This window comes from Pteropus medius, unplaced genomic scaffold (genome assembly GCF_902729225.1).
Source record: "Pteropus medius unplaced genomic scaffold, Ma_sr-lr_union100, whole genome shotgun sequence".
NCBI lineage: Eukaryota > Metazoa > Chordata > Mammalia > Chiroptera > Pteropodidae > Pteropus > Pteropus medius.
This window is the reverse complement of record NW_024340698.1, coordinates 3487582-3559670: the sequence shown is the minus strand read 5'-3', so window position 1 is coordinate 3559670 and position 72089 is coordinate 3487582. Positions and strand designations below refer to the sequence as shown.

General features: G+C 36.1%; 1 protein-coding gene and 1 pseudogene across 1 annotated transcript; one reads left to right on the top strand and one right to left on the bottom strand.

Moving 5' to 3' along the window:
- Positions 1 to 6042: 6042 nt before the first annotated feature.
- LOC120613181 (uncharacterized) lies at positions 6043 to 6159 on the top strand (annotated as a pseudogene).
- Positions 6160 to 57100: 50941 nt separating this feature from the next.
- On the bottom strand, positions 57101 to 59368 carry FGF13 (fibroblast growth factor 13). Its single transcript, XM_039874822.1, has 2 exons — positions 59170 to 59368; positions 57101 to 57871 (listed from the first exon to the last, which is right to left on the bottom strand). Exons 1-2 carry the CDS (start codon positions 59297 to 59299, stop codon positions 57735 to 57737), a joined length of 267 nt encoding a protein of 88 aa, XP_039730756.1. The 5' UTR covers positions 59300 to 59368; the 3' UTR covers positions 57101 to 57734.
- Positions 59369 to 72089: the final 12721 nt, after the last annotated feature.

The following is a 72089-nucleotide window of genomic DNA, read 5'->3' as shown; positions in this document are numbered from 1 at the left end:
TGAAGAGATGCTGTATTTTGAGAGACAAGGAGTTGAATGTTTAGATAGAATTATGTTTTGTAGACTAAATCAATCCTTTTCTATGTTTTCATGCCATAAGAAATAACTGTCAGTTTACATAATTATTGATTTCACAAAGTATTCCATTGCTTTTCCTTAATTTTCTTTTTGTAAAGAAAAAGGCTGAGTTAGTAGAGCTATCACCAAAAGCCTTTTAACTGAATGAATAGTCTATGAAGTAATCAGTGGTCATGCTGAGGGCAATCCCATTTATGGTCTGTCTGCTTACTTACAGCTAAAAAACAAAAACAAAACAAAACAAAACCCCAGCACTTTCTGGGAGATTCTTTCTTCAAGTCTGCGAGATATTCTCTTTGTTCTAGGACATCAACCATTTTCATATCCCTATACTTCTAAAGTCACGTGTCTATAGAAGAGTCAATTCTCTATTTTTAGCCGTGCTAATGGCCAATTTTTTACACAATGGAGCAACCTGACCAGACAGTGACCTGAAACAGCATGTTAAGACAGAGGACATGTAGACTTGCCGTAACAATCCAAAAGACTGGCTGTTAAAGCTATACCTGGTAACGGTTAAATTTAGAGCTGTTTAAAGATGGCACCCACAGCACAACTTTGGGAGAGTTATTTTTAGCTCAGTTTCAGATAGATGTTGAATTCATGCTCTAGGACAATAGAGCAAGGCCTTTTATGGGCTGAGGTTGACATTGAAACTGATTGATACATATTTTTGAGCCCTTGTCATGTGTCCAACGCTGGCAAAGTGACTGAATTGTTTGATGAGTTAGAAGGCAAATGCTGAGTTTTAAAGCACAGATCAAATTAATGAAGTAAAAAACTAAAATGAAACGGTTGGGCAAATAAGCCTGAGATGCCTTAAAATTCCCCCGAGCAGTGTGTCTGAAGAGCAGGCTGGGAGACAGGACACAACAAGGGGCAACGAGAGCCATGGTACATATGGCCTCAGAATGGGATGGGACAGTGAGCTGGTCATCCTGTCTGTTTCATCTCATAGTCACTAGCTCCCTTAGGAGGGAACTCTGAGTGCCTCAATTCTCTTTTGCAGATAGGCAAATTAGTCAGTTAGTAAATATAAACTGCCTACTGTGTACACTCTTCTCTAGGTACTGTAAGAAGGAGATACAAAGAAATAAGTAATGTGGGCTCCAGATTCTCGTTTGCTTATAGTCTATTTAGGGAGTGCAGATATCTATGCATAACAATCCTACACTAAAAGTTTGTGCCATGTGCCAAATGAGAGCTATAGCTTATAAAAGTTATAGAAGTTTATAATTCCTCATATGTTTGGACCAATTTTCACCTTCCTTCCTTGACTTCACAAGCTAGGGTAAGTTCTTTTAGTATAGGCTATTCTAGTATCCCCACTTTCCTTCTTAGTTCTCTTTTGGAGTCTGTAAGGCTCTGTAATTATTTTATTTCTAGCCACCTCCTTTATATAAACCTATATATAGTCAACGTGAAAGACCAAGGAAACTTTTCTGCTTACCACTGTATTTCCAGCACCTAGCACAGTGCTTATTTTCCTTCTCAAGTACTTAATTTAGTATATTTTCTAATATTTATTTATAGTTAACTTTAATTCAATATAATTTACATACGACAAACTGAATTCCTTTAAAATGTACAAATTTCGATAGGTGCCTACAGCCATGGAACCACCACCACAGCCAAGATACAGATCATGTCCACCACCCGCAAAAGTTCTCTTGAACCCCTTTGCAATTTGTCATTACTTCTGATCTTAGACCCAGGCAACCACTAATGTTTCTGTCTGAATTTTCTAAAATTTCATACACATGGAATCATATAGTACATACCCTTGTATCTAGCTTCTTTCATTCAGTGTAATGTTTCTGAGAATCTTTCATTTCACTGTGTTTCCACAATAATATTTATGCATTCTAGGGAAGCCCCTGGGTCCCCACCAACTCCTGCGCCCATTCCCGGTCCTCAGACCTCAAGCACTTTTGCACCTTTTCCTTCGCTCCAGAAAGTCTCAGGAAAGAGTAAGACTTCCCTTCAACAGATGATTGCCTGGCAGCCCAGAACTGACCCCTGCCTATTCCTATCATCTATGGTCTCCCACACTTCTTTGCAGTTATCAACCACAGCCAGGAGTCATACCCAGAATTCACAGTCTGTTACCAAACAGATTGGATAAAACATGGTGGAGTGAGAAACGTCACCAGATCTCTCCTCTTGAAACGACAATAAGCTGAACATCTAAAACTCAACAAAAAAGCACCCAAACTGCACACCAGCACATCTGAGCGTGGGATGTGCACATAAGAGCTACCACAGGTCAGAACCCCGGGTGTCAGGTAGTGGACTGATAAAAATAAAGAAGCTGCCTCTTCCAGCCAGAGTTCCCTGCAGGAGGAGGGGGAGGAGAGAAGGAGCAGTGACTTCCTTGAAGAGCCCACCCTGTGAGTGCTGTGAGCTCCACACGGCCGGCGGCAGTGCCCAGTCATCAGGGAAGAAGACAGAAAAACAAGGATGGCAGAGAAGTGGGGATGTGCTAATGGCCAATTTTTACACAATGGAGCAACCTGACCAGCTAGTGACCTGAAACAGCATGTTAAGACAGAGGACATGTAGACTTGCTGTAAATTTGAGAAACAACAGTTGAGTTTTACCATCCACAGTTGCAAAACTGAGGCTGAGCTGCAGCCCCCAACCCCCAACCCAAAGGACCCCTCCCCCATACCCTCTGAGACTGATCATGGTGGAGTTAGGAAATCTGAGAACAACACCACTGAAACTATCGCTAACACTGACAGGAACTGAGATTGAGAGTAGCGAGCATGATTAAACATCTATAAGGGGAAAATAAAGACATTATTAAGACTTTATATAAAGCAAAGATCCAAGAGGCTTAGACGACCCCTGCTGAAAACCAAAAGAAAAACACCTTCTTTGTAACGGGCTAGAGACCATTATATAATAAATCTTTCTGGGGGAAAAAAATGCAGAACACTCTTCCATTAATGCCCAGGTGAAGAAATAGTCCATTAAACACCACGAACAACCAAGGTGACAAGGCATCTCAGAAATAAAGAGAAAAATCTCCAGAAAATAAGCTTCCAGACATAGAAATATGCGACTTAAATGACAGAGAATTCAGGATGGTACTTCTGAAAAAACTCTGCCTGAATTTCAGGTGAAAAACTAGATGAACAGGATGAGTTCTTCAGCAAGGAGATTGAAACTCTCAAAAGGAACCGAATAGATGTTCTGGAGATAAAGAACACACTGCAAGAGCTGAAAAATGAAATAACAAGCTTGGGAAATAGAGTCGACCAAATGGAGGAAAGGATCAGTGATATTGAAGACAGAAATCTAGAAATAAATCAGAAGGAAGAAGAGAGAAGCTGAAGAAAGAAAAATAATGACAGAGAAATTCAAGAACTAGCTGATATTGTCAGGAGAGGAAACACAAGAATAATGGGAATTCTCGAAGGGGAGGAAAAGGAGCAGGGATTAGAAAGCATTTTAAGACAAATAGTTAATGAGAGTTATCCAAATCTAAGGAATGAGCTGGAGCTATAAGAAGACTTCATATTTCAATAATCACCCTAAATGTAAATGAACTGAACTCACCAATAAAAAGGCACAGAGTTGCAGATTGGATCAAAAAACAAAACCCAACCGCATGCTGCCTCCAGGAGACACATCTCAGTTCCAAAGACAAATATAGACTCAAAGTGAAAGGGTGGAAAATGATATTTCAAGCAAATGGCATTCAGAGAAAAGTGGCAGTAGTGGTGCTAATATCAGACAAAGTAGATTTCAAAATTAAAAAAAAAGGTAAAGAAAGATACTGAGGGACACTTCATAACGATAAAGGGAATCATGCACCAAGAAGACATAACACTTATTAATATCTATGCTTCCAATAAGGGAGCCCGGAAACATGTAAAGCAATTACTAACAGAACTAAAGGGAGAAACCGACCAAAGCACTATCATAGTAGAGAACCTAAATACCCCAATGTCGGTAATGGACAGATCATTCAAACAGAAAATCAATAAGGAAATAACATCCTGAAATGATATATGAGACCAACTGGACATATTTGACATTTACAGAGCCTTTCATCCCAAAACAGCTGCTTATACATTCTTCTCTAGTGCACATGGAACATTCTCAAGGATTGACCACATACTGGGACACAGAGATAGCCTCAACAAAGACAAGAGGGTTGAAATCATATCAACCATATTCTCTGATCATAATCTTTGAAACTAGAGATCAACTGTAAAAAAAAAAAGCAGAAAGAGCCATAAATACATGGAGATTAAACAACATACTACTGAAGAATAACTGGGTCAGAGAAGAAATAAAAAGGGAGATCAAGAAATACATAGAAATGAATGAAAAATAATAGTACAACATATCAAAACTTTGGGGACACAGCAAAAGCAGTCATAAGAGGAAATTACAGGCCTATCTCCAAAAACAGGAATGATCCCAAATAAACAACCGAACACTCATCTTAAAAAACTAGAAAAGAAAGAGCAAATGAAGCCTAAAGTCAGAAGAAGGAAAGAAATAATCAAACTTAGAGCAGAAACAAATGAAATTGAAAACAAAACAAAAATAAAACACAATAGAAAAAAATAAATGCAACAAAGAGCTGGTTCTTTGAGAAGGTTAATAAAATTGACAAACCCCTGACTAGACTTACTAAAAGAAAAAAAGAGAAAGGACACAAAAAAACAAAATCAGGGATGAGAGAGGGGAAATTACGAGAGACACTGCAGAAATACAAAGGATCATACAAGAATACTATGAAAAAATATATAACACCAAATTTAATAACCTAGAAGAAATGGACCAGTACTTAGAAAAATACAACCTTCCTAGACAGAATCAAGAAGATCTGGAAAATCTAAATAGACTGATCAGCAGTATGGAAATTGAAACAATCATCAAAAACCTACCAAAAACTAAAAGTCCAGGACCAGATGGCTTCACCAGTGAATTCTATCAAACATTCAAAGAAGCTTTAATACCAATTCTCCTCAAACTCTTCCAAAAAATTGAGGAGGCGGCAATACTTCCAAACTCATTTTATGAGGCCAATATTACCCTGACACCAAAACCTGGTAAAAGTAAAACAAAAAAAGAAAACTACAGACCAATCTCTCTCATGAACACACACGCAAAAATCCTAAATGAGATGCTCGCAAACCGAATACAGCAACATATTAAAATGATTATACACCACGATTAAGTAGGCTTCATCCCAGGGGCACAGGGATGGTTCAACATATGCAAATCTATTAATGTGCTACCACATAAACAAATTAAAAATAAGAATCATATGATCATATAAATAGATACAGAAAAAGCCTTTGACAAGATACAGCACCCATTTATGATCAAAACACTTAACAAAATCGGTATAGAAGGAAAATACCTTAATATAATAAAAGCCATATATGACAAGCCCTCAGCCAACATTATACTTAGTGGTGAAAATCTAAAAACCTTACCTCTGAGATCAGGAACAAGGCAAGGCTGTCCACTATCACCACTGTTATTCAATATAACATTGGAGATCCTAGCGAGTGCAATCAGGCAAGAGAAAGATATAAAAGCCATCCAAATAGGCAACAAAGAATTCAAACTGTTACTACTTGCGAATGACATGATTCTGTGTATAGAAAACCCTAAAGACTCCACAAGAACACTGCTAGAAACAATAAGCATATACAGTAAAGTTTCTGGACACAAAATCAACGTTCAAAAATCCATAGCATCCCTCTACTCTAATAATGAAGTGTCAGAAAATGAAGTGAAAAAAGTAAGTCCTTTTGCAATTGCAACAAAAAGAATCAAATATCTAAGAATAAATTTAATGAAACATGTGATGGACCTATATAATGAAAACTATAAGAATTTATTAAAATAAATCAAAGAAGATACAAAGAAATGGAAAGATATTCTGTGTTCTTGGATTAGAGGAATCAACATAGTTAAAATGACCTATTACCAGTCTACGGCCATGCCACCTTGAATGTGACCAATCTCCTCTGATCTCTGAAGCTAAGCAGCGTCGGGCCTGGTTAGTACTTGGATGAGACCACCTAGGAAGACCAGGTGCTGTAGGCATAATAAGTAAGTAAGTAAGTAAGTAAGTAAGTAAGTAAGTAAGTAAGTAAGTAAATAAATAAATAAATAAAATGACTTTAATACCTAAGGCATTATACAGATTTAATGCAATCCCCATCAAAACCTCATCGGCATTTTTTAAAGAAATAGAACAAAAAATCATCAGATTTGTATGGAAGCACAAAAGACCCCTAATTTCCAAAGCCATCCTGAGAAAAAAGATCGAGGCTGGAGACATCACTCTGCCCAACTTCAAATTATACTACAAAATGACAGTAATCCAAACGGCATGGTATTGGCAGTAAAACAGACATATGGACCAGTGGAACAGAATCGGAAGTCCAGAAGTAAACCCATATTTATATGGGCAAATAATTTTCGACAAATAAGCCAAAAACATACAGTGGAGAAAGGAAAGCCCCTTCAATAAATGGTACTGGGAAAACTGAAAAGCCACCTGCAAAAGAATGAAACTAGACTGTTGTCTATCACCACACACCAAAATTAACTCAAAATGGATTAAAGACCTGAATATAAGACCTGAAACAATAAAATGCATAGAAGAAAACATAGTAACAAAACTCAAGGACCTTGGACTTAAAGAAGATTTTATGAATTTGACCTCAAAGGCAAGGGAAGTAAGAGCAAAAATAAATGAATGGGACTACATCAAACTAAAAAGCTTCTGCTCAGCAAGGTAAAGAGACAACCATCTGAATGGGAAAATATATTTGCAAGCAACGCCTCTGATAATGGCTTAATATCTGAAATATACAAAGAACTCATACGACTCAATAACAACAAAAATTTCAAACAATCCAGTCAAGAAATGGGCAGAGGACCTGAACAGATACTTCTCCCTAGAAGACATACAAATGGCCAACAAATATATGAAAAGGTGCTCAACATCACTAGCTATTAGGGAAATGCAAATCAAAACCACAATGAGATACCATCTCATACCTGTTAGAATGGCTATAATCAACAGGACAAATAATAACAAATGTTGGAGAGGATGTGGAGAAATAGGAACCCTCATACACTGCTGGTGGGACTGAAAATTGGTACAGCCACTATGGAAAACAGTATGGAGTTTCCTCAAAACACTAAGAATTGATCTACCATATGATCCAGCAATCCCTCTACTGAGTATTTACTCCAAAGATTTGAAAACCCATATCCGAAAAGATATTTGCACACCGATGCTCATAGCAGCATTATTCACGGTGGCCAGGACATGTAAACAACCAAAGTTTCTTATGATAGATGATTGGCTAAAGAAGCTGTGGTACATATATACAATGGAATATTACTCAGTCATTTGCAACAACATGGATAGACCTTGAAATAATCCTACTAAGCAAAATAAGCCAAACAGAAAAGGTTGAAAATCATGTAATATCACTTATATGTGGGATATAGACCTAAAAGCAACAAATGAACAGGACAAACAAACAGAGACTCATGGACATGGACAATGGACTAGTGGTTATCAGAGGGTGAGGGGGAGGGGAAGGGGGAAAAATAAAATGTTAAAATAAATTTAAATTTTTTTAAATTAAAAAAATATGCATTTTACAATAGTATTTTCTGACAAAAAATGCATTTCTGTATTATTCTCATATTTTCAATATATTATTTCAATCATTTTATCAGGACAAATGAACAAGAATGGATTTATTTCCATTTATTTTTAAATTAGCATATTTAAGAATTTTCCAAGTGGGGTGTGAAATTTTGTAGTTCATTACTAAGTGAGAATACTCAGCAGAGCATTCAAAACTTTCATCATTGTTAAATGAACTTGGGTAAAGTACTGAAATGAGTATCACATGATTTTATACATTTGAAACTCTGGAGTTAACTTTCTTCTGCTTTTTTTCCTTTTTGTTAACTCTGTCAGATCTGTTAGGCAGTCACTGTTTTTACCTTTAATATAGCTGACTAAGAGCTTGTACCAAGAGTAGAAAATGAGTTAAATCTGCCATTTATTTGTCATTAATTTGCGCTTGTGTTATTTGTATTAGCCTCAAAGCTGAGTTTCTTTGAGGGAGTATTTTTAAGCTACTTGTCAATTTTTAAGGGCTTCTTTCTTTCAAGATAGATTTTTGAAAATCTACAAGTCGACTTAACCAGTCTCACAGAAAGTGGAATCAGTTGTAATGAGGAGAAAGTAAAAGGATGAGGCAGGGCACCACCATAAACCCCTCTGTGTGGTGGAACGCGTGCTCTTAAGACACTTTGCCTTTCTTATGTAATAGTTGGTCACATAAATACCAAGTGAGGGTGCCAGTGTATATCCATGTATTCAACATTAATAAAACTTTTCTTTCTTGTTTACTATTTGCACTAAAATGTGTACATAGAACATACCTCACTTTGAAGACCAGTGCTAGGCAGTGGAGAGTTATTGAGACTTAGTGAGCAGAGGAGTGACATAATAAAAATAAGGGTATTATATTAATGAAGTGATACTATACAGAATGTGTTGCAAGGAGGTAGTGACTGGAGGCAAAGGGAATAGTTACAAGTTGTGTTTATTTTTATTTCCATTTATTTTTAAATTAGCATATTTAAGTAATTACACTAAAAGTAAAAATTGTCAAGGAATAAAGTATATAAAGTCCTCTTTCTCCCCTCAACTTTCAGCCCAACTCCTTAGCTAACTACTATTAATAGCTTCTTGTACATCCTTCTGGATACTTTCTATGTGTATACAACATATGCAACAACAAATATGCCTATATTTATCTATTTGAATAAATGTACTTAATTACTCACACTGTTCTGAACATTACTTTTTCACTTAACAATATACCTTAGACATCTTTCCACATATGTAAATAGAGAACCACCTGATCCTTTTTAAGTGCTGAGTTTTCCATAGATATGCCATCATTTTTTAACTAGTCCTCTTTATTTTGTATTTTGATACTTATTGGAAACACTGTAGTGGCCATATGTGTGCATATGTCTTGTGTAGGGTTATTTTTAGAAGCAAAACAAAATGTGCTGGATAAAAGCACATATTGGTTTTTGATGTTGAATAACAAACTGCTCTGTAAAACAACGGACATTTATTCGTTCATGATTTTGTGGGTTGGCAGTTTGGTTAGACTGAAGTGTTATGGCTCATCTCTGCTTCATATGATGCCAATTCGATCCACTTATGCATTTACAGTCTGGTGATGGGTTGGCTGTGAGGCTGGCTCATCCTGGATGTCCTCTCTCCCATCAGGGGCTCCGGCTCTTAGGACTGCTACAACTGAGATGGCTGGGCTTCTCTTTCTCACCACATGATTTCTCTCTCTGTGTGGTGTCTCATCCTCCAGAAGTTTTGCCCAAGCTTATTCACAAGGTTGTTGTGATATAAACTTGTGAGAGCAGAACTTGAAAGCTTCTTAAAGCCTAGACTTGGAAGGCACACAGAGTTGATTCTGCCACATTCTATTGGTCAACAAAAACCCATAGCATCCCAAATTAAAGGAGTGACCAGAGAAGCCACTTCTTGATGCAAGTTGCAACAAAGTTACATTGCAAATGCACATGTGTTCTAGAGATGGAAAAAATGTTTAATCATCTTCCTAAACAATCTTTGTAAACAATCTTCAAAAGAATATGCAGATTTTTATTTTGTCAAGTTTTTCCAATTAGGATAATATTGTAATATTCAGCTCATTGTAAAATAATAATACAAGAATGATGCAAGACACATTGTAGAGAAGGCTAAGCAGATTTGTTAATTAATTAGATATGGGATGATAGGAAAGAATAGAAAATTATTTTAATGTTCAAACCTAGGCCTCTATGTCATTGTCCAAGTTTACAATATTAGTCCTAAGAGATCATAGGACTAATCTGCTCCAACCTCACCTACTGTTCAGATTTCATCTTCAAACATATTCCTAAGGTGCTTGAGCACCTTCAGTAATAGAGGCATCTCTGTCTCCTATGATAGTCCATTCTATTTTGGGTGAGTTCTGCTACATGTGTCTGTCCTGAATCAAGCCAAATTTTGCATCAGTGAAAGTTCAGCTCCTCAGTCTTACTTTTGACCTGTAGAGTCTATAGAATGATTTCATTACTACTTTGTCATTAAGGCCTTCAATAACCAAAGCTCACTGCCGTATCCTTTCTTAGTCTTTTCTTCTCTTGATTAAACATCCCTAGGTCCTTCATTTGTTCCCTACATTACATATCTTCCAGAATATTCATCCTCTCTATGGATAGCAGTATTTGGATATGCTCCTGTTTGTCAATCTTTCTCAAAATACAGTGTTCAGAACAGAACACAGTACACGAAGATGGTCTAACTATATAGGCAAAGCGGAATCATTACCTCTTTCCCTTGGACACGCCATATTGGTTAATAAAACCAAGACTACGCTAGCTTTTTTGGAAGCTTAATTTATACCTTACTCATTTCTATTTTCAGTAAATGAAAAACCTATGTTTTTTTTTCTCAAGTATGCTTCTTTTAGCATAGTGCCAGAAAACCCTTGAAAAATCCTATCCTTTCAGAAGAAGTTGAGAACCACATGATTTCAGTCCTATGCACGATATAAAACTGAAACAACAAGCAAACATGGCAAACAAGCAGAGACTCATGGACACGGACAATAGTTTAGTAGTTACCAGAGGGAAGGGGAGAAGGGGGAGGTAGATAGAGGTAGAAGCGGGGGTCAAATATATGGTGACGGAAGGAAATTTAACTTTAGATGACGAACACACAATGCAATGCACATATGATGTATTATTAAATTGTACACTTGAAACCTATATGATTTTATTAACAGATGTCACCTGAATAAATTTAATAAAAAAAAAAAGAAAAGAAAAATCCTGTATTTACAAGCCAGGAGCTTTTTGGCACTTTCCATGTAATTTTTAATAAATCCTTTATTTTAAAAATAGCTTAATAAACTCTCATTCATATTCTTAGGGAATGATATTATCAGTACTTGGCCATTCTATTCCTAAGTGATAATTTATGCATTCCATGCTTTACGAGGAAAGGGCACAAAGCATGAGATGATCTGCAAAAATGTTATATCTTGCTTTCTGTCCTGAGACAATATGTAGGTTAGTTACTTTGTAATTTTTTAAGTACACAGGAAACCCACTTCTCCCAGTCCCAAATGAGAAAGGACTTTTAATTAGATATTAAAACTATCAATCGTCTTGGTTACAGGAGTGAGGTATACTCTCTCCTAAGACGCAACAAACAGCTGATGCTCAAAGAGCTTGGTTCTCCTGAGAAGGCGGAGAGGGTTGACGTTTACACTTTTCAGACTTTTTTTAAAGAAAGAAGCATTACCAGCAGAGGGTTGAAAACCATTACAGGTAAAAAACAAATTGCTCTTTAATATTATCTTTATCTTTTGTTGAAAAACTCTATTAACTTTCTTTTGAGTTCAAAATCTTTCACTTGCTGCCTTATGAAAATAATCAATTAATCAGTTTAGGGCCTAGAAATAAGTGTCCCCTGATCTTTGACTAAGAATTTCTCTAAAATAAGAACTGGTTGTTTTCAACATAAATATAAAACTTCATCTTTTAGATTCAGGCAAAGAATCTAGCTTGGAGAGATCTTTAAGGCTCCTGATTATGTCATAACAATATATTCACCGTCCCTACCAAATTCTTATGATAACTAGATTTTATATACATATGTTATGAATGTCCCTTCTGAGTCATTAAAAAATTGTTAAAGAGGACCAGCCCAAATTTCCAGCTCCACAGTATGATACTAGAAAATTCCCTCCAGGATTGCAGTGATCCATAATCAGTATCTTTTGGCTATAGTAAATCAATCAGGGCTGAATCTACCAAGCTCCACTGGGCATCCAGCCCATGCTTCTCTACTTCATCCAAAAGGACATCATGATAAACACTAATATCTGCTTTCTTGATTCCCTCTTTTTTTTTTTTTTTTTACTCTCTGAATTCCTAGTTCTAAACTCAGCAAATTTAAAATTTTTCCATAGACTGGTGTTTGTTTAACCTGCATAAGGAAAGACATTTCTAATGCAGAGATATTTTTAGATGTCCATAAATTTCTTTAATTTAAAAATGCCAAATTCATCTATATACCAAATAAAGTGAAATAGCCCAATACACACTAGTCTTAGCTCAATCTGCCAGAGACATTTGCATAATATCAGAATGTACTGATTTCAGCTGTTTGTAATATGAGGGCCAGACGGAGTAAGGCCAGGAAACAGAATGGAAGTGGCAATAAATGCTACAGTACTGTTTTTCATTAATGAGAAGCTTAAAGAATGGCCCCTAAAAAATAACACTTGTCAGAACCTTAAATGGGTGCTCTCTAAGGAGTATTGATTGATCTCGAATAGCTAGGAAATTAGAAAGAGGAGAGTCATAGTAAAACAGTTCATCTTTGTCAATAAAAGAAATTTCTGTTTCTATTGGAAACTGTCTCTCTCTTGGTTCATAGGATGTACACTTCAAGAACTGTATATTCGGTAGCAATTTTCATGTGTTACCTTGAAAAGTCCTCCAATCATAATAATTATATGTGCTTACACTTGTCACCTTAAACCACTTTTAATCAGATTCACCTACCAACTCAAAGTGCCATAAAAGTGAAATGTTGACCCAATGCACCCAAAAGTTGCTTAGTATTATAACAATGAAAATGGGGGGGAAAGTTGTCAGTTGTGTCAATGAAAACTAAAAATCGTATTCTTTTAAAGTGACCAAATGGTAATTTTTTTATTAGAATGTAAGCACCATGAGAGCAGGGATATTACCTTGCTCAATGTCATGTCCCTAGCACCTAGAAGAGTGCATGGCAAATAGCAGACAATCAATAATATTAATGGGATGAATAAACGAATTAATACATAACTACTTTAATACATAGCTACTGAATTTCTACTGTGGGCAAGGCACCAGGTACCATGCAATGGGAACAGTCATTTATTTATTCAACAAATGCTGAATGAGTGCCTCTTTTGTCTCAGGCACTGAACTAGGTTCTAATGGTAATAACTATGGGGAAGATAGAGTGTGCCTTCTTAGAACTTATAGCCCAATGACAAGTAGCCAGAAGTAAAAGATAGATTCGCTACTCTTAGGAACTAGCTATTTAAAAATTGAGTTGGGAAGGTAAGACATAAACACTAGAAAGTTAAATAAAGAGACTTTAACATATATAATACAAAGGTATCAGCCCTTTTTATGTATAGTTCTAAGGCTTACAGACTCCATCTGCAATTAAGTTTCTGTCCCTTTTGTTTGTTTGTTTGTTTTATGAGGGCCTAGCTGTCCTTACCTCAAACACTTAATGTCTTTCCTTTCTCCTTCACTTTATATTATTTTCATGTTATCATTTTTTTTTTCTTTCCTGTATACTATAAACCCCTAACTAAAAGGAAACAAAATAAAGTGTGATACATCTCGTTTACTTTAAAACATTCCAATCTTTCTGCTTACACCACCAAAAGCAATCATACTTCAATGTCTGTTGGCTGTATCATTTCAGCACTTTTAATTTAGATGCAGTTACATTTGCATAACAGTTTAGCTGTGAATTTGGCAGGAAATTTCTAAAGTTATTTTAGTTATACAGATAGTGTGCCCAATGTCTAATAAGCAGATCTCCTGTGCAGTATTACATTTTTATCTTTACAAAAAAAGTACCCTGGAGGCTCATACCTTCACAAAAGCTTTTTCGCTAACAAATAATATGATTAGCAGCATTGCTTTTTCTGAGAGTGATAATGTGGTGAAGGCCTGTTGAATTTTTGAAACCATAGTAACAATACGGGAGAAATTCAATGAAAATTATATTTAAAAATTTTGTCTAGTTTACTTTTCTGATTATAAAAAAATACATATGCATAATTATACATTTGGAAGCTGTAGAAAAATACAGAGAGGGTAAAAATCACTCATAATCCTACCACCTGAAGGTAAGCACTTCAATATATTGGAGTAAGTCATTCTGGTTATTTCTTTTCTGTGTGTGTGTGTGTGGTGTGGTGTGTGTGTGTGTGCACGGGAAAAATGAACAATCTCAGGAGTATATGCCATAGGCTCACGATGGAAAATAGATATTATCTCACAAGGCTTTCTGATTGATTATTGATTATTAATGGACAGACGATTTTTAGACAAGGAAGGACACTGTGATGGATTAATAATGGCTGCTCTTCATTCTTTCATCCTGTTTCTTCCATTTTTTTTTTACTTTTTATTATAGAACATTTCAAACATAAAATAAAATAAGCAAAATATAATGAAATCCCATATATCTATTACCTACTTCAACAACTATCAACATTCTGCCATTGTTTCATTTTTATTCCCCCCTTCCAATTGCACGTTTATAGGTTAATGGCATATGTTAAAATGCATGCATTTCAATTGCACAATTTTTTAAAATGGATGTATTCATGTAACCCACACCCATATCCAGAAAGTTTCCTTCACAATCATGTAACCCACACCCATATCCAGAAAGTTTCCCTCCTCCACCTTGGAGACAACTGGAATTCTAACTCTTCTAGAACTTCATACACATATGCACATACACATACATATACAGTATGTACACTTTTGTGTCTGGCTCTTTCACTCAGCATAGTACCTGTGAGATCCATCCATGTCACTGTGTATCAGTAGTTCATTTTGTTTATTGCCAAATGTATGAATAAACCATGGTTTGTTTATCTATTTTTCTGTTGATGAACACTTGAGCTATTTCCAGTTTTGGTTATTATAAATAAAAGTGATATAAACATTTTGATGCATATTGTGTGGTTATTGACTAAATAACCAGAAGAAGAATGGGTCATAGATAGGTGTATGTTTAGTTTTATAAGACATTGTCAGACTTTTTCCAAAGTGGTTGTAACCTTCTAGTAGCTCTACATCCTCATCCACAATAGGTGTTATCAGCCATTCTAATGCGTATATTGATGTCACATTCTGGTGCAGTTATTAGGATGACCAAGTTCCTAACACACACATTTCTAGGCTGAGGCCTGATCAGGGCCTAGCGGACACTAGTGACACCACAATTTCTATGGTGTCACAAAGGCTGCTGCTCCCTGACTTATGAGTGGCTGGAGTATGGGGACAGACTGGGTGGGAATGAGCACTGTCTGGTGCCTTAAGAGATTCAGGCCAGCTGGAAAATCAAAATCAAGTTAGGCCAATTAGAGTAAAACATCATGTCTGGAAAAAGAAGCTGTCTGAACCATAAGCTTAAGAAGCAGACTTTGTCGTGCACCACAAAAACCAAGCTGCATCTCCCTGTGAGCCACGAGGACAGCCTCCTGCAGGGAAACAACTCTGCCCGGAACCTGAGATTTTCCACTCAGGTTTTCCTCTCTGTCATTCTCAAATGTGTGACCACCAACATCCTGGAGCTGGTAGACAACGAGGCCCACAACAACTGCTGCCTTCAGAGGGCAGTGGACAAGAACCCACAGCTCGGCCAACACTTTAAGAATGGCAATAATTCTCAGGTTGATGAAATGTTCTAATTCAGCAAGAACTGCTGATGCCTGTGACCCAGAGCATGGAGGGAATTCACACAACCTCATCTATCCATTGCTGAAACCCCTCACAGAAGGAGCCTTGTACTGCTAACAACTGCATGTGTTATTAAAGGATTTAAATATATGAGAGTGCTTCTGACTCCTCTCAGTTTTAGTCATATTGAGTTGACATTGTCTGTGAGACATCCAAGAGAAGAAATTCCATTGGGAGTTGAAGGGATAGAAGGTGTAGTCAATGTCGGGTGTTTGAATCAGTGATTTCAGAGGAGCACAGGTAACTGTGGGGAGTGGCTCTGGTGGGAGTTCCTGGTTGAGGTTGTGGGGGAAAGAAGACCTCCTCATTGGTTCTGAAGATGTAAGCCCTTGTAAGGCCAGAAAATTGGCTGGGGACCTTCTAGGTATATTGAATTCTCAGAATGATGGTGTTAGTTGAAGTGGAGCTAGAGACAATGAATGAGGTATAGAGGCTTCATTTGTGATAGGAAATGCTTAACGGTCAGAAGGTGACATAAGTGGGGCTGGGGTGCAGAAGGTTGCATCATGACTGGCATGAACTTAATGGAGAAGAGGCTTTTACATAAAGATTGAGGAATGATAAAGGAAATATCAAACAACTGTATAAAAGATAAATTATGGCCATTTTGCTTATTATTTATACCCTGCCTCATTCTAAAAAAGAACTTAAAGTAGAGATTATTAGCTAGATAGTACTCTTTTTGTGGAATAGACCCGCTGCCCTCTTTTGTGGATACATCAATAGGAATGTTATACATAAGCTACTCTCTGGCCCAAGGCATGATTTCAAGCAGTTCTTAATGGTTATTAAATATTAGCAAATGGACTTATTTGTTAATGTATTCCATAATAAATATAATTATCAATCTCATTCTTGTCTAAAACACCAATGAGTGTAATGATCATATATTTGATAGAGCACCATAGAGTTATAAGTGATTAAATAAGAATTTTAAAAGGTATGTTCTATGTAAATTCTGTTCCAAGTAATGAACACAAAAGAAAATACAATTCTTGTAAACACTTTCATGCACTGTATTAAGTTAAAAGTAGGTGTCAAATTACATGTAAAACTCTGAGATTAATTTTTATGAACAGTAATTATTTACCCTCCTCTGTGAATGTCAACATTAGAGGTTTTCACTTGTCCATCAGATGCTCAAAGGCAACCTTCTGCTGCCTATTGGCCCTTTCATAGAGGAACCTGAGCAACAGAATTGGATGGACTGGATTCAAGACAGCAATTCACCACTTACTGCTACGTGATCTCAAACATTCATTTATTCTCTCTGAGCATCAGTTTTCTCACCTATAAAATGGGAATAAGAGTTCCTCCATCTTTGGTTTCTCATAAGGATTAAGTCAATTTATGCTTGTAAACTGCAGTTTAGTAGTGTACTAAGAGTACAGAGTACTCTTCATGAGTAACTGCACGTATATGTCTTCTTCCATATATACCAGATGTTTAGGGGTACTTCCCCAGAGTGCAGCTGGACCTGGTTCTCACGTGATTGCTAAATGCTTGGGCCACTGGCTCTGAAAACTATATCTGCTAAACCTCATGGAGAGACAAAAGAGTGCAATGAAGGTAAGAAGTTAGAGAGAGAACAGAGAACTAGATGATACACTGGATCCTCTTGACTCCCCACTGCCTGATGATTCTCTGTCTCTCTGTCTCTGTCTCTGCCTCATTCTCTCTGTCTCTCTGTCTATCTCTCTCTCTCTCTCTCTCTCTCTCTCTCTCTCTGCCTTCTACTATTTCTCAAAGCAGAAGGATCCTGCTACACAGGAATACTCTGAGAATGAAAGTAGTAATATTGGGATTTGGAATATATGTTTTTATAAATCCAAGAAAACTTTCTGTACTATCCTTCACTCAAGATGTAATATATGTCCTCTACTATGGTGCTATCCTTCTGACAACTCTACCCTGTGCCCTGTGTGTTATAAAATTTTCCCTGCTGAGAACACAAAATATTCCCAGCCCTGTGGGATCTTTGGAAATTGTTCAGCCTAGTGCTTTACAGTGATTCAATTTCCTGTGTCTGGTAGTTTCCTCTCATGCATGCATGGGGGTAATAAGCCAAATACTCAAGGGAACACCTTTGCAGATCTCTAGAGTTTTCTCCCTGACACTTTCTCCTCTCGGGTACTCTGCCTACTGATTGCCAGCTGCATTGTCCTCCCTGAATTTTGATCTTTGACTCCTCAGTTCAGTGACACCACCAGCCTGTGCTTGGGTCCCCCCTCCCTCTGCATTGTAGCTTGGAAACATCATCCTGTAATAAGTTGGGAAAATTTCTATTTTTTCTATTTTTTCCCTTTATGATGATAGTCCTTTGCAGCTTGTTGTCTAGCCTGAAAACAATTGATTCATGTATTCTATCCAGTTTTCTAGTTGTTTAAGCCAGGAGAGTAAATCTGATCTTTATTATTCTATCATGGATGACTGCAGAAATCTCTTACAAATTTCATGGTTTTTTGTTTTCTGCTGATCTTTTAAAACTTTCCATTTTTTTTTTCTTTAAGCATAGCAAACATAATGACTTTATAGCTGATTGTTCTAATTTCTTGACTTTGTTCATTATTATTTTTCTACTGTTGCACAACAAATTACTACAGATTTAGTTGCTTAAATCAACAACCAATTATTAGCTCACATTTCTGTCAGAAATTCAGGTGGAATTCTTCACCTGCAGTTTCACGAGGCTAAAATCAAGGGTTTGGGGATTATGTCTGAAAATAATTAAAAATAAACATTCTTGGGTAAATGAAGTGCTTGGCATACTGGGCACTAGGGCAGCAGGTAGGGGTGGGCCACAGGGTTCTAGTGCCAGGTGGGTACTAGACAAATGGGGGGATCACTTCGTAAATTATATATGTATCTAATCATTATATTGTACATCTGAAACTAATATGAAATAATATTGAATGTCAATGTTAATTGAAAAATAAAAATTTAAAAAACCACATATGTTCAACAAAATATTACTGACAATAGAGAAAAACAGTAAACAACTCTAATGCCCAACAATAGGAGATGTTATAAATATGTATAGTACATACATGCAATGGAATAATGGGATATAATATATATTATTATATACAATAATAAAATATATATTCACTGTATACATACTTATTAACATTCATGTTCTAAACATATTTGATGACATGAATTATGTCACTTTAAATTTAAAAACAAGCTACAAAATTGTATATATATATGCCTGTGTGTGTATGTATATATATATATATATATATATATATATATATATATATATATATCATGTCCTTATTTTTATAAAAAGTAAAATAAGGGATAAACGTGAATAGATATATATTCTCAAGTTAATGTAGTTATCTCTGGGTAGTGAGAGTGGGAGTAACTTTATTCTTTTTTTTTTTTGTATTTTTCTAAATTTTCAAAAATTCCACAGCGAACATATATCTTTTTCATAAATATATAAAAAAAATAAATATTATTTTGTTTGTTAAAAATGTCTGGTATTGTGGAACAATATATTGGTTGCTTCGATGCATAGGACTCTCACAATAGATAGGTTTTGGTCCAATTTTTTGAGCTGCACAGATGCTGGGATATCTGTGCCAAGGGGCAAGCAGTAACTGAGAGACAGTATGCCTTCTTGTCTTGTAGGCAGACCAGACTGCTCTGTTGCATAAGGGAGAGCCTTGATGGGGTACTGATCACTTTTTTCAGTGCTCAATTAGTCTTACACTAAGTAAAAATTCCTTCTAGCGTCTACTAGTAGGTTGTTCCTCAGTCTTACTTTTCAATACTGCTGAATTTTTATCTTTTTACTTGCCTTAGTTAGTGTTTTAAGGGCAAGTTGTACTAAGCAGTAATAGAGATGCTTGCTTTAAGTCTTTTTAAGACTGAACATAGAGTAAAAATTATTTCTGTTGATCTACAATGTTAATGTCATGTATATGATGATATCTTGAATAGGCACTTTTTCTTTTATAATATTACTTCACAGAGATCAGTAGTTATTCCCACTTATGGTCACTCTTGGAAGCCGGGCATGGATTCCTGACCTATCGGGGAAATTTTTTTTTTTATATTAATTCCATATATCTGAAACAGCAGACATGTAACCCGCCCCCAGATGCAGAAGGGAGGAATGTGACAGGCAGGGACTGGGTTCTGAGAGCAACAAGCTTTGTCATTTCCAAAAGATCACCTTTGGAGTCAGAGACTGCTTTGGCTCTGCTTTTTCTGAACTATGATTCAGAGGTCTTTTCAGAAAAGGGAACATTATCAAGAGCTCACATAGAAGACCTTGGCATCAGTTCTGCCCTCTTAGTCTGCAGGAACTTCAGGCACCTTGTAGTTCTTAATGTGCTTGGGGTAAAATCACCCTGAAAGTTTGCTTACATCTATGTAGAAGTAAAAATAACCATATATAGATCCCACTTATAACATATTATTTTGATAAAATTACTCTTTAATTTTTTCTAGAAAAGTGGTATTAACAGATGAACACAGATACATCTAGTTACTTGTACTTTGTTTACAGAGATTGGGAAGTAAGGTTCTTTTAGAAGGTCACTGCAATTTTCCCCTTATATAATTTGCTTTGACATATCAAATAAAACTTCTTTTGAATTGTATATTTACTTTTGATTCCAATACCTTATATGTGTTGCTCTCTAAATGCATCATTAAGTTATACAGTTTTATGTTTAAAATGAAGCAAATTTAAAAAATATGAAAATTATCATTCTAAATAATGATGTAGCTCTAGAAAGGGATTGTGATTCAGATTTGTGTGGTTTTGAATTATTACAGCCAAATTAACAAACCTGAAAAATCCTGAAAGCCAGAATGAGATTTGTCTTTTTAGCCTGAAGAAGACTTGGAGAGCATCTTAAACCTAATTCCTTATTTTATAGAAGAAAAAAGCTAAGATTTATTAAGACTAAATATATAACCTAGGATCATACAGCAGAGTCTTAAAATCACTCTTTCCTGTGCTTTTATGAAATAATTAAATGTATAATATATAACCTACAGAGAATACCATTGCAGTTGTCCTATAATAACAAAATCCTGTACTCATTTGTGGAGCAATTATTTTCATTCTATAAAGAGAGAATCAGAGCATCAACAGCTTCTGCTATCCCTTAGCTAAAAATTTAGTTCAGATTCTTCTTTCCAACACCTATTTGGTAGTTACATAAATTCACAACCATTAGGGATGAGTCACTGTACACTCAAGCAAATTTTTATTGAGATTCATTTATGTTAATCAAGGATAATGGGCTGACCGAGTACAATGTTATCAGCTAATTTAAATACATGATCAAGTTATAAGAGTGATGGTGTTTTTACTAATAAGGTAGTTTGTAATGAAACAGATCCCCTCAACTCCTGCTCTATCTCTATAGACCTGTCAATCCTTTAAATTCCCTAAGGCCTATACATCCTAAGCTTTAACTGTAGCTAGCAGACACTAAAAATGATTTTGTAATTCTTTCAGAAAAATCTTTCTGGCATTTAGTATCTTTTTAGGCATCTAAGCAACAGATAAATCTCAACTTCATGAAATCTGTTGGGTTCTGCCTCTAATGGAACTAAAGAAAAAGACCATCGATTTCTGACATCACCATGATTTCCTATAAAATTATGTGAATATATTATTGTCATTCTGATATGGACTCCTATAGCTGTTTCTTATCGGACTTTCAGAGAATAGTTACTAATAGACTTCCCTGGGAATGAACTGGTTGTCTGAAGATGACTCTTTTTTCTTCCATATAATCTCTGCTTTTCAGAATGCATTTATTGCTCCCAATTCTACAAGCACTGCCATCCCCATCTCCTCCCCCATCCCCATCTTTCAACCTAAAATTGTAAGAGTGACCAATATACAGTTCCATTTGATTTAATCTTGAAAACGTGTATGCATACTAGAAATAGTTAAGAGATCAGTATGGATTAATGAAAGTTTAATATTTCTGAATTTTTTAGATGAAAAGTAATAAAAGTAATCAAAATAATTTTGTATGTGGAGTGCCTTTATGCATCCAGAGAATTTTAAATCCACTGTTTCATTCAATACTCAAAAACAGCATTGTGAACTTGATAGAAAAGGTATTAGCACCTCATTTCACATGTGAAGAAACTGAAGCTCAGGGGGATTGGATTGTTTTCCCCCAGCTTACTCATGAAGTCTTGTATTAGAGACTAGTACCTATATACCTCGACTCCTACCTAAATGTCTTTTCTTCTACAAACAGTTGAAATTTTTCACTTTTTAGGCAAGCTGTAATCATTGTAATTGGTATTAGGCAATTTGCACTAATGAATTTAATAATAATATTATTTAAATGAACTTTGCCATGACATAACTAAATGAGCATTTTTAAAGTGTTTGAAAATAGTTAATGAAATTATGTTATTACAAAATTGTTGATAAGATATTTGGAATTATGAATAGAAAAAGCAAGAAAGTCAGAGGATTTTAGGTAATATATAAAATGTTAGAAAACAACCCATTATTTTCTGATCAAAAGTTTATCTTTTAAAAATGACGGCGTGAGATCAATTATGTGCCAACAAATTGGACAATTTGGAAGAAATGGATACATTCCTAGAAACATACAATTTCCCAAAGATGAGTCAAGAAGAAACAGAAAATCTGAACCGACAGATTACCACCAATAAAATCGAATCAGTAATCAGAAAACTCCCAAAAAACAAATTCCTGATCCAGATGGCTTCATAAGTGAATTTTACCAAACACTCAAAGAAAAAGTAACACCCATTCTTCTCAAACTACTCCAAAAAGTTCAGGGAGAAGCCTCCCTAACTCCTTTTATGAGGCCACCATTACCTTGACTCCAAAGCCAGACAAAGACATTGCAAAAAAAAGAAAACTACGAGGTGATATTTCTTATGAACATTGATGCAAAAATCTTCAACAAAATATTAGTAAACTGAATCCAACAACACATTTAAATGTCATACACCATGATCAAATCTGATTTATTCCTGCGATGCAAGGTTGGTACACTATTTGCAAATCAATTAATGTGATACACTACATTAACAAATCGAAAGATAAAAATCATATGATCATAACAATAGATGCAGAAAAAGCATTCAACAAAATCCAGAATCTACTTATGATAAAAACTCTCAGAAAACTGAGAATAGAGGGAACATACCTTAACACAATAAAGGCCACATACAACAAACCCACAGCTCACATCATACTCAATGGAGAAAGGCTAAAAGTGTTTTCGTTAAGATCAGGAACAAGACAAAGATGCCCACTTTCTCTGCTTCTGTTCAACATCGTATTAGAAGTCCTAGCCACAACAATCAGACAAGAAAAAGAAATAAAATGTATCCAAATTGGAAAGGAAGAAATAAAATTCTCATTATTTGCAGATGACATGATACTATATATAGGGAACCCTAAAGATTACACAAAAGGAAATGTTAGAACTGATCAATGGATTCAGTAAAGTAGCAGAATACAAAATGAATATTCAAAAGTCAGTGGCATTTTTATACACCAATGATGAACTTTCAGAAAAAGAAATTAAGAAAAAAATCCCATTTACAATAGCATTGAAAACAATAAAATAACTGGAAATGACATTAACCAAGGAGGTAAAAGACCTGTTCTCAGAAAATTATGTCTTTGAAAAGAGAAATTGAAGAAGATACAAATAAATGGAAGCATATACCGTGCTCATGGGTAGGCAGAATCAACATCATTAAAATGGTCATACTACCCAAAGCAATCTACAGATTCAATGCAATCCCTATCAAAATACCAATGGCATTTTCCAGAGAGCTGGAACAAATAATCTTAAAACTTATATGGAATCATGAAGGATCTCGAATAGTGACAGCAATCTTGAAAAAGAAGAACAAAATTAGAGGTATCACACTACTTGAAATCAAAGTATTCTACAAGTCTACAGTAATCAAAACAGCATGGTAATGGCATAAAAACAGATACATTGATCAACGGAACAGGAGAGCCCAAAAATAAATCCACATCTCTATGTTCATTTAATATATGGCAAAGGAGGCAAGAATATACAATGGAGTAAAGACAGTCTCTTAAATAAATGGTGTCGAGAAAATTGGACAGGCACATGCAAAAAAAAATGAAACTCTACCACCTTCTTTCACCATATACAAGAACAGACTCAAAAAGGATTAAAGACTTAAGTGTAAGACCGAAACTCATAAACCTTCTAGAAGAAAACATGGGCAGAAATCTCTCTGATATTGCTATTAGTAATTTCTTTTTGGACATATCTCCTCAAGCAAAGGAAACAAAAGAAAAAAAATCAACAAATGAGACTACATCAAACTAAAAAGTTTTTGCACAGCAAAGGAAACCATTAACAAATCAAAAAGACAACAAACTGAATGGTAGAAGATATTTGCTCATGATATATCTGATAAGATTTAATATCCAAAATATATAAAGAACTCATACAATTCAACAATAAAAACAACAAACAATCCAATTAGTAAATGGGCAGAAGATCTGAACAGATATTTCTCCAAAGAGGAAATACAGATGGCCATTAGACATGTGAAAAGATGCTCAAAGTCACTAATCATCAGAGAAATGCAAATTAAAACCACTATGAGATATTGCATCACACCTATCAGATTGGCTACCATAAATCAAAGAACAAGTGTTGGCGAGGATGTGGAGAAAAGGGAGCCCTCATATCCTGTTGGCAGGATTGAAATTGGTACAGCCACTGTGGAAAACAGTCTGGAGGTTCCTCGAAAAAAGTAATAATGGATATACCTTTTGACCCAGCAATTGCACTTCTGGGTAGTTATCCAAAGAAAACTAAAACAGTAAATCCTAAAGATCTATGCATATCTATGTTCATGGCAGCACTATTTATAATAGCTAAGCTATAGAAGCAACCTAAATGCCCATCAACAGATGATTGAATAAAGAAGTTATGGTTAATACATACAATGAAATATTACTCAGCTATAAAAAAAATCCTACCATTTGCAACCACATGGATGGACCTAGAGGTTATTATGCTGAGTGAAATAAATCAGATAAAGATAAATACCATATGATTTCACTTATATGTGGAATCTAAGGAACAAGAAAAACAAACTAATTGAAGAAGGACTCACAAGTATAGAGGACAATCTGGTGATGGCCAAAGGAGAGAGGGTTGCGTGGCTGGGACAAAACAGTGAGGGGTTAAAGAAGTACAAATTAGTAGTTGGTAGATGGTTGTGGGGATGGAGAGCATTGGCATAGGGAATGCAGTCAGCAGTAATGTAATGGCTAGGTGGAGAGCTAGAGGGAAAATAGAGTAATCAAGGGGATTGTTTCATAAACTGTATAAATGTCTAACCAATGCACTGCATTCTTGAAACTAATAATAAAATAAAATGCTAAAAAATGACAGCATGAGGTTAACAGAGTTATCATTCCCATTTAGCATACTCAAGGTGGTGTTTCTAGTGGTGAGTACAAATTTACAAATGTTGAAGAACAAGGCATTTTCACTATTTCATAAGACATGTGTGCCCTCTTTGCTTCTACCTCACTTAATTGTTTTATACCTAGCAAGTTGGCTCTATTTGGAAGATTTTCTTTTCTGATACTTTTAACTCCAGAGAAATACATCCTACCCACTGCTTTTGGGACTGAGCTTGTAATCTTCTCTTCTTCATTTATGTATCAGTCATATCTCTCCTCACATTTAGCACACTACCTTTCAATATGGAGGGCAGTGTAGTGTACTTGTTAAAAACGTGGATTTAGGAGGTAGATTGTGTGAGGTTTGATCTGATTAATTATTACTCTCGCTTCTTTCTAGCCAATAGCTGTTACCCAGGGTCATTGATTCCTCATTTGTAAAATGGTGGTCACCTATTAATCAGCAGGTGGCTGAAGATTGTACATAGCAGGTGTATGGCGGAGACAATGCAGGAATTAACATTAACACTAAAAGTAGCTAAATTGATGGTTAAACCAGATTGTTTAGATTGAAAAAAGATGGGTCACTTGGTTGCTATAGTTACTGAATTATGGATAAGTAGGTAGGTAGATTACATAGATAGATAGATAGATAGATAGATAGATAGATAGATAGATAGATAGATAGATAGATGATGATAGATGATAGATGATGATGATGATGACAGAGCAGGAGGATAGATGAGATGATAGATGCAGATATATAGATAGATAGATGGATAGACATAGATGATTATAGATGATAGATAGATAGATAGATAGATAGATAGATAGATAGATGATAGATCGATAAACAGAAAATAGATGGCGTAGATATGGATAGACAAAATCTAGATTCTTCCATGGCTAATTAATTATGCTAACACTCAAGTCAGAAGTATCTCCTGTATATATGTATTCGTCACAAAGTTTCTGCAGTTCATTCAACCTGGATTCTTCTAGGATTCTTATTTGCTAGGATATTAAGATTGCAAGTAACAGATACCTGCTTAAAGATGACTTAAAACAATAGATATTTATCATCTCACTTGATAAAACTCCATAGTTAGCCTCCTCCTGGTGTCTATAATGGAAGAACTCTAAGTTGGCTTCTCTGCAATTAGTTTGGGTTCCTTTAATAGCTGCAAGATAGCTGCCACAGCTCAACACATTGCATTGTCAGGAGACTCGTCAAAAAATAGGAAAAAGAGACTTCCATACTCTGCTATTCATCAGGGAGGAAAACTTTCACAGCAGCACTTCTTCCCCTGAAATAATTTCCCTTATATTTTAAAAATGAAACTGGGTCACATCCTCACCCCTAAACAGATCACCAGCAAGATAGGAATGGGGTTACCATGCTTGGTTTAGATTGTAGAGTCACCCACTTTCCCTGAGAATGTTGCTGCCGATCCTGAACAAAATTAGGTTCTGTTAGCAAGGTTGAAGGAGAGCATATCTGTTTAATAGGAAATAACCAGCGGTGAGTGACAGAAGGACTCAGAGACTAGTATCTGACAATAAATTTCTATTTGATGTAAACTAACACAAAAATCAACCTTCCATTTGACTTAATACTGAAAAAGAAAGCCCGGGAGATTTACTAAAGAGTAATATTAATTATGGAACACTGCTTTGTGTTTTTTCTTTCTTTTTCTGATGTAGAAGTGAAATTTGATATATAAAACCACATAGGCTGAAGCTGAAGTTGGGAATGAGGGTAATTTGCAATGTTAATGATTCCCTGAACTTTTCTAGATTGAGTGGAACATTAGAAAATGTCTCTATTTATACCTCAGAATCCTCCACCCAGTGTTTAAGTTTTCAATAGCTGACCTGTGTCAAAATAATTGTTCCCCTCTTCTTGAACACTTTTAGTGATGGCTATCTCACTACCTTATGACGCAGTCCAGTGCTTCTTTGAAGAGTTTTAATAGAAATTTCACCTGTATACTGACCCAAAATGTATCTTCATCACTCATTCATCCTAGTAGTTGAATCTAGGGACACAGGACTGATCTAATCTTTCTTCTAAGATTTAGACATACAGAAATTCTTCAGTCCTTCCATAAAACAATCCTGCAAATACTTGAAGAAAGTTATTGTGTATCCGTATGTCTCACCTTCCTGAAGTTATTTGTTCCCAGATCCTACATGGTTTCATGTCCCATCACCATCCTGGTCCCTTGCATGTAGCCTCTGTTCATCTTAAAGGTGGCACCCAGAGAAGAATGAAGTCCTCTGGAGTGGCCTGACAAGTGCAGAGTAAAGGCAGACTTACCTCCCCCATTCAAGATACTAAATATTTATTTTGTGACTATCCTGATGAAGAGCAAGCATTCGAAAATCATGTTGATTTAATTATTGCTTAGCGGCAGGGTAAGCTAGATGTGAAAGATCATTAGTGTCCGCCTCGTGCAAATATCACATTCCTCACAGTAAACTTGGAAAGAAATTCAGGTTTCCACAGTGACAGCAATCCATGCTACTGAGCTGAGAAACTCCTCAGAAAATGAAACTAACCCTCAATCTGCATGTTCCTTGTTGATTGAACATTATCTATGAGGTAGTGTGCTCAATGCCAGGGGCTATACACTTTATTAGTCAGAATAGGCTTAGTTGTGCTGCAGGAGAGGGTTATTTTAAACCCAAAATATGAGAGGGTTAAAACAACAAAAAAGTGTATTGTTCATGCTAAATGCCCATCACATGTTGGCTGGGGAAAATTTTCTGCATATCGTCCTCATTCACAGGTCCATGTTGAGGTAAGTGTCACCTCTGTGTTTCCATAATTGCTGAGCCAGGAAAAGAGAAAGTGGTGCATCATATCTTTGTTCAAAAGCTTTCACTTAGAAGTGACAAGCATACTTTCTATTCATTTAATTGACCAACAGTGATGAGGCTGGACTTAACTTCAGAGGGACAAGGAAGTGTCACCCACTTTTTACTATATCTGGAAGAAGAGTCAGAAATATTTTGAGAATAGCTATAATGACTACCATATTTGATGACGAATCTGAGATAATATATACCTTCAAGGAGCTCCAACTATATGATTCATATCCACAAATAACTACAAAACAAGCAGAATGTAATAAATGCCAGAAGAGAGATAAAATAAAATATTGTGGAACTTTAGAGGAAGAAGAGATCTATTTGACCTTGGTGGTCTAAGAGCACACCACTTCTTCCAGTTTGTGGGACCAAATTAATCTTTATGAGGATGATGTCCATTATCTAGATATGGACTTTAGATACTTCATGCTGTATATAAGCACAAAAATTTCCAGGTGCACTACATAAAAAAGATAAAAAATAAATGTGAGATGGACTTAGAATATCTAACAGTCATTGGACTTGATCTATGATTTAGCTTAAGAGAGAGAACAAATTTTCATATATGCAAGTCATTTTAACTGTTGTTATTATGATTATTAACTGTTGTTATTATGAAATAGATGGAGTTTCCATCTATTTCAAACTTTCTTCCAAATATGCAGACTCATATCTGAAATGAATCCCACCAACACTGGCAAAGTGAGAGTGAATTTCATAGTAAACTTTTTGAGGGTGGTAACTAAACCTTAGACATCATAACTGATTATACTTTGAAGCTTTCTATTTGCAGCACAAATTCTCTGAATTGATACTCAAATTATTTTAATCATGCTCTGAAAACTTCTCAGTGGATTTGAATTAAGACATGTTTGTTTGTTTGTTTGTTTGTTTGTTTGTTTATTTATCAATGATGGGGCTATTAGAATGTCAATTCCAAGCCTCATTATATGTGTAGCTTCTTAGATGGTTCTGCTTTTGTATTTGTGGATTTCTAATTCTTTCATTATTTTGTAACCTTGATAATCCTTACCTGAGCATCCAGCCAATTCTTGTTCTCCAGTTCTTATTGAGGCTGGTTTACTTAGTTCAAGTTACCCTGACTAGGCATGAGTGGACCCAGATGTCATAACTCATGGAATCCCAAAGTGACACTCAGTTTTTGTCTCTGTAGCATGAACTCTCAATGCCCAAGTTCCTCTATGCCACCATCGAATGCATATTTTTCTTGGTACTATGTGTTTGTGTATATGGTCTTTACAGATAGACGCAACCACAAAAAAAAAAAAAAAAAAACCTTCCCAGAATTTCTATAGCCATTCTATTTGGATGTGCTAAAGTTTATATTTATTAAATCTTTATGTAATTTAAGAAAGATGAGAGATCCAAAAGCTTAAAGGAGCATTTGACGACAATTGAGAGAAATCTTAGTTACTTTGTACCAAATATGGTTTTATCGTTCTCAAATTCTATGAGCTGTCTTTATACTGTAGGTTAATTTGTATTAAAAATTATATATCACTAATTTAGTTTCATTTTTCTCTCCTCATTCTTAAGTGGTGACTTCCTTTCTTTTACTGAGAAATAGAAGCAATCAAAAGAGAATTTACAATTTCACCCACTGCAAAGTCCATTAACTCCACTTTATTGTACACAAAAACATTGCTTTATCTTTTTTTTCCTAATGGCAACCCTTCCATCCTAGTACAAAATCCCTATGCAAGGATTATAATCAGCCCCCTTTCCACTAGATCATGGTATGCTGATGACCATGATCTATGACAAACAGAAAAAACAAACATGCTGTAAAATCTCCCCATTAAAAAAGAAACCCTTCCTAGACTGCACAATCATATCCTCCCCACTCTTCCACCCCTCCTTTAGTTATCTATTGCTGTGTAACAAATTCCCCCAAACTTAGCAACTGAAAATAATAGAGATTCTCTCATAGTTCAAATGGATCAGGAAGTTGGGATCAACTTAGTTGGTGGCTCTAACTCTGGCTCTTTCAGGAGGCTGTAATCAAGCTGTCAGCTGGGGCTGTAGTCTCAGCTCCTCCAAAGCTAAAAGATTCACTTCTACACTCACTGAGCAAATAGGTAGCAGTTTCTCATGGGCTATTAGACTGAGGTCCTTAGTTGCTCACCACACCACTTGGTACTTTCCATAGATTTAAACTGTCATTTAAAAAAAATACACTGTTTACCTAAACAATCTTTAGGTAAATTAATCTTTCAGACTGATACCCTATCACTTCTGCTGCATTCTATTCTTAGGAGTGAGTCACTAAAACCAGTCAGAACTAAAGGGGAGAAGACTAAACAGGGGTGTGAATAGCAGGAGTCAGGGAATCATGGGAGAGTAGTTTGGAAAATGACTACCATCTTCCCCTAGCTACTGCCATAGTCTTCCACTTTCTTTTCTAGCTAAACTCCTCAAAGGAGTAATCTAAACTTACTATCTTCATCTGCCACACCTATAATGTTTTTACCCTCTCCACTCCACTGAAATAACTTTCATCTAGTAAAATCTAACGACCTATTTTTAATCCTTATATTAAGGATTTATCAACGACATTTGACACAGTTAATCACAGTCTTCTTCTTGAAAGAGTTTCTTCACTTGGTTTTTAGGATTCCATAGTCCTCTGGTTCTGCTCCATTGGATTTTCCTTATCAGCCCCCTGTGTTGGTTTTCCCTCCTCTTTTATGCAATCTCTAAATGTTGGAGTCTACAAGAATTTACTCCAAAGCCTTCTTATCTAGATTATATCATCCAGACTCACATCTAATAAGCATCTAAATTTTAAAATGATTCAAAAAAGACCCTTGATTTCTACCCACAAAATTGATTTTCCCAGTGTTCCCCATCTAATTGAACAGCACCATCATAAATCGATTGCTTAGGCAAAGATCCTAAGTGTCTTTGTGGCTTATCTCTTTCTCTTTTACCCAGATTCAGAAAATTCAGTGTATTCCACCTTCAAATATATTTCAAACTCAATTCCTACTTACCAATGTACCACTAGCATTTTGTTACAACATACCAAAACTTATGAGATGAACCTAAAACAGTGCTTAGAGGGGACTTTATAGCTGTAAATGCCTAATTTCTATCCCTTTATTAATAGTCACTATTTGGTAACACATATCTCTTGGTTTCCTTTTGTTCTCTGTCCACAATTTCCTTTAGACCTTGAGCAAACTTGAAGTAGTTGATTTAAAATCTGCAAAGGTGCAACATTTGTGCTTTTCCAGGGACAGTTTCTACTGACTACTTTTATTCTTGTTTGTGGGCTATACTTTCTTGTTTCACAATTTTTTGTTGAAAACTGGGTATTTTATATTATAAAATGTCTCATTGAAGAAATAAGATTCCTTCTACTCCCTGGTGTGTGTTACTTTTGCTGTTCTTGTATGCTTGTTTAGTCACTTTCTTGAACGATTTCTCTAAAGTCTGTTTATTATAAGTCAATTCTTTGTTGTGTGCAGCCACTGAAGTCTCTTATCAGTTAAATTATTGCTCAATTAATGTTTGGATAAAGATTTCCTAAATGCTTGGAACTAAAAGTCTCCAAGTGTTAGCCAAAGGGTCCTGCTTTCATGTTTATGCATGCTGCCCACACTCAAGCAGATAGTTTACAACTCTACTTTAATATTTACTTCCTCATGAAAAGCCTTAAGTTCAACCCAAGGTAAGAGCTTAAAACCCTCTTAGGTCTTTTCTGAGCCTCTCAAAGTCTGTAGCTATACCATCCTGACTAAAAAAAATAAAGCTCACATTCTTATCCTGCAAAAGTTCAGTCACTATATACTCTCACTAATGCTTTACCCAGTGTAGTTCTTTTCCTTTCTAATATTTTATCACTATCACTGTTCTATTTTTCCTGCCTTATTCCTTCCCATTTTTTCACTAGCTGTCTCTTATTTCAAGTTCTCCCTCATTTTCCTTTTATCATTTGTATAATAGATCCACTTTTGTTTTTCTTAACTATTTATTAGTCTTTTTTCCTTTTTTTATTATGTCACTTGAAAATAATGATTCACTCATTCCTTCATTCAATACATATTTATATGCCAGTCATTGTTCCTCACAGTGGGGATATGTCCCCTGCTACAGAACAAGAAAAATGATAACTCTCCCCTCACAGCAGAAAAAAAAGATAGTGATCAAACAAAATCTTCTACAATATACCAGATGGTGATAAGTGTTATAAACGAAAATTAAGCTGAGAAGAGGATATTGAGTGATAGTGGCAGAGATAGGTTGCAATTTTAAGTTTGGTGGTTCAGGAAGGATGCTCTGATAAAGTGATATTTGAGAAGAAACTTGGAAGAAGTTCAGGAGCAAGCCATGCAAAGATCTTGATCTAGGTAAACAATGTTCCAGATAGAGAGCACAGTGCATGAGAAGTGCTGCCCTGAATCAGAAATGAGTCTGATATTTTCAAGGAAAAGTAAGGAGGCCAGTGTACCTAGTGTGGAGTGAGCAAGAGGAAGGGAATTAGGAGACGAGGTCAGAGAAGTAATGAGGGTGGCATAATGTAGAATTTTGACATTTACTCTGAGTGAGATGGGAAGCCATTTAATAATTTTAATGAAAAAGATGATGCAATTTGACTTAAATTTTACAATACTTTGGCTACTAGGTAAAGAACAGACTGATGGGGAAGGGTGGAAGCCCGGAAACTAGTAGAGAAAAGGCTGTAGTCTAGACAAGAGCTGTTGATGTTGGCTATGACTAGGGTGGTAGTGGCAGAGGTGGTAAGAAGTATTCAGATTGGGTATATTTTGAAGATAGAACTGATAATAGTTACTCACAGGCTGGATGTAAATTATGAGAAAAAGAAGATCAAGAGTAGAATAAAGTATAATTTCCCTGTTTTGGGTCTGAAGAGCTGGATTAATAAGCTAGCCATTAAGCAGATGGGGAATCCTAGGAAAGAATCAGGTTTGGGATGGAGAAAGAATCAAGAGTTCTGCCTTGTACACATTACGTTTGAGTTTCCAAGTAAACATTAAGGTGGAAGTGTCATGTCGATGGTTCAAAATATGAATAATGAATTCAAGGACAAGTCTGGTCTAAAAATGTAAGTTTGGGATTCATTTATTTGTGCATATAATTTAAAGCCATTGTATTGGAGAAGATCATCATATAATTTTGTATATGAAGGCAAGACCTCAAAGTTTGAACTCTGGGTCACTCCAATACGCATGTGTCACAAAAATAAGAAAGAACCAATAATGGAGACTAAAAGGAGTGTCCCATGAAGTAGAAAGACAATCAAGTGGTGTCACAGGAGCCAACACAAGAGAGAATTTCAAGAAGGAAGTATTGGTTATTATTTTCTAAAATTTATATCACTTGTTTATTTATTTATTTTGCATTGTCTAGAAATTCCAATACTGATAATATTAACAGTTAAAATCCTTTAAATATTTAGTATGTATTAGGCATGTGTTATGCATTATACAATTTAGTTCTCATATTAATCTTAGGTATAAGTAAAACTTATCACCCCCATTTTTCAGATAAAATTTGAGGGCCACGTAAACTATATTACTTGGTTAACATTTCACAGCATGTAAGATGTGTCATTATTGGCTTTGAAATACTTTTTACATTTATGCATTGAGTGTGATACTGGCTGTTGGCACATAAATAGAAATGTATTAGGTAATAGATCGATAGAGAGATAGACAGACACAATGCTATGGAAATGTAAGAAAATGATCTACATCTAATTTAGTAAGAATTGTTATTAGAGATAAATGCCAAATTGTTTCAAAAACCAATTTGGGGCTTTTTAGGGTAAATATTGACAAGATTATTTAAAAACGTATATGAAAATTCAAAGGATCTAGAATAGCTGAAGTAATTTTCCATAAGGACAAAATTAGAGAACTTACTTCATCTGATTTTAAGACTTAATATAAAGCTACAGTAATCAAGACAGTGTGGTATTGGCATAAGGATACAGACATATAAATCAATGGAGCAAACTAGAGGGTCCAGAAATAGACCCATACATATAAGGTCAATTGATTTTTGACAAAGGTGCAAAGACGATTCAGTGGAGAAAGGACAGGTTTTTAACCTGATTGTACTAAAAAAAAGAAAAAAAGAAAGGATGCAAAACAATATGATACTCTTCTCATACCATATAAAAAATTAACGTGAACTGCATTATAGGCCTTAATTTAAGATCTAAAACTACTAAATTTCCAGAAGAAGACATAGGAGAAAATTACTGTAACCTTGGACTTCATCAGAATTACAAGGTATCGTTCTCCAAAATATGTGGTTAAGAAATTTAAGAGGCAAGCCTCAGATATGGAGAAATAAAACATACTGATAAAACTCTTGTATATATAATATATAAAGAAATCTTATAACTTTACAATAAGACAAACAACGAAATAAAAATCGGAAAAAAGATTTAATCAGATACTTCACAAAAAAAGGTATATGAATAGTCAGTCTACACAAGAAAAAATGCTCAGCAGCATTAGTCAGCAAGAAAATGCCAGTTAAAACTGCGAGGAGAAAAAAATGGCATTGACGATAGAGGTTTTGTTCATCCCTCTTGTGACCAAATCGAAGTTGTGACAAAATCGAAGTTGTGACAAAATCACGGAGCAAACAGCAAGAAAGTCACCCGGGATCTAGATAAACAAGCCCTACAACTAGGGAGAGAAATAAGAAATCACCCTGCAATGGGAGGAGGTAGGACATGGCGAGGATGTGAGGCTGCCTGGTCACGAGTGGTTGACCAGGGACAGAGGCTGGGGCGGCAGCAGCAGGAGCAGCAGCAACAGCAGCAGCAGCAGCAGCAGCTGCTGCAGATGCCTCTTAAAGAGGCCATGTCCATGAGCAGACTTTCACGGTGATGGACCTGCTCTCTCTGAGCACCACTGCAGGTTCGCCTGTGCAGAGGGCACCAGGGACTTACACGGGACACTGAGTTGTTGAAGGCTGAAGTGAGACTAGCTCTGTACAGAAGTGCCGGTGGTATCTATTGTTCCTCTGTTGAGTCCTCCCCACTCCCAGTGCACCAACACAGTGCTGCCATAGTGGAGACATCATCGAACTGGATACCAGAGGTTGCTCCACCCAGAGGATTCCCTGACTCCTCCTCCCCTAACTCGTGGCCCCACCCAAGCCACATCCAGTTGTGCCCTCACTTAGTCAGGTGACCTTTGCTGAGCAGCACCTAAACTCACATTGCTGGCAGCTGACCTGGGTTTCTAACGTGGCCTTTTGAGGCAACTATAAGCACAGCATCTGTGGATTGCTTGCTGAATCTTAACAGGTGGCCCCAGAGGGGCGCAGGCTGGGGCTAAATTTGGCCTGCAGCTGAACCCCTTTCAGAACTGTGCCACTGGACACCTACTACACAAAGCCACGCTAATAAGACTGGGAGACTTAGGAGCTTTGCTTAGTACATAGAAACAAAAACAGAAAGGCAGCCAAAATGGGAATACAAAGAAGCAGAAATCATATGAGAGAACAGAACAGAGATCCAGGAATAATGGAGTCAAGCAACCTAACAGATGAAGAGTTCAAAACACTGGTTGTAAAGATGCTCAATGAACTTAGGAAAAGTATAGATAAACTCACTGCAAACTTAAACAAACATAAAAATGGAAATGGAAATTATAAAAAGGGAACCAGTCAGAAATGAAGAACACATCTGAGATGAAGAGTATATTAGATGGAAAAAACAGAGTGGATGAAGAGGATCGAACCACTGATATAGAGGATGGGGAAGCTGAGGACACTCAATCAGAATGGCAAGAAAAAAGAAGCCAAAGCTATAATAATAATTTAAGGAGCCTATGGGACACTATTAAAGGTAAAAATATTTGTGTCTTAGGGGTACCTGAAGAAAAACAAGAAGTTGAAGAGCTATTTGAAGAAATAATGATGGAAAATTTCTCTCACCTGGTGAAGGAAATAGACATACAACCCCAGGAAGCTCAGTCCCAAGAAAAATGAACCCAAAGAGGCCCACACCAAGACACATTATAATTAAAATGCCAAATGTTAAATACAAAGAGAGAATCTTAAAAGCAGCAAGAGAAAATCAATGACTTACCTACAAGGGAGCACCCATAACACTGGCAGCTGATTTCTCAAAAGAAACCATGCAGGACAGAAGGGCTTGGCACAAAATATTCAACCTGATGAAAACCCAGGATCTACATCTAAGAATGCTTTATCTAGCAAAGCTATCATTTAGAGTCAAAGGAGAGATAAAGAGCTTCCCAGACAAAAAATAAGCTGAAGGAATTTATCATCGACAAGTTAGTATTACAAGAAATGTTGGAAGGACTTCTTTAAGAAAAAAAAATGTATCAAAAAATAGAAATAAAAAAACGGTAATAACTACATTCCTATCAATAAGTACCCAAATGGAAAAGAATTAAATGCTCCAACCAAAAGATAGAGCGGCTGAATGGATAAGAAAACAAGACCCCTACATATACTGCTTACAAGAGACTCACTTCAGATTAAAAGACACACACAGACTAAAAGGAAGGGGATGGAATACTGTCTCGTTGGACCTAGAGGGTATTGCGCTGAATGAAATGGGAAAGGTAGAGAAAGACAAATATCACATGATTGAACCAAAAAACAAACAAACAAACAAACAAAAAACCAGAAAAACAAAAAACAAAACAAAAGTGGAAATAAGCTCATAGATACAGAGAATACTTTGAGTGCTATTACATGGGAGGGTTTTGGCGGGTGGGAAAAAAAAAGGCAAAGGGATTAAGAGGTACACATGGATAGTTGCAGAACAGACATGGAGATGTAGAGTATAGTATGGGGAATAATAATGTAATAAATATGTAAGGGGGAAAGGCGTACTAGATTTAGTGGGGTGACCACTTTGCAAGATATGTGGATCTCTAATTACTACGTTGTACAACTGAAACTGGTATATTATTGTATGCCAACTAAAATTGAAAAAAAAACTCATTCAACTGTACAATATAAATACGAGCAACTAACTTTCTATTATATTTCAATAAAGCTTGGAAAATTAAAAAAACAACTGCAAGGAGATACTACCACACACCATTAGATTGGCTCGAATTTATAAAAAGATGGTAAATGACAACAGGAACAGTCACGCACTGATGGTGGGAATATAAAATAGTATAACAACTTTGGAAAACAATTTAGAAATTTTTTATTAAGTTAAACATACACTTAACCATGACTCAGCAATCCCCCGTTTACATTTTTATGCAAGAGAAATAAAATCACACATCTGTACATGGACTTGTACATGAATGTTCATAGCAGCTTTATTGGTAATAGCCAAAAACTATATAAAGAATACAAATATTCATCAACACATCAACACATGGAATAAAAAGCAATGAGAAAGAATGAATTACTGATATATGATACCTTATGGGTGAATCTCGAATATATTAGGCTGAGCAAAAGAAGTCCCCAGACACAAAGAGTATATACTGTCTTGTTCCATTTACATCAAACTATAGAAAAGACAACATAATCTATGGTAATAGAAAACAGATCAAGTTGCCTAGATCTGGTGCCTAGTATATTAGGAGATGGCTATTGACAGTGATGGGATCATGATGGAACTTTAATGGCATGGAGACATTTTGGGGGAGAATAAAAAAATTCCACATCTCAATTGTGCTTGTAGTTACATGGATGTATAAATTTGTTAAGATTCAAAATTTGTTAAGATTCAAAATAGGTAGAAAGACAACCTATTTATCAATCATGTGATTCTCCCCATAAATTATTAATGCAAGAAATATATTAATACATTTCCTAACATTTAACTTCCTTGAATTTCTGAGGTAAAGCACACTCCATTGTGACATTTTATTCACTTACTATCTTGCTAGATTTCAGTTTTTAGGATGTTATTGAAGACTGTCATCTGTTTTCATAAAATTAGTCAATGACTTTTCCTATTATCTGTCAGATTTTAAAGTCATGGTAATTGTAAATAAAATAGGAAGCATTTTTAGAACAGCTTAATATCAAAGATATGCATTTATTGGTCTATATAACTGGAAAATTCAGTGATACTATTTTTAGGCAGTACTGCAGGCAGAGAAACACATGATGTCATCAGTCTTCTGTTGCTGTCTCTTAGTTCTACTTTCTTTTTGGTTAGCTTCACCTCATGTTGCTTTCATTTCATTTGGATTCTTTTTATTTGGTGACTAAGATGGCCCCCAAAACTTCTAGACTTGCATTATCTTCATAGTTATTGACCCCTGAGAATAAGAGCACTTATTTCCATACAACTTCAGGAAAAAAGTCCCATGGAAGATTGTGATTGTCTCAGTTTGGAACATGTGCCCATCCCTTAACCAATTATGTTGGACCAGAAAATCAAGTACTGGGGCCAGGCTTGGGTCATGTTCTCCTTCAATTAGTGGTCCAAGGAAAGCTCAACACTATTAAAAGTATATCAAATGAGTTCTGAAAAGCAACAAGTGGTTCTATTACCAGAAAAAGTGGGGATGGGAAATGCATTAGGAATTCAAATAATGCATAAATTACACACTGCTACAATTATACTTGCACTTTTCAACCCTCTCTCCCTTTTATTACCTGGTGTTTTTTCATAGTCTAGTATTTAAAATTAAATTGGTTACTACTGAGTTGTGTTTTTACTTGTGCTTCTTTTATGAGAATTATTTACAACTTTTAAATTGTTTTATAACTTTATGTAACCTGTGTATTGAATGACCTGGGCTCAGTAGAAACTGGAGGAAGCTTTTTGATAATTTCTCACCATTTCTTCTTAAACTTGCTCTATCAATTTACTCCTCTGTCTCCTTAGAGAAAATATTGGGCATGTTCTATATCTCTTCTGATCATTCGTAGGCAACAAAAATGTCCTCCAGTGACTTTCAGGTAATGAAGAGTCCAGTTGATTGTATTATCAATGTCCCATACCCATTCCATTTAAAATGTCTCTATTCCCTCAATTTCAGGGCACCACAGCCAGGGAAATCTCCTATGGAAAAGGGGAAGTTGGGGCTTTCTATAACTTTTTTCTTTCTTCTGTCCCAACTCTCTAACTACTGTCATGTGACCCTTCCAAGGTCAATCACAAAAATGAGAGAAGTAGGTGGAAAAGATTTGACTTGACTAGTATACATATGACATAAAAGTGGTCTAGATATGACAGATTTAAAGTGCAATTTCACTCAGTGGATAATTTTGGTGAGTTCTGAGAAATTGGAGCTATCTCATCTGTAATTCTTTCACATGGGTGACATTTCCTTGAGCTGGTCACTTACGACTTCCCCTGTAGCCCCTGGTTTCAGTGGTTCACCCATCTTAGGGTCACCTGGCCCCTCCAGGTGGTATTCTTGGGCAGAGTCCCTGTCCTAGCTATTCCATTCAGTTTCCTTCCAGAAACTACATCTAGTCTATGGGAAACTCATTCATCTTTTGCCCCATTGAACTTTAAAGAAATTTCGTAACACCTATCTCTCTCAGCCCGGTCCCGAGTGGCTGAGTGAGACGGAGGCTGCAGCAGCGGCAGTGGCAGATACCTCTTAAAGGGACCACGACCATGAGTGGATTCTCACAGTGATGGACCTGTTCCCTCTGAGCACTAGCACCAATTTGGCTGTGTGCAGGGGGCATCGGAGACTTACAGGGAGACATCGTCGGAGTGAGGGTCGAAGTGAGACTCGTCCTACACAGAAGTGCTGGAGGTATCCATTGTTTCCTGTTGAGCCCTACGCCTACCAGTGCGACTGACACAGCGCCGCCATAGCTGTGACATCATCAAACTGGATAACAGAGATAGCTCCACCCAGAGGATTCCCTGAAACTCCACCTCCCCCAACTTACAACACCATCCAAACCCCATCCAGGTATATCATCGGTGAGTCAGGTGCTCCTTGCTAAGGACTTCTTTAAGAAGAAAAAACATGAATCAAAAACAAGAATAAAGAATGATAACTATATTCTTATCAATAAGTAGTCAAATGGAAAAGAATTAAGTGCTCCACCTAAAAGATAGAGTGGATGAATGGAAAGGAAAACAAGAACCCTACATGCTGCCTACAAAAGACTCACTTCAGATTAAAAGACACACACAGACTAAAAGGAAGGGGATGGAAAAAGATATTGCCTTGATGGACCTAGAAGGTATTTAAGTCAGACAGAGAAAGATAAACACTATATGATTTCACTTACATTCGGACTCTAAGGAATAAAAAGAACAAATTAATCAAAAACAGACTCACAGATATAGTGGACAATTTGGTGATGGACAGAGGGGGAGGGGCCTTGGAGAGCTGGAAGAATGGGGTGATGATTAAAGAAGTAGAAGTTAGTAGCTGATGGATGGTCATGGGGATACGGAGCATGGCATAGGGAATGCAATTAGCATTAATACGTTGGCTAGGTAGAGGGTCAGGGGAGGGAGGGAGCAATTGGGGAGATCATTTTATGAACTATATAGATGTCTAACCAATGTACTGTATACCTGAAACTAATTAAAATAAATTAATTTAAAATTTTTTCCATTACAGTTCACATTCAATATTATATTAGTTTCTGGTATACAGTATAGTGGTTAGATATTTATATAACTTATGAAGTGATCTCTCCAGCTGGCACCATACCTAGTTGTTATATTATTGACTATATTCCCTATGCTATACTTTAGATCCCCATGACTATTTTGTAACTGACAATTTGTACTTCTTAATCCCTTCACCTTTTTCACCCAGTCCCCCAACCCCCTCCCGTCTGGCAACCATGAATTTGTTCTCTGTATTTCTGAGTCTGTTTCTTGTTTTGTTTGCTCATTTTTATTATTTGTTAAATTCCACATATAAGTGAAATCATTTGCCTTTGTCTGGAAACTTTTCATATGGAGCATAGTAAATTGGCATGTCTCATTGACGCTTTGTGTATTCCTGCCTGAAATTCATCTGAGAAGTTTGGCTTTTAACCATAAAATAGCCACTTTGTAACCATGAGGGGGAAAACCACACACCAAGGCTAGCAGAGCAAGAAGATAGAAAGAGCTTAGGGTTTTTTTTTTTAATGATATCCTTGAGTAGCTGCTGTACTTGAATAACTGCCTTGAATTGCGTACTTCTGGCTTTTCTATCACTGAAATAAATAGACTCATCTTTTTAGACACTGTTAGACAGTTTTTCTCATACACACAGATATATGTAAGTAGATTTTCCTTTTATATATTTACTATTTACCAGTTTGCTATTCAAGAGTACGGGCTGATAATACATTCAAAATAACAAATAGTGATGGAGCAGAGAATGGAGAAGGGGTTGGTGCTTTGGGAGGACGCGGAAAGAGATTCTCATCTCTCTGTGATATCTTTCTTCTATTTGGTAAAGCTATTGAGCAATGAGACAACTTTATGGATTCAGCTCTCTTTTAGCTTAGCCTTCGTTCCAGTACTTTAATGGCTCTGTCTCGTCTTCTTCTCAAAGCTATTGTCAGAAATGCAGGCATCTGTACAGCTGGCTACCTGATCCCGGTACCTCTGTGCATCCTGGAGCCTTCCAGGGTAGCTTCTTGTTGCTATTATGGCTATTGGCAGAAGAGACTCAAGAAGGTTTGTTTCACATCTGCTTTAAGGTTCATCCTTGCCTGCAGCCCTTGCCCTTTCAAGTGAGATGGTGAAGGTTGCCTGTTTCCATGATGGCATCTACAGAAGGCCATAATTCTGTAATGTCTTTTCAGAAGAGAGGTGAGACTGATATTTGCACGTTACTTCAATATGCTAATCATCACATTTAGAAGAAATTTCTTGAAATTTCTAGTATAGAAGGCCCTTGAATAATGTTTTGTTCAATGTCATCTTGTTATAACATTAATGAGATGCCATAGGAATTTAACTCTTGTTTATATCAGTTAGCCTGTGGTAAAACTGGTTTCACTATACATTGTTTCACATAGTCACAGAACCTATAGATGACGTTAAGTGAGGGCTTACTGTATGTGAATAGCACTCTTACCTACTTTCCAAAGAGGAAGCAGGTCCCTGCCATACTTTTAATTTCTATGCTTATCCCATAGGTGGATATTTGGAAAGAGGTAGACACTTTTATTCAAGTCCCATCTTATATAGAATTCCTGAAGTTCAGTTTAAACTTATGAAGACACTTAAACATTCAGAAGGTAGATTAAATATCTCAGTTTCAAATACAAAAATCCTGCTAAATGACACTTGACATTGATTCTAACACACCTCAGTCAAATCAGTGAGGTACAGTTTGAAGTGCACTGGTCTGGGACCTAGAGGCTCACTTAGGAAGTTTGCAACAAGGCAAGGGATCTAAATTTTCAATTTCTCCATTTCCTCATTTGTAAAAAAAATAATTTGGATTAAAGTATGGTTCTCAACCAATACTACACAGAAAGGCATTAAACTATCCAATATCTATACTGCGAACCTCAGGAATAAACAAATAGAAGAAGAGAAAACGGCATGTTTTCAAAGCATAAAATAGCAGACAATACACTAAGATTCCTTCCACCACTGATATTCTACTATTCCATGTGTTTCTGTGTGTGACAAGACATTTTTTGAAATTACCACAGTTTCATCATAAGTGTTCTTTCATATATGTAGTGGTTATTTATTTTTAATTTGGTGATATTTTTTATTTTATATAAGTTTGTAGCTTTCTACATTTTTCAAAAATTTTAAAGAGCCACATATTAAATATTTAATAACAAAAGGAAAATGATCATTCTTTCTCCATAATGTCATATATATTCATTTGCACAGAAGATTGTCTAATAAAGACCAATATGCTGCATTATATGCCCCTGTCAGTTTCCAAAAGGGATGACAGCAGCAAGAGCAACAGCAATAATAATGATAGAAAACAGTAAGCTCTTATTTGAGCTCCATTTTTTGTTTTATACTTGTATTTTTTGTGTTATATAATATAGTGAACATGTCTTACTTACTTGTGCCAGGCCCCGTTCTAAGCTATTTAATTTAATCTTCATAATTAACCTATAAGAAAGGTCCTATTATTATCACTATTTAATATATTTTTAAAAATCTAGGAATGTGGAGTTCTATATCATCAGAATGACATACTAGCACATAAAATAGCAGAGGGGGACCACATCAGCCCAAAGAACTTTGCAAAGGTGTAGTTCATTGTTCTGGCAGCAGAGCATTTGGGAAGTACTTTCCCTCTCTGTTCCCTAGAGCTGTGTTGACTTGACACATACGTTTTGAAAAATGTCAGACATATTTTGTTACTAATACTAGTCAAAAGATTATAGTTGGCTAATTGTCTTAAAGTTTATACTTTATAAAATTTTTTAAAAAAATAGTATTTTTATTGTATTCACAAAGTTGTACAAACAACACTACAATCTAATTCCAGAATATTTTGTCACCCCAAAAGGAAACCTTATACCTAATAGTCACATTCCAATTTCTCCTTTCCCCCAGCCCATGGACACTATGAATCTACTTTCCGTCTCTATCAATTTGCCTATTCTGGACATTTCATATAAATGGAATCATAACATATGTGGCCTTTGGTCTGGCTTCTTTCACTGAGCATAATGTATTCAAAGTTTGTGCATGTTATAGATGTGTCAGTACTTTATTCTTTTTTATGGCTGAATAATATGTAATTGTATAGATATGCTACATTTGATTTATCATTTCATCAGTTTGTGGATATTTGGGTTGTTTCTACATTTTAGTTATTGTGAATAATGCTGCTGTGAACATTCATGTACAGTGTTTGTAAGAACATATGTTTTCATTTCTTTTCAGTATATACCCAACAATGGAATTGTGGTGTCATATGGTAACTTTATGTTTAAGTTTTAGGAACAGCCAAACTTTTTTCCAAAGTGGCTGCATCATTTTACATTCCTACCAGCCATGTATGAGAGTTCCAATTTCTTCACATCCTCACTAATATATTTTAAAATATTTTTAGCCATTTTAGTGGGTGTGTTTATTGTAATTTCATTGTGGTCATGATTTGCATTACTCAAATGCCTAATAATGTTGAACCTCTTTTCATGAACTTATTGGTCATTTTTATGTAGTTAACGAACTATCTGTTCAAATCATGTGACCATTTTTAAGTAGGTTATTGCCTTTTGATTAAGCCGTAGGAGTTATTTCAATATTCTGATTAATTTCCAAAGTTTTTAAAAAGTTGATTTAGAATTTTTGCCAGTGTTCTCATTGCTTTTATGGAGGAAAATATTTTCATAGGTTCTTACTCTACCATTCTCAAAAGTCTCCCTTAATTGTATACTTTTAATAATCAATCACTGGAAAAAAATTGCAAACCATATATCTACCAAAGGAATCATAACTATAATATATAAGAAACTCTTAAAACTCAATGTTTTTTTTTTAATCCAATGGAAAATAGACAAATGTCATGAACAGACATTTCACAAAATAGCATTTAGTAATGGAAAATTAAAACATGAAAAGATGTTCATTATCATTAGCCACTAGGGAAATTCGATTAAAACCACAATGATATTTCACAGGAACCTATCAGAGCAGCTAAAAGAAAATAATGACAACACAAAATGCTGACCAAGATGCAGAAAACCGAGATCAGTATATACTAATGGTGGAACCTAAAACAATACAGCCATGTGGATAGCAGCTTGTCAGTCTCTGATAAAACTGAACATGTGATTATCATATGACCTGGTAATTACATTCTTATGACTTTGTCCCAGGGAAATGAAAACAAATGTCAATATAAAATCTTGTACGTGAATGTTCATAGCAACTTTAGCCAAAATCTGGAAACAACGCAAATGTTGTTTAACAGGTGGATGATTAAGCAAACCATGGCACATCCATGTTAGGATTACTAAGCAGCAATAAAAAAGAAAGCACTATTGATACATGTAACAATTTGGATAGATCTCAAGGTAGTTTGGCTGAGTAAGAAAAGTCAGTCTCAAAGTGTTACATACTGTATGATGGCATTGATGGTAGCCCCCCCATCTGCCGTTTTGCTTTCTGCAGTTTCAGTTAACCGTGGTCAACTGCGGTCCAAAAATATTAAATGGAATATTACAGAAACGAAAAGAAATCAAAAAAATTCACAAGTTTTAAAATGTGTGCCATTCTGAATAGCATGATGAAATTTCACATTGTCCTGCTCCATCCCATCCCAGTGTGACTCCTCCATTTGTCCAGTGTATCCACGCTGTAGATGCTCCTATTAGTCACTTAGTAGCCATCTAGGTTTTCAGATCAACTAACTGTCGGGATCACAGCGTGTGTTCAAGTAACCTTTATTTTACTTAATAATGGTCCTAAAGTACAACAGTAGTGATGCTGGCAATTCAGATATCCCAAAGAGAAGGCATAAAGTGATTCTTTTAAGTGAAAAGGTAATAGTTCTTGATTTAATAAGGAAAAAAATCATATGCCGATGCTGCTGAGCCCCGCACTAAGAATGAAACTTCTACCTATGGAATTGCATAATTTATAAATTAAACTTTATCATAAGTATGTATTTATAGGAAAAAACATTAGTATATTTAAGTTCAGTACTATTCAATGTCTCAGACATCCACTGAGCATCTTGGAATATATGCCCTGCAGATAAGGGGGCCCTAGTATGTAACATTTTGAAATAAAATTATAGAACTAGTGGTTACTAGAGGGTAGGGGGGAGGGGAGAAAGGGGAAGTAGATGGGGTAAAGTGGATCAAATATGTGGTGACAGAAAGAAATCTGACTATGGGAGGTGAACACTTACTTTAACAGTAAGGCATATATATATATATATATGCCTTACTGTTAAAGTGTACAGCTGAAACTTATTGGATTTTTTTAACCAATGTCACTATAAAAAATAAATAAATTTAAAAAGAAAAAAAGAAAGAAAGAAAAATAGAGAGATAGAGAACAGAATCGTGGCTGCAAGCTTTTATGGATAGCAAGGAAAAAGGGAAATTGGCGTGACTGTAAAGGAACAGAACAAAGGATCTTAGTAGTGATGAAACAGTTTCATATCATGATCGTTGGTAATTACACAAATCTATACATGTGATATCATTGCATGGAAACACACCCATACCCACACACAAGAGTGCATTGTAAAATTGATGGAATAAGGTCTGTGGATTGTACCAATGTCAATTTCCTTATTTAGATATTGTACAATAGTTATGTAAGTTGTTATCATTGGGGGAACTAGGTAAAGAGCACACAGACTTCTCTGTACTCTTTGCATCTTCTGTGAATCTATAATTATTTCAAAATAAAATATAAAAAATCAATCAGAATGGACTCATGCTCATTCCTACAGTTGTAACATTGTTCTCAACTACATTCTCATAGCTTCCTTAATTTGGAGAGAAGAGGAGGTAAGGAATCAGAGTTAGTAATCAGAAATGGAAAGGAAACACGATGGATCAATTTGAGTGAATATCATGGCAGAAAGAAAAGTTCAGAAACTCTGTTTTCTGGTACCAGAGAGTAAAGAACAAGAATAATACTATAAAGGGGGAGAGTTGCGGAAGTATAGGTTTGCTTGCGTGTGTGTGTGTGTGTGTGTGTGTGTGTGTGTGTGTGTGTGTGTGTGTGTGTGTGTGGTGTGTTTGTAAAATTTTACTCTGTAAATGTTTAATAGTGGATTTCAGAATGATAGTCTCTCAACCTCCCTGAAGGGTAGTTTTAGATGTAGGGCATTTCCCACTATGCTTCTATTTTATTCTGTGGAACGATTCTGGTTCTGAGAAAATGTAAAATCTTTGCTATTCTCACGCTAGCAATGCCAGGATAGAAGAGGCAGATGAATTTACCTTAAAAAACCCTACAGCCCAAGGGACTGAACTGACTCAAGTTCCATAATTGGTGGTGTAAACCTTACTATTTGCTATGATGTTGCTAATTTATCAGAATGTGGTCCTGTAACATTTTTTAGATATTATATTACATTCCAGTCAATAGGATAATTTATCTATAGACCTCTTGTCTTCCTCATTTGACTATATTCTTTTCCAGGATGAGGATCATACTTATTTTATCCCTATATTCTGAGTGCCTACATAAAATTTGGACCTTAGTAAGAATTCAAGAAATGTTTGATCAATGAATGACTGAGTGTGGCAGATGAGGTCATCATTCTTGGAAGATGTTTATTTTTTGGTCCTTAGTCTTAATAATAAGGGTAGCATATTTCATTCTCTTTAGCACTTCTATGAGAGACTTTACTTTCAGTGTTTCAGGTCCAAATATAGTCCAGTGGTGGAATAATTCTAAATCTAGGGCCAAGTTAATGTATAAATAGACTGGGAATTGCCTAGATACTGTGTTTTGAGGGACGTACTTTGCTCAAATACCTTTCTGCCATCAGATATCTAAAAGGCCATTGTCTCAGTTCATTCTGGCTGCTATAACAAAATACCGCAGATTTGGTGACATAAACAACAAAAATTTATTTCTCACAGTTTTGGAGGCTGGAAGTCTGAGATCGAGGTACCAGTACCTTCAAATGATGGCTCTCTTCCAGGGTACAACCTTCTTGTGTCCTCATATGAAGGAAGAACTGATGGATCACTGTGGGGCATTTTTTATAAAACATTAACTCTACTCATGAGGGCTTCACTCTCATGATCTAAGACTCCCAAAGACCTCACCTACTAATACCACCTCATGGGGCATTAGGATTTTAATGTATGAATTTTGTGGGACACAAACATTTAGACCATAGCAGCCTTTAATACAATCTTAGACTAGGAAAACTGAGATATACTTAAACATCATTGATTCAAAATCACTCATCTTACAAAATTAAAAAAAAATCTGAGAGAGAAGTGATTTATTCTATATCATCAAGCAAGTGAGTGAGATGGCTAGAACTAGAGTACATATCTCTAAATTCTAATAAAAATTAAAATTACACTAATATTACTAAATTTCTTTCTACAATGATACAAATTTCTTCAGGAAACAATGAATTGGAATCATCTGGAGCCTGGACTGAAAGAATGTAGTGGGAAATTAGTCACGTGTAAAATACAAAAAGGAAATTTGTCAGTATTTACTAATGCACATTTCAAGAATAACTTTCTTGCTGAAATAAGAGGAGCAGAACAAAATAATGTTTAAAGTTTGCTGCCTACAAAGGTGTCTAGGAATAAAACCAAGAGAAAATTCCTGATCAGCGTCATTGAGCAGGTCACAGAGGACCTTAAGTTCTGACAAACTACTCAATCAATGCTGACTAGCAAGTGATAGAATAACGAAGGGAACCAAGGTGTCTCTGGGAAATTTATTAATCAACAGATCCAAGAATACTTTGAAAAGATAGAACTTATTGGTTAAAAAAATCTAAGTTTGAGCTAAAATGGTTATTGAAACATGAAAAATTTTAATGCAATGTGACTATTAAATAATAGAAATGTTTTTGTTCTGAATAGAGGAAAATCTTTATAATTACACCTTGTAATATCTGGAAAGTCTAAATTTTATGTAGTTAGAATGACCAATTTGTTTAAAGGCTCAAATAACTACCAGATAGCACATTTATTTATAAAGACTACTAGGAGATGAGGTGAGAGAGTTGGAGGGAGACTACATATGGAAGTGCCTCCAAGGCCAAATCTAGATATTTAGTTTGATCATACATTAGCAAACAAGGGAATGATACAGGCTAAAGGATTTTCAGGAAGATTATCTAGCTAGGTTATGAAAGGGAGTTAGTGGGAGACTGTAACATTAATCATGGTGGAATATTCCAGAGAATGTGGCAATAAGAATGCAAAAATAGAAAAATATAGCAAATAAAAACTCAGAAACCACCAATGATTGGCTGAGTATAGGAAACAAAGAAGCAATTCGAATTTTGTTTTTCTGAGCTCGAAGCTGGTAAGAATGATCTTACTCCTGATTTGGGCCACTTTAAAAGAAAGCCTAATGAGCACAATTCTTTATTGTTATGGAGAAATGTCTGAGCTTTAGGGGGAATATATGGATGGCCTTGGGGCATGAATTGGATTTAGCTGGAGATGAAGATTTGGAGATTCATTCATCAGCAATGATTAGTGAAGATCAGGCGAGCACTTAAAGGGAATGGAAGTAGAAGGACAGAAGACTGAAGAGTGAGCTTGAAGGGCATCTCCAGCTACCATCAAAGGACCTAGAATTTTCAAAAGGAATCTAAGAAAAAAAGAACAAATCTGAAGGAATCTTTACCTGACATTGAGACCTACTACAAAGTTACAGTAATTTAGATGGTGAAGTATTGGCATAAGAATAAATAAATATACCAATAGGACAGAATGAAGAGGTTAGAAATAGACTCACACATACAAAGTTATTTGATTTCTGACAAAGAAACCAAAGCAACCTAACGTGGAAAGAGAAGTCCTCTCAATCAGTGGGGCTCAAAAAACTAAATATCCACATTAAAAAAAAAAAACTACAAATCTATCAACAATTACTTTACATATATATGGATTAAAAGTTCTAATCAAAAGACATATGGTGGCAGAATGGATAAGAAAACAAAACCACTATATATGCTACCCACGAGAGATTCACTTCAGATTGAAAGACACACATTGACTAAAAGTAAAGGAGTAGGTAAAGATATTTCATGAAAATGGAAACAAACAAACAAACAAAAAGCTGGAGTAGTAATAGTTATACCAGACAAAATAGACTTTAAAGCAAAGGCTATAACAAGAGACAAAGAAGGACTTAGAAATCTCGCTTCTGGGTATATTTCCCGAGAATCCCAAAACACTACTTTAAAGGAACATGTGCACTCATATGTTCATTGCAACATTATTTTCAATAGCTAAGATATGGCGGCAACCTGGATGTCCATCAATGGATGAATGGATAAAGAAGAGGTGGTACATATGTACAATGGTACATTACTTGGCCATAAAAAAGAATGAAATCTTGCCATCTGCAACAACATGGATGGACCTAGAGGGTATTGTGCTGAGTAGAATAAGTCAGACAAAAGCATACGCCATATGGTTTCATTTATATGTGGCATCCAGAGAACAAAATAAACAAATGCAGCAGAAGTAAACTCATAGATACAGAGAACATTTTGATGGTTACTAGATGGGTGGGGAACTGTGGAGATGGGTGAAAGGGAAAGATTGAAGAGGTACAAGTTGGTAGTTACAAAATAGTCACAGGGATGGAAAGTATAGCATGGGGAATATAATCAGTAGTATTGTAATATAGTATGGTAATGTAGTATAGTATGGTGCCAGATGGGTACTGGATTTATTAGGGTGATCACTTTATAAGTTACATAAATGTCAAATCACTATGTTGTACACCTGAAATTAATATAATATTGTATATCAACTGTAATTGAAAAATTAAAAATTATTAAAATAAAATTAAGAAAAGGCCATAAACTAGGAGAAAATGTTCATAAATTATATAATTGGCAAAGGACATAAACTAGGAGAAAATTTTCGTAATTATATAATTGGCAAAGGACTGGCATCTAGGTTATATAATTTCTAAAACATCAGTAATCGAAAGACAATGCAATATAAATGGGCAAATCAGAAGAGCAGACACTTCACAAAGGAAGATACACGAATCACCAATAAGCTTCAGTGAAATGCAGGTTAAAACCAAGATACCAAGGCACACATACCAGAAATGCTAAAATTAAAAAGACTGAATACATCAAATGTTGACAAGGATTTAGAGCAACTGAAACTTTTATATCCTGCTGGTAGAAGTGTAAAAATAGCATTTCTACTTTTGGAAAAGTTGTAATAGTCTGTTATAAAATGACCCATACACTTACTCTAGGATATAGAAAATCCTCGGTATTTGCCTAAGAGAAATGAGTATATTTACACAGAAATATTTAGTAAGACTTTTTATAACAGCTCTACTCAAAACAGCTCAAATTTGGAAACAGCCCTGGTGTTGTCAACTAGAAAATGGATAAACGAACTGATATATTCACATCATGGAATTCTAGTCTGCAATAAAGAAGAATAGGATACGTGACAACATTAATAGATCTGAAAACCTTTTTCCTGAGTGAAAGAAGCCTTACACAAAGAGCATACATGATATGATAATATTTGTAATAAGTTTAAAATGGTAAAATGGAAAAAAGTAATATAAGATGAAAAAAATCAGACCACTGGTTGCCCGTGTGTGGGTGGGTGGGTATTGACTGGGAAGGAGCAGAAGGGAATTTTGCGTGGTGATGGAAATATTCTATATCTTGATAGAAGTTTGGGTTCCACGCTGTGTGCATTTGTCAAAACAAATTGATACACTTAAGAGGTTTGTACATTACGTTACATAAAAATCCTAGCTCTGCCTTCCAAGGAAGTATACAAACATTGTGTGTACGTGTTTGTGTGCATGAGAGAGAGAGACAGACAGACAGATGGACAGACAGACAGACAAAGACAGACACAGAGAGACAGAGACAAGGAGGCAAGGAGGGCGGGAGGCTATTTTAAATAATTTTGGAAATCTGAAAATTACAAATAAACTTCATTTTACAAATCATTAAAATGTACATTTTGGATGGAATGAATTTGAAGAAAGTTTTCCTTTCATCAAACTGCTTGACAAATTCTTTTTAGAGCAGGCAAAGGACAGATTGTTCAATAGAAGAGAAGGAAGAATTACTAAGGTTAATCTACTCCAGTCTAATAAGCTAGGCTGTGAATCATACTTTGTTCATAGGCCATTATCCTGAAAAAAATAATTTTCTCATTGGGTTTCTACAAAACATATAGAACCACTTGGTTTCAGAGACATTCCAAAAATCCACATCTAGGTAGCTCACAATATCTTTTAGGCAATGAGACATAATAGAATGAAGCACTGGGGGTAGATCATTCCTTTCCCAAGCATCTCTTGCTACCAGGGGCTCTGACTCCTATTGTCCAGCTACACTAGGCTAATTAATGTTTTCTGGACACTCAGTGCTATTTCATGACTCTGTGCCTTTGCTCACAATAGTTTTTGGCTTAGGGTTGGCTACATTAGCTTTTTAGCTGTTGAATTCCTACTCATCTATTAAGACTCAACTAAAAAAAAATAACCCCTCTTTGAAACCTTTTGAATTTCCCTAATCAATTTTTTTTCCATCTGGCACCTTGATTGTACTATAGAATTTATCATATTCTGACTAAATTTGATAGTTACATATCTATCTCCTACTCTAGGCTGAGATTTTCTGGAAAGTAGAACCTGTGTATTTTGTTTTTAGCAGAATTTAGTAATATGATAGTATACTTAATGCATATGACTCCAAGGAAATTTGAAGACCTCTTTATTGAAAGCTCCAAGAGTAGGAAGCAGGACTCTTTATTTAAAAGTGTCCTGTCCCAAGATACACACACACACACACACACACACACACATGCACACACACCCCACAGGGCTTTGTGTGTATTTGGCATTCAATATGTTGGTGAATGTAATGATGATGTATTTTGAAATGTCCCTAAGACCCATGAGACACCAACATTTTGCAAACTATTTTTGTTCAGCTGTTTTACATAAAAATAAAAACTATACTGTAGTACGGTTAGCCTTTTAGAAATAATTTTTTGGTTTTGAAATTTTCAAAGAAGAAAAGAACTCTTGGGTTGTAATTATCCAGTTTATACAAGGGTATTAGTGATGGAGATGTTTATATATGTGAAGAATGTAAAACTGAGTAGTTATTTCCATTTGGAGTTCCACTTTATTAATCCCAGTAAGAAAATAAAATTTCCCTGTTGTTAAACCCCAGAGTATCACTTTTTCTACAAGGTTGACTCAGTCTCAATCCATTCATCCTTGCATGAATGCTTTATCCAGGTCTCAGTTACATGCTGTGCAACATTGACAGCTTACAAGGTAATAAATATCCACTCAGCTAACAAGCGGTACAATTGACGCAAAGCAGCTGAGCTTTTTACTCAATCATCACCCGTGTACATTTCTCTTACTCTAATTGTTAGCTCTACAGAACTGAAAACAAATTAGAATGTGCACAATTATTTAGAGTCCAAAATGTACAGACATGCTATCATGTGGGCTAAACCTGGGCAATACTCCTTAGTGTACAGAAGTATTATAGCTGGCAGGACAGTTTCAGAAGCCAGAGAGCCCTGGCTTTTTAACTTGGCTGTCCCAGACTCCCTACTGAATGAACAGACATGTTCACTTCCCAAAGGAAGAGAGCATCTTGAAGACCTTTAGGAGGCACGTCTATGTGTGTGTGCAGTGTCAAGTGACTGTATGAAAAAAAAAATTAATAGAAACAGAGAAATTGGATTGATATTTCAGTAACTGATTTAGAATTCTAATACTGAAAACAATCCATGTTGTGTATTCTAGAAAGACTTCCTGCAAGATGACAAAACTACAGTTGTTACAAACTTCTTCAAGAATGGCCACATAGAAATTGGATCATTTTCAAAGTGATGCCATGTACTTTCCTGTATTTTTTTTATTAGAGTGAATGTGATGAAATAAATACCGAATACATGTACTTATGTGATATTAGCAAAAGGGCTGATTGATTTGGCATATACTATTGTTCTCTGTGCAACAAATTCAAACCAACCTCTTAAAAGCAGCATATTTCAAGATTAAAAAGGTCCAGGTTGCGATGGTCCACATAAGAGTAACACCCAAATGCCGTTACTCTGAGTTAGGATTTCTCTCTTTTTTTTCTCATTTAGAGCTAAAAAGCAGCCTAGAATTAGAGACACCTGTTGAGTGTCCTATAGCTTGTAGCATTCTCAATTTTCGGAGGTGGGTGGGGGAGGCACACCCAAAGGACAGAATAAGATAGCATGGTGACAAGGTGTTTTCATCCCAGGATAGCTAAACGCATCAAGCAAAACCATGGGACCACATCTTTGCATACCGAACAATGAAAAGTCGTCATCGTAAACATGGTAAATAACTTGGGGTACCAGTTGTTTTTGTGATTGGAAATGGTCATCCATTATCACTGCCATATCCCTGTATAGATTTTGGTACTGGCAAGTGGGTGTCGCTATAATCAATACCTAAAATGCAGAAATGGTTTTGAGTAGAGGTTGGAAAAATTTTGGAACACATCATAGGAAAAGCCTAGATTGCTTTGAGAAAACTGTTGGTAGAAATACATGTGTGTTAGTTAGGGCACATTTCAATTTAACCCATGGAGGACACAGCGGCTATATGAGGCTGCTAGGGTACATTTGGATGACATATACTCAAAATAGTTATCAATTCTGATTCTGTCATCCCTTATCCACAGAATGATTAATATCAGCTGGTACAGATGGAGGGATGGTCCTATTAGATATTCATTTCCCCCCGAGTGTTCACTTGGACAATGGATGCTTGGAAAATTTGGGATCATGTAGCTGGTAGCTGGGGTCTCTCAAAAATTCTTCAGTGAAATTGATTGGCTGAGAACTGGGACAATGCACTGGTGAGTGAGGCGAGAAGTGCTACAGATCACTTCCCCTCTCAATCCTTTAAAAATTCCATGGCGAAGAATGTTTCTCTTCAGGTGGAAATAAAACTCCTGGAGGAAAAAGCTGGCATTTATTTTGCTTTTAAATAATTTCAAGTAGCTTGAAGAAAGTGGTTGGGTTCTTTTTTCTCCTAATGCCCCCAGGCTCAATACAATGCAAGATTGGATATACACGCATAGTAGTGACAACATGAAATCCAATGTTATGCTATAGAGCAGTGGTTCTCAAGCTGTGGTAGGCATCAGATTCAGCAGATTCCCAAGCCTAGCCTAAAACCATGGAAGGAGATTAAATACCACAGGTGATTCAGGTGCCCACAAAAGTTTTGAGGGACCATCACTCTATTGCAGTGTTAACTTATGCTCTGTGAAACTATGGCTTCATGGCCAATGATGTTTATCCAGCATTTGTCAAAGTTATGCAGGTTTCCTTAACGCAGGGCTTTTTTAGAACTCGGTATACTAATACACATTTTTGAATCCCAAAGAAGGAAATAGTGTATGCCAGTGGTTCTCAAAGTGTGGCTCCCCAGGACCAGCGGCCTCAGCATCACCTTGCAACTAGTTAGAAATCTTAAGACTTGAGCCCACTCCAGACCTACTCAATCAGAAACTCTGGAGGTGGGGTAGAGCAATCAGTCTTATAAGCCCTCCAGGTGTTTCTGATGTGTACAAAAGGTCTGAGAGCCAATAGTCTTTTTAGTGTTTTCCAAAAATATTCTTTCATCAAGCATGTGGCAGGGCTAATACATTCTACCATGAGAAAATGTTACTGAAATGTGTGTGTATAATGAAGACGTGTGAAAGTATTGTCGCTTTAAGGTTTTTTGAGGATTATTTAATTACTGATTTTTTTTTAAAATACCACATTCCGTTAAGAACAAGTTGAGGTAGCTTAAAGAGAATGCTGGGAGTAAAGGGTTCTTCCTGGGTATTTTGACCACTTATTTATGCCAGGCTTCCCTGAGACACCAATGTACTGATATGTTTATTACCAGCAGACCTATGCTCTTCCTGAACAATGACAAAGCAAAAGCAGCAACCAAAATAGTTAATAAACCAAACCTTAAAGTCCTTGGAGCAAGAGAGAGAGGATACACTTCTTTTCTCTACTGACTGAAAATTAGTAAGACTTAATAGGGGGCAGGGGTTGAGTAAGTCTACTCCTGGTACATGATACAAAGGCTAAGTCCAAGCTAGGCGGCGAGCCTAACTTCATGCAGGTAGACTTTAGAGCTCAGGCAGGATGCAGGTTTAAGATGGAATCACAAGGTGACTGAACTGGGCTGGGCTGGGCTGGGCTAGAGCTCCTGTTGAATGTGGCCAAAACATCTTAGGAATAGGTAGCCTCCCTTCCATGCAAAAGCATGCTGATTGGGTCCCCAGTAACTTTATTTGATGGATGCTCTGAAAAGAACCCGTCAATTACGTTCTACCTGTTCCTCCACTCTTACCTTCATATATGGACTATTCCCAAACTATGCATTACCAGGCAATGGTAGCTTTGGGGAACTAATAAAAAGTCAGTGGCATTAAAAATATTTATATTTTCCTTCAGCTCTCAGAGGCGGAAAGACCTTAGATATTTAGTCCTGTGTCTTTCCTCTACCTGGAAAATGAGCAACAGAGAAAGGGAAATAATAGTGTGGATGGCAGAGAGAATACTAGAATATAGGTTTCCTTTGTATAATTCCATCACTTAATGGGAACAAGAATTCTTTGCTCTAATGTGAAGTCCAAGTGCAATAACTAATACAATAAACACACTTTAAAGAGTGTACATGTTAATATGAATCACTAGACTGTAGATTATCTGAGGGCGGTGTCCTTATATACATAATTCAATGTTTAACTCCAGTTTGTACAACAGTTAATGGCAAGTGATGGACACTCAATAAATACGTGTTGAAGGATTTTTCTTTGAATGAATATAAAGAGTTTATTCGGTGCGTATCTGGGTATACAACAACAAATATTAAACAACTTTTTTTAAACTTTTTTTTGTGTGCACAGGGCAGAAAACTGCCTGTACATGCTATGTCCACTTTTGGAACACAGATTTTTAACAATTATTAATGCACAAAATCTTACATATCATGCAACTCTATGCCAAGATTCCAACTTTCTTCCATGCAACAGATATGAAGATCTAAATGGAAACCTAGCTAAGTCTTAAACACTTTTCCAGAAGCAAGTATAAGTATATGTTGTTTAGGGGTAACCAGTCTTAATATTTCCTTGTACACAGTATTCACGTGCCAAATACAATGACAAGAGGACTCATACATATACAGATAAGACATTTCTTATTTTAACAACACAAAAGACAACATCACAGTTCCACAGTTCCTGTCTTTACACAAGAAGCCACAATAATAGTTTAACATGATAACACAAATGGAATTAAGAGAAATCTACACTTGAGAATAATCTTTTTTTTTTTAAGTAATCCTTTTATTAATACAACTCAACTTCTCGCACAAATACAACACAAGAACTTGACCAGAATACTACAAAAAAAAAAAAAAAAAAAAAAAAAAAGTAAAACCACAAGAACATTGTTACCTTGAGCCTGAGATGCCAATTCAGATTCAACCCTGAATTTGGTTGATTTGGATTAAGTGACAGAGAGTGAATAGAACCATTGAATTTCAGAGATCATAAAGTTACACTATACCAAAGTAAAGAAGACATTTGAATCAAGCGTAGATAGAAAACATTAAGCCAAGAAAACAACACAGTTCACATAATTTTGTTCGCCCCTACAAAACATTTAAGCAGTTAATTTTGTTTTTGTTTTTGTTTTGTTTTGCTTTGTTTTTGAAGAGCAATTGTGGTCTTTTAAATTTTCTTGGTTGGAGGGCAAATTTTTATCAGCATTAGTGCTGTGAAATGATTTTGGTTTGTCATCCTCAAAGTATAAGTGAGATTATGAGAAAATTGGGCAGTCCTTCTCCTGGATTTAGTTCACTGATAATGCTTGGCATTCTTTTGCACAAGCTCAATCTAAATTATGGGGCTTTAGTATGGATGATAAGGTTTGATGGCAGATAGAATAATGAACTCTGCCAGTTTGTTTGGTAAACATCAGTGACAAATTTGAACTTTTGGGTGAAGGACTGCTAGAAGAATTCAACAGCACCTGGAGGTAAGGTTCTGTTACAGAGCCCTTGTTTTTCCCTCACTGGCTACGTTGATTCATTGTGGCTCATGGATTTGCCTCCGTTCAGCACACCGGAGACACTTCTGCTCTTGGTTGGGGTCCCGCTTCCAGATCGGGAGAATTCTGTGAGATCGTGCAGTGACGGCTCCTTGTACATGGCCACTGAAAAACACAGAAAGATGGTGTCAAAGGTCTTCAAATGGGCACACCACAGTGGCCCTCAACTTTTCTTCTGGTTAATAGGCTTCCATGCTTGAGGCCAAATATGACAAACACTGCTTTCAAAGACTCACTAGGTAGTGAACTGGATCATATTAAGCCAAATGTAGGCTTGGTGAAGAAGCATGTAAAGAATTCTAATGCCCAATTGCCATCACTTATGGTTATGTATATGAGACGATTAATGAAAAATGCATTTAATAAAGCTCTTAGAGGTTTAAATATGATCTAGAGCATGCTATGCAAGGGAAATATTAAAATTTAAAACCCTTTAAAACACTGATTTCTATCATGCTTCAAAATGAAACTAAGAGTCTAAATATTAGCACAATTCTTAATTCAATAAATGGTAAATATTATTGTTAGGCTGTAGATAACAGTACTAACTTATATTTATGGAGCATTTATAATGTGCTAGATACTGTTCTAAGTGCTTCACATTCATTATCTCATTTAATCCTCATAAGAATCCTCTGATGTACCTGTACCTACTCTTACCCATATCTTATAGATGAGGAACTTGAGGCACACACAGGTCAATAATCCGCCCGAGACCATCCATCAGGTTAGTAAAAATGGTAAAAATGGAATTTGATTTCAAGTAGTCTGGCTCCAGAAAATGTGCTGTGAAGCAGTGCTATGCTGATGTGACTGGGCAGTTTGCCCTACTGGAAACCTCTAGTTAAACTCCAGACCTCTTGGAGGTCACGTTCTGCTTTGCCTGAATTTTCTATGCCCTCTCTACCATGTCTCACTACTAACATCCCTATCCTCTGCAGCCCATTCTTATTCTTCACCCTTTCTAATTTGCTACTAATCTGCTAATAATGACTGAAAAACAAAACTATGAATGAAAACTGTTGGGGCAATATTATTGGGCACTTAGAGAGGGCCCAAGGAGCTTTCCAATTAGTGTTGCATGCACACATTTAAGCATCAGTGTTTCTGCCCAGGGACCATTTTGGCATAACTTGGGGTTCTTGGATATCCTGAGTTAGCAATTAAACTTCTTCCATATAAGTAAGGCATTACTATATGTAGACATACTATGGAAAAATCAAAATCAGGAGATTAGATGCTATTGTCAATGTTTTAATATTTTTAAGTATTGTAAAATGTTACTAAATTTTTGTATAAATGTCTTAATGTAGAAAAATTATGTTCCATTTTCTAAAGTGTGATAAAGGATTGCTTTAAATACGTACTCATTTAGTCCACAGCTCCTATAAAAGCAAGCTTACCTTTCAGTGGTTTGGGCAGAAAGTGGGCTGCAGGCTTGTTCTTCTTCACATGGTTTCCTTTCATGATCTCTCCTTCTTTGTTCAGACCCAGATACCACCCTCGGCCTGACTGCTGCTGACGGTATATCATCGATGAATATGTCACATAGTAATTTTCAAACACGGATTCTTTGAATTTGCACTCAGGTGTGAAATGTTCCTACAAGAAAAGTAAATAAACTAAAGCTCAATATTTATAGCTACAGATTTAATGTAGAACCATGTGGTATTGCCCTTCAGAAGTTAAGGACATACTTTTTTAAAGCTTAAATGACCAGTGTTCTATTTTAATAGTATGAACTATTATCACTGGAAAACAAGACTATATATAACATTTTGCATGACACTTTACCCAAAAAGCCCCAAGTGCAAGTGCTACTGAACAATGATTAGCTCTCTTTGCAATAAGGAAGTGGAAAAATTAGAACCAGCCACATAGTGTAATACATTGGATAAATATAAGAGCCAAAGATTGAAAAGACAAGCATAAAGTGGTCACATGGAGCTTTGTTCCCTTCAAGATTAAAGATGAGAAAACAAACATTTAGTCCTTGTATTTAATTTTCATAGATTCTTCAGTTACTATAAACTATTAATTTTCAATTGCTCAAGGCTGAAATCTGTGTTACAATGTTACAATACTGGCTGCCTATATTTCTAAAGGGATGCTAGAAGGAAAGACTCCCTTTTACTTGTAGGTAAACCAAGCTGATTTTTTTTTTTTAGATACTGGACATGACTTAAAAAAAAAATCCCACCTCACCCCATCCTTGCCTTATAGGAACATTTACAAGCAAATCAATATGGAAGCAAGAAATTTACAGTAATTCTACAAGCAGACATGAGAGAACAGCCCAGGGAACTCTGAACCGTGGAATGTGATTTTCTGCCACATACTTAGCCATGTTTTCTCTGGACTTGCCTATACAAATTAAGGGCTCCTGAACCAACCAACTGACGGTTTCAGAAACAAAAACAGAAACAGAAAACCTTTCAAGTTTTGTGTATGTGTGTATATATAATAAATAGCTATTAAAATGGCCATTTGTAAGCAAAATGAAATGAATAGCAAATTTTAATCCCTAAGTAATCCAAAGAGAAACAGAGGGTCCTTTAGGAGTGGAAGATAATGAAGAAAATGCTAACAGTGGCATCAAGGAAGCCATTAGAGTTTTGCTCATTTGCTGAGATATTATGAGGAATAAATTTTGATAAAACCATAAAAAAATACCTTGTAAAAATACTGCAAGCTTTCTGGATATCAGTCTTTTCTGAACAACGCCACCATGGTCCCAGCTTCCTTCATTTTCACATGAGATATCATTCTAAGCAACACACACTACCTCAACAACAGGATCTAAAGCACTCTCAGGGAGTCAAGTCGGCAAAGAGGGACAGATTCCTCAAATAAGGCAGCCTTTCTCTGTAGGTTAAACAATAGAACTTTTTTTTTTCTTTTTTCTGAGAATCCACAAAATCTGTCTCCCTCAGTAACCTCACTGACTCCCCTCATCTGGCGTGCAGAGTGCACAGACTGGAATCATCTTTGGGGGTTATTTCAGCCTGGGGCACATTTGATAGAGCCTTGGAAGATTCATACAAATTCAATCTACCCAAGAAGAAATGTACTTATAAGGCAATTATCACATGCTTGGAACCAAAGTGTTCTATTGATCAGCTGTGAAAACTCCTCTTTGTAGGATTCTTAACATAGGGAAAGCCAAGGTATCCCTACAAAGAAATTGGACTAAGAATCTCCACATTCCCTCTAGTGATGAGGACAATTGCATAGAACATTGCTAACATTCGTTGGGAATTAAATCATCATTTAGAAAAAAAAAATCTCATCGTTGGAGAGTACATCTTAGTTTTAGAAAGAGTCAGACACCATTTGAAAATAAATATGGTGAATAACATATATGATTACGGTGAGCGAAACTGTGTAACCACGTGAACAACTGTATGACGGACTAAAAAATGATGAGATGGGATCATTGTGTACTCTAAGGCAGGTCCCCAAAAAGGGCTGCAATTACGTCTTGTGTGTAACAGCATTCATTCATTTATTTATATGCATTTTCTGACAATCTATTACATGCTTGGGTGGTACTAAAAATCTACAGGTAAATAAGATGTGGCCTTAGAATGCTTACCATATATTTTCAGGAGTGAGACTTGAACCCAGATAACCTGGACACAAGTATGCTCTCATTAAGTATAAAAAGAGAGGTATAAACGAGGTGTTGTATGAGAAAAGAGGAAGCCTGACTTAATTATGACTGGGGGACTAGGGAAGTGTAGGCTTTACAGAGAGGGTATTATTTTAGCTGAGCTTTGAAGGATGGGTAGGAATTCTAAACAGAAAAGGGAGGAGAATAATATTTGAAGCACAGAGCCACAGTTCCTCTAACCTCCACTTCTGTGTCCCCTGTCTCAGTAATTAGAGTCCACCATCCTGGCAATTGCTCACACTTAAAACTTCAGAGGACCTTCCACATCCTCTCCAGTTCATGACCTTTACCTTCCACCCCCATTGTCACTACTCTATTATTACCTTGCCACTCTTATTACCTCTTCACAGGCCTGCTGTAATAACCTCCTAACTGGTCTCCTCTTCTGATAAAAGGGTTCCTTCCTAACACAAAGTTCCCTTCCTCAGGAACTTCTGATGGTTTCATCATGCCTCTAGTAAAACTGACAACTTGATGTGGCATTTAAAATTCTCCACAATTTAGTCACTACCATGCCTTCAAGTCTCATGCTCTACCACAGAATCATGTATGCCTTTGGGCCTTTACAGATGCCATTCGTTTTTATTGTTTAGAATGTCATTCTTCTATTTCTCTACCTACTGGCTTTCCCCTCATCCCTCAAGGCCTAACTCAAATATGACTGCCTCTGGAATCATATTTTATTTCTCCCAGTTAGCATTGACTATACTCATATTTGTGCCTTCACAAACTCTATCTGCATTTCCAGCTTGTCCCTGTGACTCAGGCACATGCTTGATTGGCTCCAAATGGCAGGGAATTTGTCTTATTTCTGAATCCACCTTCCACCTTCATAAATGGCTGGTCATATTGCCTAACACACAGCAGACCACGTGATTATTGTTTATGGGATTTGAATTTCAGAGATTCAGATTTGAGGACTGTTAATTCCAGGATTCAGAAATATCACGCAGTAAAAAGTCTGCAGGGAATTTCCTTAATACCATATAACAAAATCAGTTGTATATAGAAGGAAGCTGTATAGCACATAGAAATCTTGAGTGCATGACTTAGTATATGTTAAGAATAACAGATACTACACAGATACTGGCACCTACAACATTAAGATGAAAAATTTGGCAATTGTTACAACTATTGGAAAGTGGCAAGGAAGGACTCAATGAACTGAATGCTCTGTCATATCCTGGAAATTTCTTAGTCATCACCACTAAATTTGGACTCAAAAACTCAGTAGAGAGGGAGGAAAATGAGGCCAAAAAAAGAATGTTGAAGCAACCAAAGGAGTGTTCTGTTCTCTGTGTGCGACACTGTCATTTTATCCAGTGTTGGAATGAGTAGGCAGAAGAGGCTTGATTTTTCCGAAATGTGGAAAAATGTGAACATCCCACCTAACACAGGAAGGGTCACCAAAGAAAAAAGGGTGCAATTGCATCTCTTTATCAGCAGTGATTCATATAAATAACAGAAATTAAATTTGACTCCAATCAGAGAAGCCCTATCTAGAGGATACCAGGGAGACACATGGCAAGGAATAAACTTCTTTTGATCGATGTGTAGATGATTATTAGTACTCTTGAAGAAGGTACGATAGTGGCTTTGACACATAGTAGGCACTAATTAGAGGCAGCAATCACCATGCTCTGTATTTAATGTGCATTAAATAAACATCTGCTATCATAATAAATGAATTTAAAAGGATGCCAAGCATTCCCTGAACGGCCACTAAGAAATTACTTGGCATGAGTACAAGAGAAAAGGTGCTTTATATCTTATAAACTTTTATGCATTGACTTTTCTTAAAAGTTGTTTACGTCTTGCGTATCTATATTTTTTCCAGAGAAATAATCTTTTTAGTTTATGAAACAATCAATCTGTCTCTTCTTTGTACCATCATCTCTATTTCCCTTAAAGATCAAGATTAGTTTATTCTCAGCGAATATTAAAACTTTTTTTTTAAATATATATAAGGAATCCATACCAGTTAGTTATACAGATTATATTTTTGGTCGGGAATCAAGAATCTACATTTTCAGAGTGAGAAGATCCAGGAGCAAAGTCTAACACTTTTTTAAAACCAGTTTAGTCACTATTAAGGGGAGCTAGTTATTTGGACATTGAAATATCACTGGCAAGAAGAAAACATTTAAAACCCTCAACATCAGGTCAATAGAATATATTGGAGAATGCTTAGAGCCACAAATAGTAATGGTCAGCTATCCTTTTCAGGGCATCTTAGACCTCCACATAGACTTTGAAAGGCAAGCGAAGAGGCATTAACACCATCAGTAATGTTGGATATTTGCAAATAACCTCAGATCCAATGGTGTGCCAGAAAACATCTTTGTCCAGAACAAAAGGCTTTAGACCTGTGTAAATTGCTATTCTCTATTAGGATCAGAAGAAGCAACACTGTTCCTTGTACCAAGTGAGAAGTATGGAGAGGGTTGCAATACCTCTTTGGCCTCCTTGAGCTGGAGTCAGGTTAGAAGCATGGGCTGTGATGTGGCTTCCCTGAAGGGAGCCAAGTAAGAGCCATGCCACTCAACAGGCGATGTGTAGCTACACACAACCAATAACGGTGAAGGCTGAAAAATATCTGTATTTATCATTTATGTCATCTCAGTGCCCTAAAGACATCTACAATACCAAAAGACACACAGCATGATTAAATTGCCTTCCTGATTAAGAGAAGCAATTCAGTAAACTAAGACCTCAACAGTAGATTTTTCATACATTCCCTACTGCTTTTGGATTTTCAGCTATGGTCCCACTAATAAGCTGGCAGTGTTTCATTTGCATCTGTATCTCAGTAGGACAGCAAGCCCTGTGGATTGCCATGTATATTATAAATGTTTCTTTTTAATGCATTTCTCTCAAAAGAAATATTTTTTAAATGGGCTGCGCTGATTCCTTTGGATCCCAAGAGAGCAACAGTCTACTGAGGCTGCCCATACAAAAAAATGGCAACACTACACCCCTAGATATTGAACAAAGTCTGAGATAACAGTATTGCATATTAAGTATAATCTTTCACATATGCATATGCTATACCAAGTGCGCACAACCTGGTATATTATTGAGAAGTATTATAATATTTCTCAATTTTGTTTTATTCACATGTAACATTTTGTAAAGCAGGCATCATAAAACAAGAAACAAAAACATACTATGAGTGGACATTTAAAGAAACTTTGAAAAATGAACCTAGTAAAACACAAGATCCTCTTTTCAGTAAGTTCTATAAATGTATTATAACTAATCTACCTCTCTCTTTAAGCCTCTCACCTCTTTCTTGTCTCTTCCTTTCTTGTAGCCACATTTTCAGTAGCTTGGCAATCCAATTAATTTAACAATTACTGCCAATAGCAAGGGTTACTTTTCTAATTCTGAGTTATCTTCTGATGACAATTAATTTTATAGATTTAAAGTCAGCAGGTTTTTTAAGCAAGTCTGACTTGTGCTAATCAATTATTCTCCAGGCTAATGAAAATAATATGCAAATTAAAATTGGATCTTCAATTCTCTTAAAAAATAAAAAGAATCGAACCTTAAAATATAAGTCATACCCATGGGAGTGACACTGTAACTACCTATATTCTTTATATAGGCTTCCCCTCTATCGGTGATTTCAAAATCCAGGATTAATTATTATATTCGGAACTTTGATGTTCTCTCCCAGGGTATATTTGATGTGCATGAACTTCATTATTATAAGATCAAAGCATGGGAAGGGAGAGGTTGGGGAAGAGGGAATCAACCCTCGCCCAGTGCACTGTAGCTAAGCAAAATTATTAATTCACAATAAACCGAGATGGTTTGTTCACTCAAATATCCTCTGGACTGTCAGATACTTGAGGGCAGCTCCTAGCGTTAGGCCTGGCTTATAGTTAATGATCAATACGCATCTGATGAAAAAAATAAATGAAAGAATGGAATATCTATAAAGAGAACTTAGAAGCATAGGTCCAAAAAGGGGTTAAATGTGGCACTACATGAACAGAGAGTTGTTTTACAGTAGAGAAGGACAAGTAAGAACTTGCCTGCAAGGGTAGAAAGAATAGGTGATAAAAGGAAGAAAGCTGCCTACAAATAAATTCAATTAAAAAAATTGGAGATGAAGAGAGAGAGGAAAGAGAGAGGGAAGCGGGTAAGGGAAAGACAGAGGGAGGGAGGAGAAAGGGAGGAAGAGGAGAGGGAATAATAAAGATAAAACAGTGCTTAAGCTGCAAGAATAAAGAGATTTCCTGTTAGCCAAGTATAAGGCATTAAGCTTATACTCTTGGCCTTTGAGTCTGTAAATAGCTAAACATTTTGATTAAATTAATTAGTTTGAGTTTTATAAAATGGTGGGGGGACTACCAGTCCTGCTGACCTTACTAGATTGTTGTACGAAGATCCAATGAGATGACATATGTGAAAGAAGCTCTGAAAATTGTAGGCTCCAGAAACATGTAATGTGAGATTCCTTCTGATAATGCATGCCCAGAGAACCAGAGCAAAAAAAAATAAATTCTCTTCTTTTCAAGGTTCTTTTTCACTATGAAATCAATTTAAAAATAAAGAGTCTGCCTATGCAGGTTTTAGTAACATGGAAGAATATAAATTTTGCCAAAAATTAGGACTGCATATGAATTATACCCTGTGTTTAGTGTTCTCCTCCAAGCTTGGTTCCCAGAAAACTGTTTTGTCTCCTTTCATTTTCCATTTCTGCCTGCAGTGGGCTCAGAAGGCCGCAGTGCTTCCAGCCACAGCATTAAAAAAAATGAAGTGCTTTACAATGGGCTTCATGAAATACCATGTAACAAAATGACTTAAAAGTACACGTTAATTGGCAACGTTGGTAAAGAAATGAAAAATATAATTAAGAATCTGCACACAGTACTATTTTTCCTTAGATAGTTACAATGGAATTTCTTGGTAGCATTTTCATATTCCAAGATATTTCATAGGCATTTTAATTTACCTCTGTTGATCCCACAAAATCTGCCAGCACAGTATTGCCTTTTCTCCTCAATTCTTCACAAACAAAGATGAAAAAAATATTAAGGAGTTTGTCAACCAATGGCCTGTTTAAAACAGAATTAGGATGCAGATATGACCACATTTTAGTCCTTTGTACTGGTTTCTTCGGAATTTTCATATATTTCTGTAAAGCAGTCGCATGCAATGCATTACTCAAGCTGTCAAATTTTCCAAAGCAAATTGTTTTATAAAAACACACTCCACTCAAATAAGCTAGAGAAAACAGGAGACAAAACAAAAATAATGCATCCCTTACAGAGCCTAAGATGAGTTATATTGTAGTGATATAAAAATTATATGATCCAGAGGCCTCACTCAGCTCCAAACCTGGTCAGCAAATACATTCTGAAATGGAAGTAACTTGCTGAGATTTGTGACAAGGGAAAGGGACCAGCCACATGTCTCTAAGGTTGTATAATTGGCTCAAGACAGTGTGAGTCTGACCCAAACCTTGCAGAATACTGATCGTTTAGACAGTTCCATTAGGTGGCAGAAGATGTACTTCATTTTACATAAGATACGCTGCAGAGGTACTGTATAACCATCATGTTATTTTAAAAATCTTACCAGGGGATTTCACTGTTGAACAAACATCTGTGGAAAGTCTTTTTTTTTTTCCAAGTAAAGAACACTTCTCTAATGTGAATAACTCCCTAAAATGTTTTTAATCTATTATGTATATTGACTCTAGATGTTGGCTTTTCCTATAGCAGGACTGACCTATGCATTTTGAAATGGGAATCAAATATCAGATATAGTTTCCAAAAATAAATTTTCCTGTCTTTTGGCTGATTACTGCAATTTTTGCTCATTGGATAAATATTCTGTTACCATGTTTTCTAACTTGTGGTAGTACTCTTCTGCGTAATAACTTCAGAGTGGGATCTAAATCCATCTGCAAAAGAATGATTTTGGATATATTCGTAGTCAGCAAGAGAATAAGTTTAGTAAGTTGTATCTTTTTGAATAACCATTGCAAGCTCTTGTCTGAAAATTCAAAGCCTGGGAGTCTGAAAACTTTTCCCAGAGATCCAACAAACTCTCATGCAAAGGAGAAAGGTTCTTTCCTTGTAGATCAATTGCAAAAAATCCTGGCAAGGGAGGTGGACTATTAAAAAATAAAATCATTGCAAGGTGGGCACATAGGAGGTTCTAGTACTTCAGAGAATTGAGGACAGGAACGTTGATTTGTGTTGGAGAGTGGTTGTGTTAAATTTGATAAGGTCTGTCTCTGTAGAAGACAGTCACTTAACAATAACCAAGAGGCCACTTTTTAAGACTTTCAAAAAAAAATCTTACCTTTTCTCCTGCACAAGTAGAAAAGCTAGACAACAGTGACTGTTCAAATGGAAGTCACTAATGCATCCTTTCCACTGCAAACCATAAAACCTCAAGTCTCACAGGACAGGGTACAATGTCCTTGTCTATAAATGAAGGATGAAAAAGGTGTCGCAGAGGGCTATTGGGCTGCCACATCACATTACACCTGCAAATTACTTCTGAGGATAGAAAGTCGTAAAGAGAGTAATCTCTCTATGAAGAGAGTTCAGTCTATCCTCATTTGCCCCTTGAAAGGAGCTAATGAAAGGATGCTAGTGACAATCACTTGTCATGAGTCTGAATACATTACATTAATTTCAGACTCAAATGGAAGAGTTCATTCTAAACTGCTACTTACCAAGAGCCTACTGTGTGCCAAGCATGGTGGGAGGCCCCTTTGAATACGTAATGATCTGATTTAACCTTGACAGCAGTTCTCTGTAACAACTTGAGTGGATCTGCAGCCCTCTGGTCTGAGAGAGTAGTCCTCTCACCTCACAAATGAAAAAACCACAGGAAACAAGCCCTGAACAAATCATTTCTTTAGAAGCTCAATTGCAAATGTGATTTTTTTCACCCAAATAGTCACTGTGTAGGCAATAGCTGCAATGTTAATTCTCTTCTAAATGTACAGTTTCAACATTTGCTGAAGGTTCGCCCCTTCTTCCTTATTTATGTACCCTGTTTCTTTGAACACTGAAGACCTCTGTTTATACCTGCCTCTTCCACTTTCCAGATTTCTAACTTTGGGCAATTCACCTGTGCTCTGAGCCAGCATCTATAAGAGGAGAATAGTGTCATGTGCCTTACTGGGTGGACTGCAGAGGCTACAGAAAGCCGCTAGCTTATGTGTAAGTGCTCGCTGACTGTGGGACCCCTTCTCTTGCCTTAATTTCAGTGTGTGTGATATATATATAAAGAAATGCAGCATCCTCCCCACCCTACTCCCAGCTTGAAAGTGGTATGGAAACTAGTGGCTGTCAATGAAAACAAACGGAGTAGAGAGCACCTTTCCATTTCTGAGAGGGGTTCATGTTACACGTTAACTGTGTATGACAACTGCATTCAGTAGTGATTCCTTTTCAAGAGTAGCAATATGGGAGCTTTCAACTGGGGGTTTAAATATTCAAAGATTCTAAAATCTGAATTACTATAACATGCATTGGTGAATCCAGATGATATTAAAGAGATCTGTGAAATAATGCAGCATTAATGGACCAAATGAGATTTATGTCTCATTTTAATTACTATGCTACCAAAAGTACAATATTATTAGCTCAATTCTTTTGTTCTAAACCACTGTTTGCTAGTACTAGTTTCATAATGTCAGTTACTAATAACAACAATAATGAAATATCTAATAGTACCTTATGTTTAAGCATAAAACTTTTAAAGTTTTCTATAACTGCTTAACAGTTAGAGCATTTGAGTGACAAATAAGGGACAGTTTAATAATAATAATGATAACAAAGGTAATGATTATAATGGATTTTGGTAGACTTTTTTTTCTCTCTAAAGAGCTTTTTTCACAGTTGAAGAAATGGAACCAGAGATGCTAATTACAATGAAATCTGGCTTTCACACTTTCTTCTAGAGATTGAATCCAGGTAGGGAAGCAGTTCCTTATAGGGGAAGCTGAATCTGTATAAAGTAGTTGGTGATGACATGTGAGAAGCCCTCATTTTAACACTTGATCTCTAAGATGTTTCCAAGGCTACAAAACACTGAGGACCAGGCAGCTCTAATTGGTCTGGGTTGCAGAGGGAAGGAAGAGCTTTAACATAGCACAGCCAAGACCGCCAGCCTGTCTCACAGCCCACTGCTTTCTCTACCACACAGCTTTCCATTTCTCTTATGTAAATGTGTTCATTTAACATTCTCCTAGATCATGCCATGAAAAGTTCATTATCCTATTGCAAAGTGTTCATGACTGAATTTTGGCTTTTGATTTTTTTTTTTTTCTTTGTAACCAACCTCTCTCTACCTTGGCGTTTTTAGGTGATGACCCCAGAGCATGTTACTGAAACTAGGCTTCTGCCATTTTATGTACAGATGTGGGTAACAGGTAAAGAAAACTGTAAATCAGTCTAGTCAGACTCATGTGTGATTGTGCGAGCTCGTGATAGCAAGAGAAGGAAAGAGAAGTAGAAACAGAGAGACAGAGGAGGGGGGAACAATGAGACAGAGAAAGACAACAGGAAGTGAAAACAGAGAAAGTAAATGAGACGATTTATTTTTCCCAATTCCATAAGTCTGTGGCCATTTAGAAATGTCTGCCATACCCTCTGCCTCTATGCCCATCCCATAGGTTTAATGGGGAAGGTGGGAAGGTAAGTCGTGTCTCCTTCGCTGGAGAAAATGTCTCTGATTCCTCTCCAAACTCCCAGTTGTGCTTTGAGCTCAGGGTTAAAATCTGAGAGGCCACCCAGGGCAGGTTATGTTCTTCTGTAAAGTTAGTACGTATAGAAGAGTCTGATAGAGGAGTAAATCTATTTCTTCCTTAAGGTTTTCCCATATGTGCATAGCCACCTCTTAGGAAGAAAAAAAAAAAGGAAATACGGGTCTCAAGAAACTCAGGATTAGTGCGAAGAAGTCCTGTGAAAGTTCATTAAAATAAGACACTTTGAAATATGAATATCATTATCATCAAGTGAATTATATTTATATTTTCATAAGAGAAATGTAATGCTTAGATGTGTGGCTATGTCGCAGTAATCAAGACAATGGTTTCCTAGTTATGACCGAGCTGCTGTCACCTGTGACGGCCTTTATTATTCCCATCATCTTATATTGTAGTTATGTAGAAAGCACTGCAATGAAGTCTGATTTCTAAATACACAGTGCTTTACAGGAGTGTACAGACCAAGTATCCAGCTATAATTCATAAATGAGCTTTCAAAGCTTAGTTTAAATTAAATATGGTTTGTTCTGTAATTCTTGAAATACTGCAACATTTTTATATTAATTTTTAAAAGAGTTTTGATGACATTAAATTTTGAAATAGGCAAATTACAGTCCTTTATCAAAATATACAATTTAAAATTTCAAATATTTGTTACTTATGTATTACCGTAGTTGAAAACGCAATGCAACAATACAAACTATAAGAATATATAAAAATGATTAATACTTCATAAGCTTTGCACAACTATGACCTATTTGGAATAATTTTCAGCTTTCATTTTCAACAGTGTAGACTGTTAAAACATTTGCATGAGAATGCAAAATGTATAAATTATCCCCGCAGGGAACACTTAAAACTTAAGGTAATTATATAGCATAGAAGTAGTTTAAAGAACTCAACAAAATAGCAAATAATTCTATAGTCACCCTTTAAAATGATTATTGTTCTGTGTTACCAGTGATCTTGATCACTAAAATCCCTCTCTTTACAATTACATTCACATGATCAAGTCTTACTTTGTTCTTTTACCATCAAGCTCTTGCAGCTGGCCCTGAAAATTTGCATGCTGTAAAAGCTGAACTAGACAGCTAGTAGAGATGAATTCTCCAGTTATAGTCATGCTGTGAACAGAACCATAACACTCTCTTAATATATCTTATCATTGCACTTTTATACTAAACATGCATCCAAATCAAGTCCTATTTTTTACATTCCTCCTGTTCAAAATCTTTTAATGGCTCCCTGCTGCCTACCAAATAAAATCCAAATTCCCTAGCCTGGTGTTCAAGGCCCTCCACAATCTTGCATGTGTTCTCCTACAACTCTAGCATAAGCTTCCTCAACTCAAGCCAGATTGAAGAAATAAGGCCAGGACCAAAAGGAGCAGAGATTTCTCTTATGAATGGAAAAATATCTCCTCTGAACCGATTATTGTGCTTTAGACCCTGGGATATTCACTGTGATCACAGAGAAGTACTGGGTCACAGGGAATACGTAACTAATCTCTCCTAAATTTCTTTCTTATGCTCTGCATTATTTTTTTTAATTCAAAAAATGACTTGCACTTTTGCAACATCCGAGCAGCCTCATGTCATGGTTCCACACACTCGATTTAGCAGGCAATGGGTCTGTGCAGGGGCCGCCACCAGCTATGCAATTCTCTGAGGCCACTCGGTAATAATCAGCACCTTGGTTCTTTTCACAGCACAGAGGAAAACAGAATCAAACGTCAGCATGTCAGAAATCTCTAGACTCAGCTTTGGCTGGAATGCAAAAGCACTTTACAATTGATTATTTCTGAAGACTTTCACAGCATTGAGGAAGAGGGTAGTGAAATTGTATCTGAACAGAAGGAAGCTAAATTATTTATCTCATACTAATTTTTAGCAGATGGCTGGTGATGA

Bases quoted from the DNA above. Each gene is read 5' to 3' on its own strand.
- FGF13 (XM_039874822.1), bottom strand. From the start codon at position 59,299: ATGATATACCGTCAGCAGCAGTCAGGCCGAGGGTGGTATCTGGGTCTG. The intron at 57,872-59,169 runs GTAAGCTTGCTT...TGTGTTTTTCAG, and splicing joins TCTGCCCAAACCACTGAAAG to TGGCCATGTACAAGGAGCCG.